This window comes from Ipomoea nil, unplaced genomic scaffold (genome assembly GCF_001879475.1).
Source record: "Ipomoea nil cultivar Tokyo-kokei standard unplaced genomic scaffold, Asagao_1.1 scaffold1043, whole genome shotgun sequence".
NCBI classification, from domain to species: domain Eukaryota; kingdom Viridiplantae; phylum Streptophyta; class Magnoliopsida; order Solanales; family Convolvulaceae; genus Ipomoea; species Ipomoea nil.
In genome coordinates this window covers 7,977,142-8,049,230 of record NW_017617471.1, presented here as the reverse complement: position 1 = coordinate 8,049,230, position 72,089 = coordinate 7,977,142, and the positions used below count along the sequence as shown (strand labels likewise).

The 72,089-nt window shown below is 33.2% G+C and overlaps 6 protein-coding genes across 6 annotated transcripts; 4 read left to right on the top strand and 2 right to left on the bottom strand.

Annotated features, from left to right (window-relative positions):
* The first annotated feature begins 8,864 nt into the window (after positions 1-8,864).
* On the top strand, positions 8,865-10,359 carry LOC109182371 (ornithine decarboxylase-like). The gene has a single exon (XM_019332534.1). The coding sequence runs from the start codon at positions 8,908-8,910 to the stop codon at positions 10,180-10,182; it is 1,275 nt and encodes a 424-aa protein (XP_019188079.1). The 5' UTR covers positions 8,865-8,907; the 3' UTR covers positions 10,183-10,359.
* A 7,074-nt stretch (positions 10,360-17,433) lies between these two features.
* LOC109182333 (thioredoxin-like protein CDSP32, chloroplastic) lies at positions 17,434-18,659 on the bottom strand. Its single transcript, XM_019332483.1, has one exon. The coding sequence runs from the start codon at positions 18,438-18,440 to the stop codon at positions 17,523-17,525; it is 918 nt and encodes a 305-aa protein (XP_019188028.1). The 5' UTR covers positions 18,441-18,659; the 3' UTR covers positions 17,434-17,522.
* Positions 18,660-24,596: 5,937 nt separating this feature from the next.
* On the top strand, positions 24,597-28,248 carry LOC109181220. The gene is made up of 4 exons (XM_019330970.1): positions 24,597-24,770; positions 25,989-26,857; positions 27,576-28,130; positions 28,174-28,248. The coding sequence occupies exons 2-4, from the start codon at positions 25,991-25,993 to the stop codon at positions 28,246-28,248; spliced, it is 1,497 nt and encodes a 498-aa protein (XP_019186515.1). The 5' UTR covers positions 24,597-24,770; positions 25,989-25,990.
* Positions 28,249-31,360: 3,112 nt separating this feature from the next.
* LOC109181219 (protein FAR1-RELATED SEQUENCE 5-like) lies at positions 31,361-33,522 on the bottom strand. Its single transcript, XM_019330969.1, has 2 exons — positions 32,972-33,522; positions 31,361-32,468 (listed from the first exon to the last, which is right to left on the bottom strand). The coding sequence occupies exons 1-2, from the start codon at positions 33,394-33,396 to the stop codon at positions 31,361-31,363; spliced, it is 1,533 nt and encodes a 510-aa protein (XP_019186514.1). The 5' UTR covers positions 33,397-33,522.
* A 9,242-nt stretch (positions 33,523-42,764) lies between these two features.
* On the top strand, positions 42,765-51,405 carry LOC109180944 (hippocampus abundant transcript 1 protein). Its single transcript, XM_019330667.1, has 14 exons — positions 42,765-43,155; positions 45,635-45,746; positions 47,093-47,205; positions 48,188-48,310; positions 48,393-48,583; positions 48,687-48,762; positions 48,964-49,050; positions 49,302-49,382; positions 49,598-49,630; positions 49,776-49,829; positions 49,941-49,982; positions 50,125-50,203; positions 50,294-50,364; positions 51,098-51,405. Exons 1-14 carry the CDS (start codon positions 42,988-42,990, stop codon positions 51,194-51,196), a joined length of 1,329 nt encoding a protein of 442 aa, XP_019186212.1. The 5' UTR covers positions 42,765-42,987; the 3' UTR covers positions 51,197-51,405.
* Positions 51,406-58,277: 6,872 nt separating this feature from the next.
* Positions 58,278-64,487, top strand: LOC109180983 (phospholipase D delta-like). The gene is made up of 8 exons (XM_019330718.1): positions 58,278-59,358; positions 61,426-61,542; positions 61,644-61,838; positions 61,920-62,273; positions 62,338-62,485; positions 62,571-62,719; positions 63,566-63,730; positions 63,816-64,487. Exons 1-8 carry the CDS (start codon positions 58,456-58,458, stop codon positions 64,308-64,310), a joined length of 2,526 nt encoding a protein of 841 aa, XP_019186263.1. The 5' UTR covers positions 58,278-58,455; the 3' UTR covers positions 64,311-64,487.
* The last annotated feature ends 7,602 nt before the right edge of the window (positions 64,488-72,089 follow it).

The following is a 72,089-nucleotide window of genomic DNA, read 5'->3' as shown; positions in this document are numbered from 1 at the left end:
TATAATGTTTGTAGGGTGGAATTGTAAATCCATTCCTACCAAAACTCCATGGAATTACAATTCTATGGTTTGATTTGAGAGAATATTGCAATTCCGTGGAATTGCACCATAGGAATTGCAATTCTATAATTTGTGGAATTGTAATTTCAAGGTGAATTACTATTTTGCCTTTGTTATTATTATAATACTACTGTATGAAGTAATAATATTATTATAAGGACATTTTAGTCTTTATTCACTTCTTCTCATTCAATTCCCAATCATTCTTTCTTGTATACCAAACAATGTCATTTGAATTCTTACATCATTCTTTTTTCATAGAATTACAATCTATTCATGTCTACCTAAAGTTCGGTTAACCGTTTTCGAACCGAACTTTTTCGGTTCGGTTAATGGTTAAAGGAATTTTAAAACTTTGGTTAACGATTAATTCGGTCTGAAAATTCGATTAACCGAATTAACTGAACGGTTAACCGAAGTTTTTAATATATATAAAAATAATAATATAAATATAAATACTAATGTGAAGTTATGGATGTTTGGAGTTTATAATTAATCTTTTTGTATATTTTGTTATGAATTTATTATGATATGTATTTTATTTTAATTGGATTTATTATTTTAGGTGTTATTTTTAGAATTTTTTTAAAAAGTTCGGTTAATCGGTTAACTGAAAAAAATTTCGATTCGGTGAATTCGGTAGAGCAAACTTCGGTTCGGTTAAAGAAAAAAAAAATTGATTAATTCGGTTCGATTAAAACGGTTCAATTAATCGAACGATTAACCGATTGAACACCCTTAGATATTCTTAGGTTGGCGTGAGGAGATGGGTACAACTACCTAAATTGGTGGTAGGATGTGATGGTGGATGTTTTCTAATTAGATAGCTAGCTGATTTGTTTAGTTAACAGAGATAGGTACCATCTTGCTCAAGATATCGATTGTGGTAGATAATGTTTGGGCTGAGTTTGTTACAATCACCAATTTTTTGGGCAAATTATTGTGTGGACCATAACAAAAAGTACATTTTTAATATATTAAATGTACATTATTTTTGTACTGAATGTACATTATACAAATATACAATATAATGTACACTCAGAACAAAAATAATGTAAATCCCCTGAATACAATGTAAATTATTTTTGTACTAAATGTAAATTATTTTACACTAAACAAAATATGATCCACACAACTTGTGTGAACCATGGTCTACACAATAATGATTGAATTTTTTGTAGACATGTCTGTAGGCTCCAAATCTCGCTTTTCTAGAGATGTTCAAACGGGCTTAGCCTGTCAAGTTAGTTCATTCCGCCCCGCCAAAGAGGCGAAGAGAAAAGGCGAGCTTTGAATTTTATGACCCGTATTTTAATGCGTTTTTTAGCTTGCCCCGTCGAAATGGGAGGCTTTAGCGGGGCAGACTTGATGGGCCGGTGGAGACCCGCCAAGTCCGCCTAGTATGTATACATGATATATATATATATATATATATATATATATATATATATATATATATATATGTTTATTTATTTATTTATATTGAAAAAGGTAAGTAATTAGTACATTGTATAAATAATTTATTATTGGCTAATAGATTAACAAATTATGTATTTAATTATTTATTAGGACTTATTACTTTACTAGTATTTTTTATGCGCGATGCGCAAAAAATATGTGCCCAATATTAATACATTATATTAAAATTTTAAATTTTTATTTAGATTTTAGATATTTAAATTATTCTAAATAATAATAATAATGTAAATCATTTTTATAAATTTGATATTTATATTTTATGTAATAATTAACATATAACTCAAATATATAATGTGTATATATTATTAATAAAGAAGATAAGAAAATATATGGTGGATGCATGTGCATGGTAACAATAGTGGAAAAGATAACGGAAGTTATAACGGTAGGTGTATGTTTGTTTAAAATATTTTAATGTACAACCTTTATAGCATAATGTACAAAAAAACTTAACGGAAAAAACGGACATAAATCAGGGGTATAACTTTTATTCACACTTATTATGTTTTTATTTAGATTTAGATTAGATTTAGATTATTAGTTATTATTGTATTTAAAAAATTACAAGTGCATTAATATATGTTTTTTGGATGCTACTGACTCTACTTTCTCAACCTACTGAGGTACAAAGAGCCAATAATGCCTCCATTGAAGCTTGATCTCACAACCTCCCATGTGAGAGTCAAATTCGGGTGCCATATGTGTACAAGGGGCTTGGCATTAATATATGTTTAAACTATCCAAATATAATTATTTTAGTATACACTCATTAACTTTTTCATATTACTTTTTATTTAAACTAGTTTTTTACGCGCATTGCGCGATTGAGAAAATGCCCAATGTTTTTTTTTTAAATAATTATTTTAAAGTATATCAATGCAAGATTATATTGGAATTGTTCATACATAGATAATTGAATGTTGAATTTGCGTATTTAAATAGGTAATTCTAAGTTTACAAATGCAAGATAATATAGTCAAGATTGATTATAATTGTCAATAAAATAATTGTATAGGTATGGTTGAAACCAAATACGAGATATAAGGGAGAGCAAATAAAAATTAGGGAATAAAATATTAAATATATATTAATATTGAAGAGCTAACTGTTGATTGCCAAACAAGGACATTGCGAGGTAATTTCTCACTTCAATTTGTTGTGTGATTTGAATACTCTTTTTGTCAATAAATCCTCCAAGTAGTTAATATGATTGACTTAATTATATTTTTTTATTTTTTTTAAAACAATTATTATTATTATTATTATTATTATTATTATTATTATTATTATTATTATTATTATTATTATTATTATTATTATTATTATTATTATTATTATTATTATTATTATATGTATACCCTTAGGTCATTTTACATGTTAATCTAAACAACTAATCTTTTCAAATATCTTTTTACCAACAGTTGATAAAATCCGATGGTCAAATCCGCTAATGCTAACCGCTAAATGCTGATTGTCAAACAAGGACATTGCGAGGTAGTTCTCACTTCAATTTGTTGTGTGATTCGAATACTTTCTTTGTGAACAAATCCCTCAAGTAGTTAATATGATTGGCTTTATTAATTATATTTTTTAAATTTTTTCATGGTGTTAATCAAATACTTGGTAAATATATATATATATATATATATATATATATATATATATATATATATATATATATATATATATATATATATATATATATATATATATATATATATATATATTATTTTGTATTATAACTTTGATATTTAATTAAAAAATAGTGCACAAAAAAAAGATAATAGACAATGTAGTGAATATAATCAATTGATGAATTTGAATGTAAAGAAATTTTTACATTGGAGAAAAGTAAAGACAATATAACTAATACAATTATTTCTCTTAATTAATTTACTGATAATGAATAATTTTTTTTTAATAAAGACATTGTAAGGACAATGTAGTGAATATAATCAATTGATAAATTTGAATGTAAAGAATTTTTATATTGGAGAAAAATAAAGACAATATATCTAATGAAATTATTTCTCTTATTTAATTTATTGATAATGAATAAATAATTTTTGAATAAAGACATTGTAGACACATAATTCTAAATTAAAGAAATACATATGTATTATTTTTTGTTGTAGCTACTAAATTATTATTTAATTTAATAAGATTAAAATAGAGTATTAATTACTTATGCCAACTTTGATTGGGATGGGGTTCGAACCTAAGACCTTTCATATTGAAATCAATGAGTAAGTTAACGGTGAACTAACTGAAATTAACGGAAAAAACAATATTTAACGGAAAAGTTAACGGATAATCATATTCATTAAGGATAAATTAGGAAATTCCACGAAAAAATTAAAATCTGATCAATCTGAGCCATTCATTTATTAAAAAATTTGACCGCCATTTTTTCTACCCATTATAGGTTTAACTCTCTTGGGCCTATAAACTCTCTTGGGCTTTTATTAGTATATATATATATATATATATATATATATATATATATATATATATATATATATATATATATATATATATATATATATATATATATATATATAGAGATATAAATTAGGAAATTCCACGAAAAAACTAAAATCTGATCAATCTGAGCCATTCATTTGATTAAAAAATTTGACCATCATTTTTTCTACCCATTATAGGTCTAACTTTCTTGGGCTCTTATTAGTATAGTAGATTTTAAACTTTTCAAATTTAGCGAGCCCCGTTAAAGTTCGCGGGCCTAAGGCGGGGTGAGGTGGGGCGGGCCAACCTGATTTAGGCCTATATTTTGGCAAGCGTTTAGCCCGCCCCCGCCATATGAAAGGCTTTGATGGGCCCTGCCCTACGGCCCTTTTCAATAGCTCTATCGCCTTGCATTGTTTAGATATTGCCATATTGACACCAAGCAACATAATCAAAATGTATGTTATGATCACAAGCAAATATAATGCAAGTGTTATAGGACGATTCATCCTATTAGAGGTTGTTTCTGAATGGCCTATGTTGAGAGACAAATAACAAATTATGTGACAAGGAATAATGATAGAAGAAAACTAAATAATGTTATTAGAGAACAATGTAAAGAAAATGTTTTAACGAATCTTTCCACCTCTATTATATAGCTTTTAGCCTACTTTATTTACTATCAAAATTTTCCCTTTATAAACTCAGGCATTACAAGCATGAAACTTTAATACAAGGGAAAATGATGAATACTTTACTGTCCCATGCTTCGCTAGACACAAGGAAGTGATGGACGAATGATGAGTATCCAACATAGGTACCTAGTCAGCACCACTGGCAAGCAGTCGAGGACGGTAGTCAGACAGGTGCTCAGACTCGGCACCCGGTCTCGAGATGCGACCAGTCAGTCATAGCGGTGGAAGAATGAATTATATGGCAATTGCAAGATTATGGAAAGTCAACATATACAAACTACCTTCCTAAATATTTATTTCCCAAATCATCTCTACTACCTAAATATCTTTGTATTTCCTAAATTCCTATATATCGCATAAAATATTCCACTCTACCATAAATACTCGATTACCATAAGCATATTACATTACCAAATGTAGTGTTATTCTTCTACTACAAAAGGCTAAATACCCGATTACCATAAGCATATTACATTACCAAATGTAGTGTTATTCTTCTACTATAAAAGGCTTAGTGACAATTCTAGTCTAGGAAAATAAAATCGATCACCAACCACATACAACTAATACGAAAAGAAATAGAATAAAATCTTCAATCAAAATGCTTTGAATCAATCCTTCTCATTTGCAACCAGTCCTCTTAATTTATATATTTATCTTGCAGTAGATAATATATTCCTATGAATGCATCATAGACCACAAGCCATGCAAGTTCTTCCAAGCTAGAGTATAAACATTATCGTGTACCAACAAAGTCTTGTTAAGCTTATTTTTGTGCTTTACCGCCCTTGTAACATTCTATTTACCATTAATATAATAGAATATACTTTTGCCTTTGGCTTTCAAGACAACTCATTCCAACATTTGATAGCTTATTATGTCCGCATATTATTAGGATACTTTAGTAGCTTTTTATTTACGGAAAAGTCGACAATCACTATCTGAACATGCGCTTTGGGTGAATTTCGCCATGAGACCCTAGCTGATCGGTTTAAACTAAGAAGACCAATAGACAATTCTATGAAGAATCGAACTTGAAATCTTGTGGTTACAAGCTACTTATTCGACCAATTTGACTGGGTTGCCCCGAATAATCTAGTAGCTAGGCATTGTGAGGAAGTACCTTGAGGCTGCACCAAAAGGAGACAGGTCCATGACCACACGGTTCTATCTTATTCCCCATTGGGAAACCGGTCCATAACGACATGGAGCTTCCTTATTCCCAATCTACTTTAGCCGATTAAAACTATGTAATTAAGAATCTCTTGCTTTTTAGACATTTTTGTGGCCAAAGTCGCTTCTGTTTTGTTCCATTAAATAAAAGAATAATTGAAGAAAGTTTTGTTTACATTTTACAGTATATTAGAAACATGAAAAAATAACTTGGAGTGTGGTTGAGTGGAAGGAATTCATCTATCCTTAATCAAAGGTCAAGGATTCAATCCTTGACCGTCCGTCACTGTATATCTGACGGTGGCAACCGACAAAATTATCACATAATATTCGCTATATGACGTGTTATTATTGTATTTGATATAATTCAATGAAGATAATAAATATTATATAGTGATTTTATTAGTAAGAAAAAGAATATTTGTTTCCATACATGCTTCTCGTCATGACCTTTAAATTAGACAACGAATCAACTACATTAAGTTTTGAGGCCTCTTTCTATTGTTATTAAGGCATTTTATTGCTTTCCTTGTATCATATCATCTTATATGTAAATTTTTTTTATAGGTGTATCAATGTTTTTCTTAAGGGGGCATTTGATACTTGTTCATCAATTAAATTATTGAGAAAATATTTATAAATAATGTATTTAATAGGAATAATTTTGCAAGAAAAATTAATTAAAATTGGTGTTATCCTGAAAACATAAAATTTAATTAAGATAATTGAGAGTTTAATAAATCAGCGTATGCCAAAACTGTAACAAGAATATTCAAAATTTAAAACAGTACGCATGTAAAAAAAAATTGAGAAAAACAAATTTCTTTGATAAATAGCGTTATTATCCTTCGTAATGGCGAGATAGATAAATTTCTTATATTAAAGAGACTTTTAACTTATCGCTTAAAAGGATAAATATGTCATTGAATAAATTAAATTTAGTAGGTTATTAGTCACAGGAAAAACGAATTATATCTTCCGTGAGTGGGATTATTTTCCTTGATATCATAAAATTAGATTCTCATTAACCGAAGTATATTTAATCAAAATTTACACTAAACATGAGATTAATTTTCTCATTTTTTTTGGAATTCTTCTGACCACCAAACGCCATCTAAAGGAGGCTTCCACCTTTTAAATACTTTTACCGTCGTACAAATTCGGTTGCAACTTTAGTCGATTAGATTGAGATTGATATCATAATAATAAATTGTATCACGGCATCTGAGAACCGAACGAGAGGTGACCACGGAACGAAGCTAAGGTAAAAGATTCGGTTTATTATACAATTTGCTCTTTTATTCCTATTTTTTATTTTACTTTCTCATTCCCATTAATTTAATTTATTACAATAGTGATTGACCCACATTTTGATATTTTTGCTCACAAAAAAAAAAACAAAATTTTACACTCCAAAGGCTGTGTCTGTGGAGAGGTTCCAACGTAAAGTATACCTCCAGTAAAAAAAAAAAGGGGGGGTTAAATCTAAACTTTAGCTCCGTGTAGATCTAATGGAGATTATCCAACACGCCAATTTAACGTGACCGGCTATGTGGAGTTTTTTTTTTGTCCTTTTGTTTTAACCATCTTGGACAATATCGTTTTGCAATTTAATTAACCTCTCTTTCCTAATTTTGCCACGGATTCCTAGTCTCCATTGTTTCCTACTCTTAATTGATTTCCAATCTCGATTATTGCCTATAAAATACACTATGTTCATCGTTCAATCGCGGATTCAAACAACGTATTAAATTGAAGAATAGCGGCAATTGTCCAGCAATGGAAGAATTCGATCAAGGTATCTTTCCTTCATTAACTTTCTATCGTTGTTTCAAACAATTTTCTGAACACATAACATTAGGATTATGTGTTAGATTTTGCATACGTAAACTATCTGCTTAATGAACATTTAATACTTTTAGATTTAACGATATTACCCATAGATTTAACACTCATTTAATAGAAATTATAACGGGGGACTATTTGTGGTAAAAAAAAAAAAGTCAATGTCTGTGTTTTGGTCGAATTGAAAGTCGAGGACTAAAAATAGTACTACCCCAATAGTCAGGATCATTTGTGGTATTAATTAACTCTAATAATAATAATAATAATAATAATAAGTGGTTGTGGTGGTGATGGTGATGATGGTGGTGGTTGTATGGTGTTAATGGAGATGGTGGTGGTATTGGTGTGGTTATGGTGATGGTGGCAGTGTGGTGGTGTGATAGTGGTGATAATAATTAATAATTTTATAATATATATTCATTCCCGTGAATAAACATGCATACCAGGGTACGTGTATACACAATGACGATTAACAAAAGTCAGGGTCAACCTCTTTCTCATGTAGCTCTACTTTTTAAAAGATTTGTATTCAAACACAGACAATTGTATGATTTTATTCCATAAGTCATCAATCTTGAATAGTTTAAAGATTTTGATTTGTGAACATCCAAAGTAATTCAACATCATACATTATATAGAAGGACGTTTTCCAAATTTGTAAAACTCTAATATATTATTTAATCATTATTTTTGGAATTGATACATTTTTACAATTATTATTTTTTCTAATTTCTCACCTAACTTTATAATGACATATAATTGTTTCCAAAAGGAATACTAATTTTTTGAAATACTTATGATTTTTTATAAGGTAGTATCTGCTCAAAGAATCATGACTATCCATTTAAAATGTAACTAGGATGCCATCACAATACATGGTAATTGGTCAAAAAGAATACTAGTTAGCAACAAAAGAAGAATTTTTACCCAACTAAAATTAGGTCAAATTATTATTAATTAATTTATAATCAACAATATATTGGAGTAGTTATTTTGACTTGTTATATAACCCAACTTTGAATATGCTCTCTTTTATTTTATTTTTTATTTTCATTTGAAGCCAAATTACCTACCTAATAGGAGTCTCGTCTTCACCGTACCAAACGCGTCATGCAACTCCCCTATAAATACGTTAGACAACTGCAAATTAAACTTCTCAAACCCTAAAACGCTCTGTTTTCTGTGTCTGATGGAGCGCCAGCCCATCATCGTCTCCGGCTTGAACCCCGCCGCCATTCTCCGGTCAACCGTCGGAGCGCCGGCGGAGGACCGGAAAAGGTTCGTGCCCCTCTCAAAAGATGCTCTCAATGATTTCATTAAGTCCATTGTTTTGAAGAAGCAAGAGGCCAAAGACCCCTTTTACGTGATGGACTTGGGCGAGGTTGTGAGTCTCATGGATAAATGGACAACCGCTTTCCCTAACGTCCGTCCTTTCTACGCCGTTAAGTGTAACCCCGAGCCGTCGTTTTTAACGGTTCTAGCCGCCATGGACTGCAACTTCGACTGCGCTAGCCGATCTGAAATCGACTACGTTTTATCCCTCGGCGTGTCGCCTGATCGGATAGTGTTCGCTAACCCGTGCAAGCCGGAAGCCGATGTTGTCTACGCGGCTAATGTCGGCGTGAATATCACGACGTTCGATTCGGAGTACGAGGTCGAGAAGATTAAGAGGCTTCACCCCACGTGCGATTTGCTCCTCCGGATCAAGCCGGTCCGCGACGGCAATGCTCGGTGTCCGATGGGTCCCAAATACGGCGCGCTGCCGGAGGAGGTGGAGCCGTTGCTGCTCGCGGCTCGGGCGGCGCGGCTTAATGTCACCGGCGTTTCGTTCCACATTGGCAGCGGAGACGCGGACGCCGGCGCGTACAGGGGAGCCATAGCCGCGGCTAGAGCCGTTTTCGATACGGCTACTCGGCTCGGCTTGCCCAAACTGCAAGTGCTCGACATCGGCGGCGGCTTCACCTCTGGACAGCAATTTAACGACGCCGTCGAGGCCGTCAACCAATCGGTCCAGGAGTTCTTCGGCGACGAACCGGGTCTGACAATCATCGCTGAACCGGGGCGGTTCTTCGCGGAAACCCCTTTCACGTTGGCCGCCACTATAATCGGGAAGCGCGTGAGGGGCGAGCTCCGAGAATACTGGATCAACGATGGGCTATACGGTTCAATGAACTGTATTCTATACGATCACGCAACTGTGACAGCCACGCCCCTAGCGTGCGCGTCGAATCTGGCCCCGGGTATTATTTGCCGAGAGTCGAAAACGTTCGCGTCAACGGTGTTTGGGCCCACATGCGACGCGCTTGACACGGTGTTGAGAGATTACCAACTACCGGAACTACAAGTCAACGACTGGCTGGTGTTTCCAAACATGGGTGCGTACACGAAAGCTGCCGGTTCAAACTTTAATGGTTTCAATACCTCAACGATTCTCACTCACATGGCCTATGCCTATCCAAATTAGACTATACTTATTATTATAAATTCCTGTTTTTCTTTTATGTGCTTTTTTATTGTAACAATACTATAAGGAAAACAGGGCGAAATAAGCTGTAATTAAGCATTTTTCTGCTTGCTCCAAGGCTTATCTATCTAGTAAAACTTTATACTATTTTCGAGTATTTCGTTCATTTTTATTTTTTTCCCTCAATCTTCAATTCTCTACACTTGTGTGAAAATTAAGAGTTGGGCGATTTATATTATGGATTTTTTTTTAATTGTTCGTCTGTTCTTGATAATCCTTGAAGTTAATCACTAGTTTAATGTAAGTCAAATAAACGTGAAACTTGAAATTTAAAATAAGTATAATAAGTATAATTAATTAAGGAACAATAATTAGTGTTAGTTTTACGATATTTTGTATGTAGCTTGTATATGTACAATTTGTGTTCTCTAAAGAGATGCAGATGATGTGTTGATTCTCATCTCACTAAGCCTTTTTGCGATATATAGGAATTTAGGAAATACAAAGATATTTAGGTAGTAGAGATGATTTGGGAAATAAATATTTAGGAAGGTAGTTTGTATATGTTAACTTTCCATAATCTTGCAATTGCCATATAATTCATTCTTCCACCGCTACGACTGACTGGTCGCATCTCGAGACCGGGTGCCGAGTCTGAGCACCTGTCTGACTACCGTCTTGCACTGCTTGCCAATGGTGCTGACTAGGTACCTATGCGGATACCCATCATTCCTCCATTTTCTTGTGTCTAGCGAAACATGAGACAGTAAAGTATCCATCATTTTCCCTTGCTCGGCGCATTGAATATCATGCTCACAATTAGGTGTGCAAAGCATTTGGGGATTATTTCCTTCAAGATGAGTATATAACATATGATTATAGGGGTACGCCCTTAGTTTTGATTAAATATGAGGTCTTTGGTTAGAAGATATGTTCAAAAATTCATATCTTTTTTCCTTGTGATCAACTGCGTACTTATTCATCTGCTACCATTATTGTTATATGTAGCTCAGCTCAGAGCTTACCATGCATGTAACTTAGGTGACAATGCGGAGCTTGTCATGTAATACAAATGACAGCTCGGAGCTTGTCATGTAATATAGGTGACAACGCAAAGCTTGTCATGGAATATAGTTGCCACGCAAAGGTTGCCATATTATGTGGATTGTGGAGTGTAGAACTTTCCACATTATTGATTTCATTTGAATGAGTTGGACGTACTAAATAGTTGATAAAATAAAAAAAAATTAATAATAATAGTAGCCACAATACTTGTCTTTAATTTTGTCGATTGTTCAAACCATTTTCTTGTCACGATATGATTGGAAACTCCTATTGAATTCTCGCCTATCTTTCAAGGCAGCCAGGATCTGTTCAGACCGACAATATTCCTATGGCCGCTCACTGCTGGAAATTATGAAATTTCCGACCACCTGAAAGTGATCTTAAATCAAGTCGAATATATTTTCTCATAATTTCCTGCAGTGACTGGCTTGGTCTGTTCAGTCAAGTCCCTCAGTCAAATATATTTTCTCATAATTGTGCACACCGAGACAAACTTTCCCAAATATGCTTTGAAATGGAAAATTCACACAATTATGCTTGCGAAAATTTTCCCTTTCATATTTTCCACGTACAAAATGCTCGAAACCTCCCACCAAGAAATCCCATCACATTATCACCTGTATATTATGCATATGATTTGTTTTTTAATAGATATCAATTTATTATTATTTGCTATTTTACAATATTAGAAAAAATAACAAACAAATACAATTACGTATACTCAATTTTGTTTTCGAATGCTACTGACTCTATGTACAAAAAGTCAACAACGCCTCCACTAAAGCTCAACCTCATGAACTCCCATATGAGAGAGGTCACTACATGTCATCTAAGCACAAAATATTTGGCAATACTCAATTATTTATTTACATATATTAATAAAAAAATTAGAAAAACAAACTTTGGAGCACTGCCCAGAGTAATATTGTTTGTTTTAGAAAGAGCTAAATTATCTTTTTTAGATTTGTTGAAAAGAGGTGAAATGGGACCAACCCAGTGCTATAATGCCAAACCGGGGAAGGTTGTTATAACACTTTGTCATTAACGACTGTGTTTATATGAAATGACTAATCATCATCTTCCGGGCAAATTATTCCATGGATCACATCCTACCTTCCATCGTAAACCGTGGTACAAAAATAATATTTAGATTCTATATTTATAGTTGACACATTCTGCATCTGTAGTTGATAATTTCTGTACCTGTAACTATCATATTATGTGTCAATAATTATAAAGTAAAATTATGTATCTATAGTTGATATATTCTGTACTGCAGTTGATTGTTTCTGTATCTGTAGTTATCATATTATGTGTCAATAATTATCAAGTTATTTGTTTACATATACAGAAACTGTTAACGGTAAGTACAAAATATACTAAAAGTACCAAATTTCTGCAATAGTTATGCTGTGCAACCGAATGTACCATGCGCATGGTGCATACGGTTCAAAACGACGTCGTTTTGATTAAAAACGCGCGTCCCACTTTAAAAAAAAAAAATCAGGTTCGACTCTCAGCAATAGCATTATTGTGGATATATAGTTATGAAATTGTGGTTATATAGTTATGAATTTATGGATATTTAGTTCATTCATTGTGGATATTTAGTTCAATCATATATTGTGGATATTTAGTTCATTCATTGTGGATTTTTACTTCATTCATTCATTGTGGATTTTTACTTCATTCATTCACTGTGGATATATAGTTATGAAATTGTGGATATATAGTTATGAAATTGTGGATATTTAGTTCATTCATTGTGGATATTTAGTTCAATCATATATTGTGGATATTTAGTTCATTCATTGTGGATTTTTACTTCATTCATTCATTCATTGTGGATTTTTACTTCATTCATTCACTGTGGATATATAGTTATGAAATTGTGGATATATAGTTATGAAATTGTTGTTATATAGTTATGAATTTCTGGATATATAAAAATGCTATTACCGGGAATCGAACCTGATTTCTTCTTTAAGTGGGACGCGCGTTTTTTTTAACCAAAACAACGCCGTTTTGCAACCGTATGCACCTTGCAAGGTGCATTCGGTTGCACAGCATAATTTGCGAAATTTCTGTACTTGGGCTTATGGTGTGGGCTGAGCATGGAGGCCTGCTTTGCCTCAAATCATGTAGGTTTTCATCAAGGGTAAATTATGTCGCAGCAATTATATTGTTGATCGGGTTCACAAAACTTTGTAGATCATGGTCTAAAAAAGACGTTGTTTCATTAAGTAAAGAAACGACAATTGTTACAGTTTAACGAAGTGCGTATTTTTTGTATATTAATTACCAAATGAAATTACAGTGTATCTAAACTGACACTGTCTCAAATATTATTTTTATATTATTAAATGAAACTGCTATTGAATTGAAATGAAACTGTAGTTGTGTCGAAATGAAACTGCTATTGAATTGAAATGAAACTGTAGTTGTGTTGAAATGAAATTGCAGTGTATACAAAATGAAACTGAATAACAATTTCACATATTTGAGTGTATATTGTCTAGCGAAACTGTAGTTATATCAAAATGATATTGTAGTTGTGTTGAAATTAAACTGCCATGTATATAAAATGAAACTAAATAACATTTCACATATTTGAGTGTATATTGTGCAATGAAATTGTAATTATATCGAAATGAGAATGTAGTTGTGTTGTAATGAAACTACAGTGTATATATATAATCAAAGTGACTAACAATTACACATATTTGAGTGTATAATATCGAATGAAACTGTAGTTATATCGAAATGAAACTGTAGTTGTGTTGAAATGAAACTGAATATATTATACAATCAAAGTTACTTTTTGCGGACAGTGCGGAACAGGTGCTTGGACCATAATGCATTGTGGACCGCGGTCCACAGTATAATTTGCCATTATATAGTGCACCAGGGCGCACAATGCTTGATCCAAAATGACGTCGTTTCTACAAGTTGGGAGAGTTGACGTGACGGACACCGTTCTGTCTGTCCAATCCCGTTACAGTTTTATTTTTTCGTGTTTATGTGTATTATGTGTAAGAGTTTATGTGTATTATGTTAAGAGAGAGTTTATGTGTATTATGTTAAGAGAGTTTATGTGTATTATGTATTATGTTAGATTATGTGTATTATGCTAAGAGTTTATGTGTATTCTATTATACAATTCTGTACATACGAAACATAAAATTTTTTAGGACGCACAATGCATTGTGCGCCCTGGTTCACAATATAACGATTACTCATCGAGTCACAAGACTATTAATTATTAAATTATTTTTGTATATTTATTAATATTCTAATAAGAGCAATTTTCAGTTTTAGCCATTGACTAGTATGACATTATCATATTTAGTCTTACTCTTTGAATTTTGTCTGATTATATCATTGATTTTAATTTGTTTGTCCTTGATAAGATATTTGGAGAGTTTTTTGCACTTTTGGTCCCCATGACTATAGTGTCACTATCAGGATTGATCCGCGACTTTCAAACCTTGCAATTTCAGTCCACGATTTTTGTTTTTGTTGCAAAAATGGTCTTTTCGGCCAATTTTTCGTCAAGATCTCATCGGAGAAAAATTCTTCATTTCAAGCAGGGATAAAATAGACATTTACATTGGCCTTGCAATCTCGGACCGTTGTTGACATCTTATTCTGACCAAAGTGCGAAAAAATCAAACAAACAAAAAAAACCCAATTGCTAGAGACGACCCCTAATCTGCTCATCTCATCAACCCATCTGCGAACAAGAGGAAAACATCGATTGTCATCTTCAACACGCCATCCTTTGCTGATATTCATCTTCTTTATTTTGAAGGAAAACACAATGGCTACATCGTTGATGAGATGAGAGCAAATTAGGGTTCGTCTCTGGCAATTGTTTTTTATTTTTTATTTTAATTTTTTATTTTTTCACACTTTGGTCAGAATAAGAGGTCAACAGTGGTCCAAGATTACAAGGTCAATGTAAATGTCTATTTTATCCTTGCTTGAAATGAAAATTTTTTTATTCGGTGAGATTTTGACGAAAAATTGACCGGAAGGACCATTTTTGCAACAAAAACAATAATCGTGAACTAAAATTGCAAAGTTTGAAAGTCACAAATCAATCCTGATAATGTTACTATAGTCGTAGACCGAAAGTTCAAAAAACTTGATATTTGGATAACTATACAGTTTAGGATTCAACTCATAACACCATTGGTCTTATCCGAAGCAACCAAAGTGTCAATACAATTAATTTAGTAGTCAACGATAACAATTAGGAGCAAGAGTTAATTTGAGCAAATAGAGCATGTGGAACATTGCACTTAATGTAGAGCCATTGCACTTATTAAGAAGAGTGCTACAATTATTAGTGAGTCATTGCACTTATAAGAGACATTGAGTCCACATTTAGTGTGGAGTCGTTATACTTAGATCGGACATTAGCCAGTATAAATACTTAGCTCCTATAACAAGCTCTAATTTTGTACTAAACTTTCCAAGCAATAAAATCACTTGTTACTCTAAGTCAATCCTTGTTCATTATTTTACATGTGTTACAAAAATACCATTATTAGTGATTTTATTGATGACCTGAGATCAACTCTCAAGCAGATTATCCACATGTACGTATTCATCTTTCTCTCAACAAACTTGAGCAATAGCAGGATATCAATGAGGCAACTCTCGTGGTTCCTGCAATGAAAACCGCAATGGCAATGTTAGCTGACAAACTTGCATGATCTTCGTGACCTCCAAACAAGTGTCTATGCCATACAACAAGTGGGTGGGTGGGTGGGTGGGTGGGGGGGGGGGGGGGGGACAGTATCTATTGCGAAGGGCAATAAGGGGTCGGGGTGCTAGCTCCACATATCGACCTCCAAGCAAGTGCCCAAACTATACAGTAGATAGCAGTGACACTAACCCACTCTTAATAGTAGAGATGCAGAATCTAGTTCTCCAACTTTTTTTTTTTTTTTCTAAATCTTATCTCTATTCGATCTGTTTTATTAATCAGACCAAACACATTATGAGTCAAATTCGTTTTTTGAGTAATTGAGTCTGGGGGGGGGGGGGGGGGGGGGGGTACAATATCTATTGCGAAGGGCAACAAGGGGTCGGGGCGCTAGCTCCACATATTGACCTCCAAGCAAGTGCCCAAACTATACAGTAGATAGCAGTGACACTAACCCACTTGATAGTAGAGATGCAGAATCTAGTTCTCCAATTTTATTTTTTCTAAATCTTATCTCTATTCGATCTGTTTTATTAATCAGACCAAACACATTATGAGTCAAATTTGTTTTTTGAGTAATGGAGTCTTAATTAACCAATAACCATCCCTTTCTAACTAGGTGGATATATGGTAATGCCAGTTCAGCTTTGAATTGAAGTCTTGTACTGTTATCCATCTAATTCAACATATTCGGATTAAGTCCATTTCATTATACATAAGATTTTGGAAGGCAACATGAGGAAAATTAATTGTATATTAAACTATACAGTAGATAGCAGTAACACTAACCCACTTAATTGTATAGCAGCCTAGCAGGCTTAATTTTAATTTTTTTTTTTAGTAGTACAATCTAGTCTATTATCTATACATAGCATTTGGTCAATATAATAATGCTAACATTCTTGATTAGGATGTGACTCAAACATGAAACATTTCGTTTGGAATGGTAACAGTGATGTCAATGAATTATTTAATTATTAAGAGAAAATTGTATATTTTTGGTCTTCAAATTATACTCGTGGTATATACTTAGTTCTTGAGTTATATGCGAAACATCTTTAACCTCTAAGTTATTTGCAAAGTAGCGAGTTTAGTCTTAAATGACTAAATCTGTCACTTTATTAAGTGACATATTGGTGACCGAAATAGCATTCGAGAGACTAAAATCGCCATTTCCTAAATAACTTAAAAGGTTAAAATGATCACGCATAACTCAAATGACTAAGTTTGCATCACTTGTTAGAAAGAAACACCCTCCCCCTCTAGAGAACAGAACAAAACGGGCACACTCATGAGAACAGAATAAGGTTGGGAGGTTCCTGTGTGGGATATATCGTCGTCTACACAAACGGCAGTCGGTTCAAAGACATCGTGTTCTACCGTACAACCAGTAAAGTAAATATATCTTCACAAGGGAAGGTTCAAAGGGTAAAACCTACCTATCCTATCCAATATGTATATAATGAAATATATATTATTGCATCAATATTCCCGGCCTGTAGAGGACGACTATATATATATCATCATATCATATCAAAGTAAACATACAATTGAAATTGATCTAATAAGTCACCCTAACGCCTTGGTATCTAAGAATTTCTCCGATGAGCTCCCCCTTACCGGAGCCGACGTACCTTCCGGCAATCAACCCGTCTCTGATGAACAAAAACGTGGGAACTTCAACCACCTCCATTTCTCTCAAGAAATTCATGCAGCTCTCGTTCTCGTCGCCGTTCATCCGCGCGAACACCACCGTGTCCTCCATCTGCTTCGACAGCTTAACCACCGTGGGGTACACCTTAACGCAGGGCCCGCAGTGCTTGAGCCCCACGTCCAGAACCACCAGCTTCCGGTCCTTGCGGTGCTTCTCGATGAGGCTCTCGGCGTCGCGGCCGCTGTGGAGCTGGACCACGGCGGAGTGGCTGTCGCCGTAGTAGAGCACGTCGCCCATCAGCTGATCGGGGCCGATCCCTTCCTCCTCGTGGATCTTCTCCATGCTCTTGTAGAAGCTGAAGTGGGGGACTTTCTCGATCTTCTCCCGCCGGCAAAGCTCCCGGGTCTTCTCCGATTCGTCGCCCATCACCAGGAGAAAATCCACGTCGTTGCACGTCTTGCTCAGGTTCACCATGAACGGGTAGATCTTGCTCGAGTGTACGCTCGTGCTGGCCGCGAATTCCACCACCACCAGCCGGCTCCCGGCCTGCCGGAGAGCCTCGTCGAACTCCTCCGCGCTGTGGACTTGCTGCACTCTCTCATCCTTGTTGGCTTTCTTCACCCCGCTGGCTGCGGCGCCGGCGCCGGCGCTGGCTTTTGCTACAAACAAGGGCCTGTTTGGTTTGAGATTATTTGCAGATAGTTTTGTTTTCCGACGACTACCCTGTAAGGTTGCAGAAGGGTCGTAAGAGAAGGGAGTGATTCTGGGGATGGATGCTAACTCCGGGGTTGGCTTTATGAGTAGGAAGTTTGTGATGGCAGCCATGGATAGATGGATATATCACCGGCCGGAGAAGGGTATATATGGAAGAAAGAATCAACGAGTATGGAGTGATGGATAAGTCTAGAAGTGATAATTGCCGGCAAGCTTAAGCTAAAAGAAGAAAGAAAGAGCATTTGAACGGTAGCGATGAGGTTGAGGAGATCTGGGACGATATCCACACGTTATCTCTGGATAATATTATCCACATATTGGCTACACTTTGCCTTAGATTTTTATGCTAGTTTCTTTCATTATATCTTAGATTCGTGATTTTTTTGGCCTTAATGACTAAATGCCTGTGATAGTCTAATGCCGGCCACCTAACACCTCACTTGCTGCGCTAGTCAATCGTTATATGATTTACGTAATTGTGTGGACTATAAATAAAAAATACATTTTTAATTTATTAAAGATAAATTATTTATATATTAAAACTATACTACCTCCGTCTTATTTTATGAAGTTATTTTTAATCTAATTTTTCATTATATTAAATTTAGTATTAATATACAAAATTTATATATTTAAAAACTACACTAAAAGTACTATTAAACACAAAAAATTAAATTTAAAAATAAGTAAAAAAAATACTAAAGAAGATAAACAAAGAAGAAAGAGTTAGTTTGACTCCATGAATAATAAATAAGACTGATAAAATGGGTCGGAGGGGGTATTATTTTATATACTATTAAATAATTTATATTTGCATTCAAAAAAATAATAATTTATATTTAATATATAAATAATATACATTTAGTATATTAAAAATGTATTTATATTCATGTATGGTCAACAGAAAAATTCACCCTAAGCTAAGCGGCTAAGTCTATACAATTATAGAACTCTATGTTCATAATTATAAAACTCTATGTTCATAATTTTTGAACTTCATATTCCTAATTATTGAACTCTATATTCACAATTACAGAACTCTATGTTCATAATCATAGAAGTCTATGTTCATAGTTTTTGAACTCTATATTCACAATTATAACAGTTTTGGAATCGTGTCCACCTTGCAAGGTGAACACAGTTCCACAACATAATTTGCCCGAGTTGCTAATGACTTCATTTTTTGTTCATAATCAAACACTAATCATTTTTTCAATTTTCAAATAGAAGCTAAGTATTTGATTTCAATTCTAATTGTAATTTTCCTCTTTGAACCAAACACTACTTTAATTTTGGGCCTTCAATACAATTTAGAATTGTGTTAGTATTTTAAAATGTTTATCCAAGATAGTGGTTTGGGCGAAGACGTCAGGCCCATTTATCATAGCTCAATCTATTTCACTTGTAATGGCAAATTATATCGTGCACCGCGGTGCACAATCGATTATGCACCACGCATCAAAACGACGACGTTGTTTTGTTTTAGAAAAAGAAACGGCATTCGTTTTCCGTCATTCCGCACCCTTCCGCAAAAAGTAACTTTGCTATTCAGTTTCATTTTGTATACGTTACAGTTTCAGTTCAACACAACTACAGTTTCATTTCGATATAACTACAGTTTCATTCGATATTTATAGACTCAAATATGTGAAAATGTTTTTTAATTTTAGTTTATATACGCTATAGTTTTATTAAAAACACAACTACATGATCATTTTGATATAATTACAGCTTCATTGTACAATATACACTCAAATATGTGAAATGTTATTCAGTTTCATTTTATATACACTACAGTTTCATTTCACAACAACTACAGTATCATTTTGATATAACTGCAGTTTCATTTGATAATATAAAAATAACACGTGAGGCAGTGTAGGTTTAGATATACTGTAGTGTCAATTGGTAATTAACATAGAAAAAGATCCGCGCTTCGTTAACACTAACGGCGCGCCGTTTCTTTACTTAAAGAAACAGCGTCATTTTGACCGCGATCCACGATATAACGACCCACTTGTAATAAAAAAGGTTTCTATTGTGATAAAAAGGTAAAATCACTCACCTCAAGTGTCCCCACACATCAAAAGACAAAACTATGAAGAGATAAATCATGATGACTCAACTAATCAATAACGATTACACTTTTGCTCACAGAAGTCCCCTCATTTTGATTTGTAAACACATTCTAATTCATCGATAACACCCTTATTGATTATTTTCTTTCAATTTTTTTATTAAATTATAATTATGTTAAGCAGGTGTTTGACAATTAGCTTATAACTGATAATTGATATTTGATTGTGTTAGACAATAGTTGATAGCATATTGTATTGGATGTTTTGACCATTCATTAGTATTAATGATATGTAGAAAAATGTTTGATAAATTAGTTGATTAATATTAGCTCATAATATTTAAAATGACTTATAAGGATATTAATATATTGTTTTTATCTATTTACCTATTGTTAATTTATTTTTAATTGTAAATATAAATTTTGAAAACAGTTAATTTAAAAATTATTATTATTATTATTATTGATTTAATTCCTTTGTTTTTTTATTATCAATAATAATAGTAGTAGTAGTAATAATAATAATAATAATAATAATAATAATAATAATAATAATAATAATAATAATAATAATAATTCAACATTTAAATTATAAATTTAAAAATAGAATAATTATAGGTTCGGCAAGCCTATTGAAAAATACCATTGATTTTCAACAATTATTTACTCTAGTGTGGCTAGTTAATAGGTCTAACAATACTATCGACTTTCAACGAAGTTTGCTTACTTCGACGGGTCTATTATATTTTTATTAAGTTACTACTACTATATGTTTATTAAGTGACTATTACTTATTTATTATTGTAAATTTATTAAGTCATTACAAGGTTTATAACATTTCCCTTACTCTAATTTACAATGTATATTTCCCTAAATTTTGCATCATTCAATCACACAATGAGGATATTCAAACTTGCCACTAAGATATTTTTCTTTAAAATAGAATAGACTATAAAAATACTACAGTTAATACTATATTTTTACTTTTAAAAAAATCCCATCACATATGATCAAGAAGAAAAATATAGATAAATATTCACATTCAAAGATGGAACACTTATTTAGGAACACGTTTTACTATGACTAGGAGAGAAAAAAAAAACCTTTACCTCCTTTTAATCAATAAATTTATCGGTAAATAAAACTAAAAATTTTGTTTCATAAATAATTTAACATCAAACAATTGACTTTTATAGTAATTATTACTAGTATTTTATATGCGCGATTTGCCGATTTGTAAAAATAGAAGTAAGAATTAGACCAACGCTTTATCCATTGAGCTATTGAGTCAGGATAAAATCTAAATGAAATCAAATTTATCATTGAAGAATTTAAGAAAAAATATTGTGTATGCATGTGCATGATAATACTAATGTGAAAAGATAACAAAAGTTATAACGGTAGAGATATTTTTGTCCAAAAATTGTGTAGTACAACTTTTATAGCATAATGTACTGTTGGTCCCAAAAGAGGTAAGGTGAAAGTCTAAAGGGGGGTGAATAGACTTTCAAACTTTTTTGCACAATATAACAATTGGTAAGCCAGAGATAAACCAAAACTCTTAACTAGATTGTTAGAGTATGGTACGCAGCGGAATTAAATAAACGAAACGGTGTGTGTGTAGATCGTGTCAAGATTATTCTCGTGAGAAGCAAGCAAGAGCAGTAAGTAAAGAAAGCAGTAAAGAACACAAGGCAATTTATAGTGGTTCGCGAGGTGATGTAATCCTCTTACTCCACTTGCTCTTCTCAAAGAGCCAATTCACTATATCCACCACTTCTTGGTTCCAATATACAATGAATTCCGTGATCTAGTGCTTTGATCACCAAGCCCACACTAATCACGCCCAGTGCCTCCGACACTGTTGCTTCGGGTTTCACGTCGCCGCGTTACTTTCCCAGGATTTCACAACTCCGTGCTACTTTCCCCCCGTCTTCTACGATCCGGTAGAAACGTATCTTCCGTGATCTGGTGCTTTGATCACCAAGCCCACACCAATCACGCCCAATGTCTTCCCGACACTGCTGCTTCGGATCTCACAACTCCGTGTGATAATCCAGGATTTCACAACTCCGTGTTACTTTCCTCCTTTCCCTTGTTTTGCTCCAAAACAAGTTTTGCCTTGCTTCCAACTTTTGAGATTCTGTAGATGATCTTCGTTGATGTGCTGAATCTCTTGAAGTTGATGAAGATTTTAACACTCTTGGATATTTCTTTTCTAAGCTCTGTATCACTCTGAGTGTTTATCTCACAAAGAATATATCAATTTAAGCTCTTGAGATGGAAAGCTTTCTTTGAATTTTGTATGCTCTGTTTAGCTCTGTATTCTTGCTCTATTGCGTTCTTGCTTCTGCTTTCCTCAGCTTCAATCTTCATCTATTTATAGCTGGTAATGAGAATATTTCCGTTGGAGAGAAACGTTCTCATTTTTGAATTTCATCCAGCTGTATAGCCTTTTGTCAGAGGATAAGATAACGTTGCAGATATGTCAGAGATTCTCTGCAAGTTGAGCTTGAGGTTTTCGCAAAAATGGTGTCCCATGAATCTCCATCTGGTGTAGATCACGCCTCTTGGGATTTTTATCTTCGAAATATAATCTCCAATATAATCCCTTACTAGTTAGACTAGTATTTTTGCTTCTGCAACTTCTTCTAATATTTTCCTCTGTTATTCGTGTATCTAGGTCTCGTGTATCTGCTTCTAGACTTCATCTCTCGTGTATCTGCTTCTAGACTTCATCTCTTCAATTGACTTGGAAATCTCTTCCCTTGTGAAACTTCATCCCTTTCTATTTTGGGAAATGAAATCTCTATCCCTTGCTAGATTTGTCATATTTTGGGAAATGAAATCTCTATCCCTTGCTAGATTTGTCAATTGAATTCTCATCCCTTACTTGATTTGGTATTGCAATCTCATCCCTATCTCTATCCCTTACTAGATTTGTCAATTGAATTCTCATCCCTTACTTGATTTGGTATTGCAATCTCATCCCTTGCAATCTATATCTCCAATTGAATTGAAGCCTTTCCTTGTACCAATTTGAATTTCAATCCTTCAAATTGATTTCCATGTACCAATTTGAACTTCAATTCTTCTGATGAAATTGCATCCCTATTTCAATTTCGGGGTTCCAATTTGTTTGGGATACCAATTTGAGAAACTGCATCCCTTCACTTTGTAAACTTCATCCCTTAGTCAATTTGGAAATCTCATTCCCTTTGACTTTGCAAATTGCATCCCTTGAAATCTCATCCCATAGTCAAATTGGAAATCTCACCTTCACTTGTAAACTTCATCCCTTAGTCAATTTGGAAATCTCATTCCCTTTGACTTTGCAAATTGCATCCCTTGAAATCTCATCCCATTGACCTGCAAATTGTATCCCTTCGGCCAAACCATCGCCTCTTACTTGATCAGATGGAATTTTAACTTGACTTCTTTAAAATATGTGGGATGCGAGATTTGAACCTATGACCTTGCACATAATATTTCAAGCTTCTACCATCTCGTCTGTACAGCCTATTGGTTATTTTCTTTTTCCACTTGGTGTACTCCTTTCTTTCCATAGATGCTTGATCTTCAAGATAGCTTTATGCAAACTTCTAGTCACGTTCTTTCTTCTTCGGGATTTCTTGAGGGATTTTCTCAAATTTCATACGCATACATCTTCCTCTTCTGTTTGCCATTTTCTCTTGACAAATTCTTGATTTTTGGCTTGATATCTTCTTCATCCATTTCCTCAACTAATGAATTTATTTTTCCCTTTCTTGGTCTAAGACTCGACTAGTCTAATAAAATAAAATTGGGGATCTACAAATTACAATATGGCTTATCAAAATCTATTACAATTTATTCCTAACAATGTACCAAAAAAATTTAACAAAAAAAATAAACATAAACCATGGATATAAATTGGATTGAGACTTATTATATTTTTGGATTAGATTAGATTAGATATCTAATTATAATACCTACCCATAAAAATAGCAATTGTTATGCCGTGCAACCGTGTGTACCGTTCTTGGTACACACGGTTGAAAACGGCACCGTATAGTGCCAGGGAAGTAACGGTGCCGTTAGTGGCACCGTTTCACTCATCCCGATATTTAAAAAAAAAATATTATTATTATTGCCATAAAACGCCACTACACTCCTTTTTCCGCCATTTCCAACGTTTCGTCTCCAACAAGCTACACACTTCCTTCGCACTGTAGCAGTCTTCATCTCTCTCTCTGTCTACTCGGAGTCGCGATTTTCGCCGTCTTCATCTCATTGTCGCCGGAGCGTGTTTTGTTCACCATTGTCGCCATTTTCGCCATTTTCATTCTAGCATTGTCGCCCGTTATCATCGCATTCTCCATCAGGTATAATGTATTTTTGTGATTTTTTACTGTTAACGTTGTGTTTTTTGACTGTTAACATTCATATTCGCTGTATATTCTTGTTATTTTTGACTAGGGTTTTGCAACACGATTTTGCATTTTTCTCAAACAGATCAATACTCTGTTTTTTTTCTGTTTGTTTGATTGTTTTTTTGGTGTTTTCTGAAATGTTTTTGGACAAATAGTTGTGATATTGTGGATATATAGCTTTATACTTGTGGTTTTATAGTTTAATACTTATTCATGTTTAAAAATATCATTCATGTCTTCAATTAGTGTGTTTCTGAAATGTTTGTGGACAAATAGTTGTGATATTGTGGATATATAGCTTTATAATTGTGGTTTTATAGTTTAATACTTATGCATGTATGAAAATATCATTCCTCTCTTCAATTATTGTGTTTCTGAAATGTTTGTGGACAAATAGTTGTGATATTGTGGATATATAGCTTTATACTTGTGGTTTTATAGTTTAATACTTATGCATGTTCGAAAATATCATTCCTGTCTTCAATTAGTGTGTTTCTGAAATGTTTGTGGACAAATAATTGTGATATTGTGGATATATAACTTTATAATTGTGGTTTTATAGTTTAATACTTATGCATGTATGAAAATATCATTCCTGTCTTCAATTAGTGTGTTTTCTGAAATGTTTGTGGACAAATAGTTGTGATATTGTGGATATATAGCTTTATAATTGTGGTTTTATAGTTTAATACTTATGCATGTATGAAAATATCATTCCTGTCTTCAATTAGTGTGTTTTCTGAAATGTTTGTGGACAAATAGTTGTGATATTGTGGATATATAGCTTTATAATTGTGGTTTTATAGTTTAATACTTATGCATGTATGAAAATATCATTCCTGTCTTCAATTAGTGTGTTTTCTGAAATGTTTGTGGACAAATAGTTGTGATATTGTGGATATATAGCTTTATAATTGTGGTTTTATAGTTTAATACTTATGCATGTATGAAAATATCATTCCTGTCTTCAATTAGTGTGTTTTCTGAAATGTTTGTGGACAAATAGTTGTGATATTGTGGATATATAGCTTTATAATTGTGGTTTTATAGTTTAATACTTATGCATGTATGAAAATATCATTCCTGTCTTCAATTAGTGTGTTTCTGAAATGTTTGTGGACAAATAGTTGTGATATTATGGATGTATAGTTTAATAATTCTTATTTACAGAAATGGCTCGTGAACCTACACTGGCTGAGGATCTTAGAGAAACAAAAAGAAGAAGAACAGAGTACCGGACAGCAGCAATTCTAGATTCACAAGCAGCTCAGAGCTCTAATCCAACTAGTGAACAACCAGCAGCAGCCCTAAATTCACAAGCAGCTCAGCGCTCACGCCCTGCTAAGGAAACAACTGTTGCAGAGACTTCAACGAGACGGCGCCGACGAACTAGAGAACACAGGAGAGATTACTTCAATACGAGGATGGGGCCAAAGCTGATGTTTGATCTTGTCCAGAGGCTCTCACCACGACAGAAACAAGCTGTCGTAGAAACTGGATTTGGTGGACTTCTTCATCTCCAACTCTGCACCAATGAATCAAAGTTGGTGCAATACCTGCTGGACAACTTTAATGTTTGCAGGTGTGATTTTGTATTAGAGGATGATAGTCTCCACATTGAAGAGGAAGATGTCGAATACACGTTGGGAATCCCGCGAGGGCCTCTGAAGGTCAATGAGGGGACAAAGATGGAAGACACCTCAACCCGTGAATACAAACTGCTGCTGACTTCATGGAGAAGGAGGTGGGGTATTACAGCAGGCTCGCCAATAACTACACAGATGCCAGATGAGATTGTTAGGAGAGCTTATCATGGTGATGAGTTCAAGAGGGATTTCGTAGTCTTTGCCGTTTCCTCAATGCTTCGAGGAAACACAACACGCTACTCCAAGTACAGGATCTTAAACTCATTGATTGATGTTGATATGATTAAAGAGTACAATTGGTGCGCCTACACATACCAATCTCTCATTGACTCGATAGATAGTTACAATGAAGATAGAAAGAGAAGCTTTTGGGGGCCAATGACATTGATATTGGTCAGTTCTTATTGTCTTTAATCTAGTTGCATGAATTTTATGTAGTTGTAGGTGTATAACTAACAATTTATTATGGATATATATGCATGAAACTTGGAATATACTCAGTTTAATAAGATCCTTTATGTAGTTTAATTTGTGGATATATAGTTTTAAAATTGTGGATATATAGTTATGTGATTATGGATATATAGTACTCTGTGAATATATGAATGTATTACTCTGTGGACATACTGTTAATAATTCTGGATATATATTAATGTGTTTTTGGATGTATAGTTATGGGTTTATGGATATATATGCATGACACTTGGAATACACTCAGTTTAATGAGGTCCTTTATACAGTTTAATTTGTGGATATATAATTTTAAAATTATGGATATATAGTTATGTGATTATGGATGTGTAGTACTCTGTGAATATATGTATGTATTACTCTGTGGACATACTGCTAATAATTCTGGATATATATTAATGTGTTTTTGGATGTATATTTATGGGTTTATGGACATATATGCATGAAACTTGGAATATACTCATTTTATTAATATCATTTTTTATTTCTGAATTTTGTGGATATATAGTTTTAAAGTTATGGATATATAGTTATGTGATTATGGACATATAGTTATGCATTACACTGTGACCATGCAATTAAGAATACATGGATAAATTGTTCTAAATTCATCTTTAACATAATCTTCTGTAATTTGTAGCTGTTCTACTTTGATCGAGTAGAATTCAAAGGAATGAAGATCAACAGGACATACCCTAGCATACTTGCTTGGACAACCACGCTTGTAAGAAAGAGAGTCAAGGCTGAAAAAAGGGCTGGTGGATTTGGAAAAGGAAGGGTTATCCCTAGAGTTAAGAAGCCAAGGACTGATGCTACCACCTCACTGCAACAACCTGCAAGCACTGCTGCTGCTACAACCTCACTACCACAACCTGCATTTACTGCTGCTGCTACTACTTCTTCTACTCCTGCTACTGCAACACCGACACCAACTACAAGTGAGCCACTCTCAAGTGTTGATCGGGTGACCCGTGTGCTCCAAAAGCTAGCATCAGATGTCCTGGAGTTTGGTGAAGCTATGTCTGAAATTGGAAAGCAGGGCGCACCTATTGAAGTCATGAAGAAAGCGTTCTCAGGGATATCAAACATGCTAGGTGCTGCAAGCGCAATTGAATCAACTTCCATTCCAACTGAATCTCAGTTGGATGACATATTCTTTGGGAGTGAAACCTTCACCGCTGCAGTGGATTCATTGGTGGAAGCATTTCAGAAGACAACAAGAACCATGGAATTTGAAGCTCCATCATTTGATTTGGGAATACACTGCAATGAATCGCAACCGCAGCCATGTGAGCAACACACAGAGCAAGTAGTTGAAGAGGACCTACCATTGGATGCTTTGGTTCAACAAATTGGAGAGGATGCAGGACTGTCAACGACCTTGGGAGCACAAGTAACTCCTCCACTTGTTAGGGTCCCATTTCAGAGATATGTTCGTCATGCCGCTGCTACTGATGCTGATGTTGATGACTTTGATTGGTAAATTTACAGTTTGTTATTTGCATTTGGCTTTAACGTTATGAATTTATAGTGCTAAAATTATGAATATAAACTTATGAACATTTTTACAACTGTGGACATATAACTTTAAAATTGTGGATATATATATATATAATTATGAACATTTTAAATCTGTGAATATATAGTTCTATGATTATGTACATATATGTTTAATATTATGGATATAAAGTTCTAATACTGTGGATATATAAACAACAGTGCCATGCAAGAAAGTGAGTCTGATGTTGAGGACGTGACTGTTAGGATGAGACCCCAGCGACGATTCAGGAACAAACCTCTTTGTTTGAGGTCACCATACTTGACACAGAATGCAGGTTTTATACGCACTGCAACTCCACGGGAAAAAATCATTTCAAACTATGCATTCTTGAGTGTGTCTACCGAACACCCAGAAGAGTATGTTTGAACACATATATTTATAATAACCTTTAAATTACTTAGATAGTTCATATTATTATAACTATTGGTGTTATTATTATTATTATTGTTATTTTGGTGCTGTAGTGAGTTGCTGTTCAGCTATGGTGACTACTACCTAACAAGGCGTCACTTCTCAACTTTGAGCAATGGCGAGTTGGATATAGACTTCTTGAATATTTGGTCTTTGCGGCTAACTTTGAAGAACACAGAACGTGCTGTTGGGATACCAAAACGCGTATTCTTCACCACACTGCCACATGTAAGAGTTATTTTTGACATGCAGATGCGCATTTTTAAAAATCTAGTACTCTAAGCCTTTTGAATACTCATTTTTTGCATTTCTGTGTATTCAAAAACAGCTGCAGCTTGATCCATCTGATGATTGGATGAAAAGTCTCCCAGCTGAGAAAAGGATGGAAAATTTCAATGATAGATTGAATTATGAAATATCAAGTTTTGGAAACCTGGAAATCAGTGATGCAGACCTTGTAAGATCTATTACACACACTTAATTTAATAATTTAAGATTTTATTATTGATATATATGCATGAAGCTTGGAATATACAAAGTTTAATAAGATCCTTTATAAAGTTCTGAATTTGTGGATATATAGTCTTAAAATTGTGGATATATAGTTATGTGATTATGGATATGTAGTACTCTGTTAATATATGAATGTATTACTCTGTGAACAGACTGTTAAGAATTCTGGATATATGGTAATGTAGTTTTTGGATGTATAGTTATTAATTTGTGGATTTATATGCTTGAAGCTTGGAATATACTCGGCTTATTAGGATCTTTATAAATTTCTGAATTTTGTGGATATATAGTTTTAAGATTGTGGATATATAGTTTTATAATTATGGATATATAGTACTCTGTCAAATATGAATGTATACCCATGCAGTTAACAGTACCTGGGTATGTAGTTGTTTCAAATAATAACCTTTTGTTTTGGAATTAGATATTCTTCCCAGTGCATCGCCATGCACACTACTTTGTTGTGTGCATAAATGTCAAGGAATCCAAGGTTCAGGTGATAGACAACAAGGAATTGCCTGCTGGTGTTTCAGAGCTTGATAAATATGGGGACTGTCCATACAAACTGGTAGCTTATATTATATTAAAAAATCTCCTTATTGTCACCTATATATTGAATTTAAAACATTATGAACATTGAGCTAATTTTTTACCAGATTGAAGCATTCAAGGCGTACCTGGCAGCAGGACAATCCACCTTGACTCACAAACTGAACAGCATGCCAGTAGAGTTCCTTGCCATGCACTGGAAAAATGCAGAGAATGTCACCGACTGTGGCATATATGTAATGCGACATATGGAGACTTACATGGGTGGAGCTCTCGAGAACTGGGATCTTGGGTTCAAGAAACATATGCGCACGAATGTAAGAGTAACATAAATATATTACATTCCAACTACATCAAAAAGTGATGAAAAAATTACAATGAACTAGTTATTTATTTTTCTTATTTTACAGGCTAGCTTCATTTTTGAGTTGAGGGCAAAGTATGCTGCTTGTATCATCACGTCAAAGCTGAACAGCGTCAAAGGCGAGGTCATGAAAGCTGCAAAGATTGAAGACAAGAAGAAGTAAAACTGGAAAGATCAATGAATGTTTTTGTGGATGAATATTTTAATATTTTCTGTTCTTATGGTCGTTTTGTAACAACTCTATCACAATTTTTGAAATTCGATCTATGAAATTCACTGAATATATAGTTCTCATATTATGGACATGTAGGTTTAAGATTGTGGATGTATGGATATAAAATTATGAACATCTTACATAAGTATAAACATACCGTTCAAATATTCATATATTCATATTTCAAGAATTATGGACATATAGGTTTAAGATTGTGGACATATTGATATAAAGTTATGAATATTCGTTCAACTGTGAACTTACATTTTACATAAGTGATCAAGTTCACCAGTTTACATATTGATATATAGCTTCAATATTGTGGATATAATGATATAACATTATGAACACTTTTACTAATTTGACACACAATTCCAATATTTTGTGGTCATATAGTTCTCAGAATTATGGACATATAGGTTTAAGATTGTGGACATATTGATATAAAGTTATGAATATTCGTTCAGCTGTGAACTTACATTTTACATAAGTGTAAACATCAAGTTCACCAGTTTACATATTGATATATAGCTTTAATATTGTGGATATAATGATATAACATTATGAACACTTTTACTAATTTGACACACAATTCCAATATTTTGTGGTCATATAGTTCTCAGAATATGTATGTATAGCTCTAATATTATGGATATATAGCTTTAGTATTATGGATATGTAGCTTTAATATTATGGATATATAGCTTCAAACCTGCAAATCAACAAGTACTAAAATTTTGAATACACAGATCAAAAAACTTGTAAATTGATATCCTTAAAACAGCTAGCTACCAACTGGTATTAACCCCACTCTCAATCTACAACTGCATTATCATCTACATCATTACTATACTGACAAAACTCCGAACTCCCAGAACTTGGATGTACAAGGTACCCATCCCCGGCAATCTTAGATAAACTTTCCAAAACCAACGACTGAACAGCACCCTTTGTACTCGAAGCAACTTTATTTGCAGCACTCCTCCTCCCCCTTGCGGCACTGTACTTCTTTTCAATAACACTACTCCTCCTTACGTTACGCTCACCTTTTGATCTCCGGTTTGAAGGATTTTGAATGACACCACTTGAAGATGAAACACCGCACTCTTCAATTTGCACATAGCCAATCTCAGCTTCAACCTTTTTCTTTGCTTCCTCAACTGCTTCATCACAGAACTGCCTAGTTACACTGTTATCTTGACTAGATGAAATCAGTCTTTGAAACTTTCTGCAAATCTCCACAACCCAAATTGAAGGAGGGACACCAGCTCTACAAAACATTGAACCAGTATTCACATCCCTACCATCAGCAACCTTTTTAGTCCACCTTTTCATGATATATTTGTTAGGAATACTTGAAACACAGTGTATATGAAGAATGCGTAAACAATGGCAGCATAAAATTCCTAACTCCGAAATCAACTTGCAACTACACGAAATGTCTAAGGTTGACAACTTAAAACTGACTTCATGCCTTATAATATCTATATCTGGACGCCATACGTGATACTTGAACTGACAACCTTCATTCAACACCATTTCTTGATGACAGGCATTGCCTTTCATGAATTGTTCCTCAAACAAAAAATATATCTCAATCGTATATACCTCTCTAGCGTGTAACAGAAGTTTCACGTGCTCCATCATCATGTTGGGTACCCCTTGAGTACAACGAAAGTCTTCACCATTCTCTTTGCTCCTCCATTCAGAAGTTACACTAACAAACGATGAATAAAAATCACATAGACCTGCAGTCTTGGACAGCCTTCTTGAAATCGAATGGTTAGTAGTTTCACTCCTTTGCGATGATAAAATGCCCCCTGAAAAATAGTCCTTATTGAATGCTGGACACCACTTCTCCCTACAGTTATACAGCTTTTGTATCCAACTATTCTTGTGGCACTTGTAGTCAGTCACCAACCTGAAATGATAAGACATATGTTCAGAACTCTAATGCTATATATCCACAGTTCCAATATAATAAAACCACAAATTGAATGCATATAATACAAACAGAAAGCTCACTGCTTCACTACTACATGTTCAGACAACTAATACTATATATCCATAATTGTAATATTATATATCCACAATTCCAATACTATAAATCCATAAATTGCATGCATATAATTTAGAGACAAACAGGAAGCTCACTGCTTCACTAATACATGTTCAGACAACTAATACTATATGTCCATAATTCTAACACTGTATATTCACAATTCCAAAACTATAAATCCATAAATTAAATGCATGTAACTCAGGAACAATCAAGAAGTTCCATTCTATACTACAACATGTTCACATAATTCTAATACTATATATTCATAATTCTAATACTAAATGACCATAATTATAATACTAAACATCCATAATTCAATTACTGGAATCGAAAAAGGAAAAAAAAAAAAGTAGTGGACATACCTTGTCCAATAAAATTCAAACTCAGCTTCAGTCTCTGTGTATTTCAACACACAGTTAAACATATCTAAGAAATCCTTGTTATTCCTTAACGCCTTGATATGCTTCTTCGAATTCTCGCCAATATGCCATATGCAAAGACGGTGACGTGATGTTGGAAACACCTGACAAATAGCAGCAGCCATGGATGCACATTGATCTGTCATGATAGTCTGTGGACATTTCCCATTCATAGACCTTAAAAATGCTCTAAACAGCCACACAAATGATTCTATCCTCTCATTCATCAGAAAACCACATCCAAACATTACATTCATGCAATGGTGGTTCATCCCTACAAAAGGGCCACAAATCATATCATATTTATTAGTGCGATAAGTTGTATCGTGCACTAATAAATCCCCAAACAACTCATAGTCTTGTCTCATCCGACCATCCCTCCAAAAAAAACTGCATAGTCTTGAATCACAATCAACTTCAAAATCAAAGAAAAAATCAGACTCAGTCGACTGCCTCTTCCTAAATATTTCAATTAATGAGTTCGAATCGGTTCCATCCAAAGGGCATAATTACTTTTCACTTTTACCTTTTAAGGAAGCTATCCTCCTCGGTGGTCCACCGTCCAAAAGCACCGACTTAAATGTCTAAATTACTTTTTCGTACTTAGTAGTGTTTAAAAAAAAATGAAGAAGCCCATAATAAAAGGAAAATCACTTAATCCCTAAGTTATTATACTTCTAATGTAGACTTAACCGTTACGGGGCAGTTGGTTGGAAGGAGGGAATTACGTGAGAAAGGAATTGTAATTCTCATTCTTGTAATTTTATGTGAGATGAATTATTGAAAATTTAAATTTCAGTGTTCGATTTACAAGAACAAAATTACTGGGAATTTCAATTCCAATGTTTGGTATACATGGAAATTGAAAGGGAATAAATAGTATAAAGTCCAAAATACCCATTATTATTGTTAGACATCAATTTTAAGTTAAAAAAGAGGAGGACAATTTTGTCTCATTATTATCCTTTTTCTTCCTAAAATCCAAGGAATTAAAATCACAAAGGAGGATATGAGATTTTAATTCTATGAAAACTAGTATTTTCGCCCGTGCGATGCACGGGGTGGATTTGTTATAATATATTAAAAATATTTAGATTGATATATAATTATTTAAATTAGAACATCAAATATTATACATTGCAATTGAAGATATGTTTTGGATTATTTATGTGTTTTGATGTTATCATTGTTTGAATTTAAGCAAATAATTACTCAAATTAATAGTTAATGTGTAGATGTACGCATGCGATGCTGTAACTTTGAAGATTTTATTTATCATTGTTTAGTATTTTTTTTTTATAAATTAAGCAAATATGTTCGTTCTCTAGCAACTCAGTTATAGGAATGAATTGCCATCTTAATTCATTTGTATGGAATATATATATATATATATATATATATATATATATATATATATATATATATATATATATATATATATATAGCAATTTTGTCATTTAAAAAAACATAATATCAACGATTGTATTTACACATTATTGAAACCTGTTTGTAGATGACATTGGTTGTAGCAACGCAATCCTGTCCATCATCGTATAGAGCTAACACCTTCAGTCCATCTGGATAGGTGACTCGGGTGAAAATATATAATGGTAGAGTATTAGTCAATTAGCGATCCTTTTATATTTTAAGTCAATTAGTAGTATCAAATTCATTTTCGGCAAATTATTCTTTTATATTTGTAGTCAATTAGTCAATTAGAATATCATATGCAATGATATTTTTACCTAATTTTCGTTAAATTTTTAATTGATGATGTATAATATTATTATTGAAATATTTACGTTCCATTTTTGATTTATCTTTAATATTGTTTAAAATATGCATTTACTATTTATGATGTAGAAATATTATTGAAATATTTCCGTCAAATTTTAGGTTCCATTCCATTTTTAATTAAAATGTAATGATCAAACCATTTTATTTTTTTTTTCATATTAATCAATTATGGATCATTTTTTATTTGTAGTCAACTATTAATATTCATTTCTTTTTATATTTTCAGTCAATTTGTAATGCCATATTCATTTTCAGCCAATTATTCTTTTTATTTTATTTTATTTTCATTCAATTAGTCAATTAGAATATCAGATGCAGTGATATTTTTACCTAATTTTCGTTCCATTTTTAATTGATGATGTAGAATATTATTATTGAAATATTCCGGTTTCATTTTTAATTTTTGTTTCATTTTTAATTTACCTTTACTATTGTTTAAAATATGCATTTACTATTGATGATGTAGAATATTATTATGTAAATATTTCCTTTTATTTTTAATTTACTTTTACTTGATGATGTAGAATATTATTATTAAAATATTTTCGTTCTTTTTTTAATTTTCATTTCATTGTTTAAAATTGTGAAAGATTTATGACATAATTGTGATTTGATGTATTATACTGTATAATATTATTGTGAAAAATTTAAATGCAATGATCTGACCATTTCTTTTTTCATTTTAGTCAATTATGGATTATTTTTATTTTCAGTCAATTATTAATATTCATTTCCTTTTCCAATTAACATAACTTCAATTCCTTTTTTTCATTTTTAATTTTCAGTAAATTATTAATATTCATTTCTTTTTCCAATTTACCTAATTTCCATTCCATTTTTAATTGATGATGTAGAATATTATTGTGAAACATTTATGTTCTTTTTTTTTTCATTTTTTTTTAAATTTACCTTTACTATTTACTATTGTTTGGACAGGAAATCAAGTAAAATAGTATTTTGTTTTTAATTATAATATAGATTTGACCGTGAGGTTGTAACATATATATGAGATAAGAAAGAAATAATCTGTTAAATGATGCCTTTATTTGGATGCACTAAGACTATTACAATGCTCCATCACTTTGCAAACATGTACAACTTTGGCTTTATTTTATACTTTAAATTATACTTTGCTTATCCTTTAGATTTTAATGTATTATTTTAAGCTAATTTATTTATTAACATTAAAAAAAAATACATTTTAAAGTGTGACAATTTATAATAATAAATCATTTTAAAAAGTGGCAAAAGATGATTTTCTAATTTGATGCCACTGCATCAATTTAAAAAAAAAAAAATTTATTGCTATTGTTTACCTCAATCATCTCATAAATATCCATAATTTTTATTAGAGGGATCTAATCAACACATAAACTGAAAAAAAAAATGACAATCATAAACATAAACAAAATATGTACAAAAATAAATGATATAAAAACATTATGATAATGATTAAGACATAATAAATTTAGCTTTTCAAAAAATCACAAAACTCGAGAAATCCTGATTGAAAAGGAGCTGTGTATCAAGAGTTACATATCTTGAAATGGCTAATCAAAAAGAACATTTATTACTTGTCCTTATTCAAACACTTTCAAATATAAAGAAAAATTAAAATACTTGTGTTTAGATTAACTCTTCGTATCATTTTAACTCTGCACAATTGCATAAGAACAACCATAGGATTTGCAAGGCCAGAATTAAAAAAAAAAAAAAAAAAAAAAAAAGGTTTCAACTCTTGGCCTTGGTATATGTTGATCCCACACTGTAGCTTTCAATTGATTGTCCCTATAAACAAATAAACTACGGAGTTCTTAATAAAAAATACATATACAAAAATACAATAAAAATAAAAAAAATAGATAATTTACTTTGTATCCATGTACAATTAGAAAATCCATAAGTTAAGTTCCCTGCAATGATCTTATCCAATGGGGAGTATATCTCAATTCCAACGACCCTACCAATAACGTCAAACATGTTAATAATAATAATAAAAAAAAAAAGAATTCAGATGTAGATTAAAATTGTAAATGAAACTTACCAACGAATTGTTTATCATCTACAGACTTAAAAGATGAAAATGATTTCAATACATAAATTTGTCTAGAAAATTTGTCTTTTTTTATATTCTTTAACCAAAGTACCATAGTGGAAATACAACATAAAATAATGAGTGCATTTTTTGAAAATATAGAAATTATTTATCACCATAAAATTTTTAATGGCATAAACTTTTCATTGTTTGAAAAGCTTACAGTACTTACCAACATGCTCCCTTGGTATATGAGCATGAAGTTTCCTACAATGAAGTAAAAAGGAAAAGTGTTATTTTCCAATTTATTTTTGCAATATAGGAAGCAGCTTTGTAATGCATCTTTTTCCCAATTTCATATACAACACGAGTTATAGAAAAAGGCAAAATCGAAAAAAATACCATTTGATCGGGAAATATGCACTCTCTAGATTTTATGGAATCACTCCCTTTATCTATGGGACTTCATATAGGTGCACATCAATCACCATCTAATAGCTTTGAAAGTCTTCATTGGAGAAATATCTCAGGCAAGAATAAACATTGGAGTCGTATAAAAAAAAAAACAAAATTGAAAAAAAAATTACCTCTTGATCGTGAAGCATGCACTCTCTAGATTTTATGGATTCACTCCCCTTTCTCTATGGGACTTCATATAGGTGCGCACCAATTGCAGTCTAATAGCTCTGCAAGTCTTCAATGGAGAAATATCCTGGACAAGAATAAACATTGAAGCCGTAATAGTTGTATGTTAGTATACATATCTATATCTCTATATATACTTACTCAATATAAAAGAATGAATAAATAAATATAAGGAAAAAATATTATCAATTAATAGATTTACCAATTAGGTTAATATGTGAATATGGAAACAATATTATCAATTAATAGATTTTAATTAATTTATATTTTACATTTAGTTACCAAATAAGTTTTACTACAAACGTTTGGGCGGGAAAATGAAATAGGAGGATTTTACTTTTATATATATATATATATATATATATATATATATATATATATATATATATATATATATATATATATATATATATATATATATATATATATATATATATATATATATATATATATATATATATATAATATAGATTTTTGCAGTATAGGAAGCAGTTTTGTAATGCATCTTTTTCCCAATTTCATATACAACACGAGTTATAGAAAAAAGCAAAATCGAAAAAAATACCATTTGATCGGGAAATATGCACTCTCTAGATTTTATGAAATCACTCCCTTTCTCTATGGGACTTCATATAGGTGCACACCAATCACCATCTAATAGCTTTGAAAGTCTTCAATGGAGAAATATCCCAGGCAAGAATAAACATTGGAGTCGTATAAAAAAAAAAGCAAAATTGAAAAAAAAATACCTCTTGATCGTAAAGCATGCACTCTCTAGATTTTATGGATTCACTCCCCTTTCTCTATGGGACTTCATATAGGTGCGCACCAATTGCAGTCTAATAGCTCTGCAAGTCTTCAATGGAGAAATATCCTGGGCAAGAATAAACATTGGAGCCGTAATAGTTGTATGTTAGTATACATATCTATATCTCTATATATACTTACTCAATATAAAAGAATGAATAGATAAATATAAGGAAAAAATATTACCAATTAATAGATTTACCAATTAGGTTAATATGTGAATATGGAAACAATATTATCAATTAATAGATTTTAATTAATTTATATTTTACATTTAGTTACCAAATAAGTTTTACTACAAAAGTTTGGGCGGGAAAATGAAATAGGAGGATTTTACTTTTATATATATAGATGAGGGAATTGCAATTCCTTCCAATCAAACTAAGGAATTTAGTGGCTTTTGAATTAGATGGAAATTAAGAGGGAATGACATTTAAATTCCCTCCAATCAAACGCCCTGTTAGTAATTTGATGTGTGAATTCATCTCTTAATTTATTTCAAAGTGGCATGTCCAATCCCTTAGACCCATTTTGTTAGTTCGTAATAAGACATTTTGAAAATCTTAATAATTCGTTTGGAAGGAATTAGACCATTCGTGCACCAAATTTTGCACTAAATTTTACATTAAAAAAATATTTTCAACATTTTCTTATACATACTAATTTTTTTTCATCTCCAACACATTATACCAAATTTTATTCCTACACTAAAATAATTTATATTCTCATAAATTAGAAGTTTATATTTATACTTTATTATTTTAATATAACATATACTTTTAATTTAATAAATTAACCTTTAAATGTTTTATATAATTTTATTTTTAATTAAATTATATTCAATATTAGTCTTATTTTAATCATCTTGGATCTTTCAAATGATAATAATTTTTTTTTAATAATATACAATTTATGTTAATTAACAATTTAAAAAATATACAAATACATTAAAACTAAACCGATGACATAAAAGCAAATCAGATTTGGTGCGGATGAACAGTGCATCGCCAAATATGGTGTTGCATTGTTCACGGTGCGCCAAAAATATAGTGATTTTCCGTATTCATTGGAGGGTTCCACACCATTTTTTTCCTCGTTTTGGTGATATAGCGTGTTGATTGGAGTTGCTCTTAGGGTGCATTTGGTTCGTACATGAAAATCGGAATCGAATCAAATTCTTGGTAATGATAATGGGTTTTGGTGTTTGCATATTTGATAGTAGAGTGGAATTGGAATGATTACCAATATTAATGTTTGGTTATGTACGTATGACCCTATAATGAGAATAAAGATTTTAAAAATACAAAAAAAAAAAAAATCAAGACAATTGATATAATGACCTCCAAAGCACCAATATGAACAAAAATCAAAACAAAAATCTGAGGGATTAGTGAGGAGGCGATAAATCAGGAGGTGACAAGTGATGAGGGATAAGATGGCATGATCGATACCCCTTTTAAATTAGAGAATGAGATTTTTATTTGAATGAGATAATCAAATCTCATAATTGTGTTTTAAAAAGTTGTCAACCAAACAATAACTATGATTTTGATTCTCATTCCTGGTGTGTAAAACCCATGAACCAAACACACCCTTAGAATTCTGGCGACGTCCACCTAATTTTCCCATAATTCCAAAGGCAATTATTCCCTTCCAATTCTCATAGCTTACCAAACACTGAAATTGAAATTCACAGTAATTTTATTCCTACAAACTAAACACTGGAATTTAAATTCCGATCCCACATTATTCCTCCGATCCTCCTAATTCCCTCCTTGAAACCAAGCACCCCGTAATTGTGCAAAGTTAATTGTGTTACTTAAGTCTCAATTTTCCTCCTATATATCCAATACTCAACAGTCAACTCATGTCATTTTGTAGCTCAAGGAGTACTGCTCAAAGCTGTCTTGTATTATCTAATAAAAATGTACCAAATTTGTTCAAGATCTGAGGTCATTTGAGTTGAAAATGGCATGAATAATTGAGTAAGGAGATATGTAGAAGGAAGATTGATGTTTGAATGACCAAATTAACCTTGCAAAATAAGAGTTTTTCGAAATTTCCCATCAAGAACAGACATAATATGTTGTGAGGGACTAAATATGTAACTTCATAAAAGCAAATAGCTACAAAATTTAACTATCAAATTACCAAGGGAGTAATAACTTAAGAACGAAAATTATCACTTTTCCAAATAAATAATAATTCAGAAGAAAATTATATAATATCAATTAAGGAGTATAAATTGTGGATTGTTAAAAATAAAAAGTGATACATATTTTGTGGACTACACAACTTATACAAATTTACATGCTCGAATTTAATTTGTTTAATTTGGTACTAAGAATTTTAGTTTGGTAATAATGTACGTGTTGCTTGAATGGCTTAATAAGATATTCTTCCTTTAATTTTTTATTTACAAGAAAACATGCAACGGTTACTCAAAAGTTGATCATAGTTAACCAGCTAAAATCAATAAAGGTCAATAGTCCATTCCTACAAAGAGTCAAATTTAAAACTTTGTTGTTAACAAACTAACTGTCCGGCCAACTTGATTCGAGTTATTCCAAAATAAAAATAAAAATTGGTCTCTTACTAGATTTGTGCGTGTCCATGTAATTCTTGATTTATGGATTAATATTCAAATTGAGATTGTAATGTCAAAAAAAATATACTCCAGTCCGTGTATACTACCTTCTATCCTGTAGAAGTTAGATCTCTAATTTAATGAAATAGCATACAAATTTCAGTCTACGAAACTCCTATATATGGTGTGCACAACATTCATAAACACTTGTAGTATGTATTACATGTGTTCACCTTTGATACCATATACAAATTTAAAAATTGTATTACACGTTCTTATTTTACTTTTTCCTCGATCTTGAGAATATAATATTTGAAGTAATTAAACTCCATAGTGCAAACATTAATAATCAATTTATTAATTACAATCTGGGCGATAGTTCAAGTGACAAATGAACTCTTTTTGTTAGAGAGAATTTAAGAATAACTTGAGTTCAAGGTTCAATTCCCACAACTATAAATTAATAAAAACATACTATTATTTTAAAAAAATATTTTAATATTAAACATATATTTTTGTATATCACCCATATAAAATACTACTCAATAAATAAAGAAAAGCCCATATTATACACTCGGTTCGACAATTGAAATATATTCCTGCGTTTATTAATATTCTTTAGTAGTACACCTAGCTTAAACAAGCAATTAAGTATCAATTATTATATGGTGGATCAGTCCACATTGCAAGATATACCACTAATAGAATGTTTATTTTTAATATACTGAAAGTTTATTTTTGTTGTAATACATGTTCATTTTTTGAACCACTATTCGAAGGTGTGCACAGGATAAACCTCACCTTGTGACCCTAGTCGACAAAGGGCTGCAATGAAGAAAATCAGCTAACCAGGCTATCACTCTTAGCCCCAAAATACAACATTTATACAACATATGAAAACTAATAACCATTGAGTCAAGATAGACCTAGATGCGTGTGAGTAGCTAGCTTTTCTTCTTGTGGTATTTTTTTCTCCCCTAATCCCATTCCACCGGTGATGAGAGGATGCTAGGAATATACACGATCCCATATGATTCTCAGCATACTATAGCATCAATATAATGTACTATATATGACATCAACATTGTACAATAATAGTATCAGTAGTGTAAAGAAAAAGAGTGGTGGGGGCCAACAAGTAGCATGCAAATGTTAATATGACGCTTGAGAGGTGTGTTTGGCTCAGGCTTGTACGCCTCAAAGCGTAATCCTACATTATACGCATTGTAAAATGAAAAATATTGATTGATACCGTGAATAAGTTACCTAGTTAAGAGTACACTTCAGTAGTTGGGACTCACAATTTGACAATATTACCCAGAAAATGGGAGGAATCTAGTAGCCTGGTCTCATGCCGAGGCCCGGTGGGAGGCCGTTAAAGGAGGTTTTCCTCCAGATTCTGAGTAGGATTTCCTTTTCAATATTATGAAAGAAGCATGGTGGTTTGAAAGCTTTTCTATGTTTGAATCTGTTAATTTCTTCTTTCTTTCCTTTCTAAAGTACATAAATCTTGTTTGAAACTGGTTTTGAATTCCATTCTCTTGCAATTACTCTCTCAACTTTCTCTCATATTTTTTCCTTTTTTGTTTTACGGTTGTGTTGGCCTGCAATCTGGCTATCCCGTGGCGATAAAATCAACACCTATGATGATTTAATAATTAATTAAACATATTTATATATACTTTTGTTTTGTTTTGTTTTGATTATCTCCTGACAATTTACACAAAGCAAGGAGGGGTATGGTCTGCATGATGAGGAACTTGCAAGCTACGCATCCTTTCAACGTCGCACTTTCGCTACTCTTTTGACTTGTGTAACCCTTAGCTTCATCAATTCCCTCCTTGTATATAATGTGCCCATCGCACCTAAACTTTTGTACACTCAGAATAAAGCAATTATCTATCTCTCACTTTTGTTCGTTGAACCCTCTTTATAATCTATTAATTCTTGCTGTCCTTTTTGGTGTTTTTAATATTCTATTCTATGCTGTACACTTCTAGCTCTTTCAGGACCGTATTTGGTTGCCTAGAGCTTTCTTGGCTTTGAAGTCACTTAGCTCAGAGGTAGAGAGAGAGAGAAGTGATAGTAATGGAAAAGGTTCCGGCAGGGCTGAGCCACCTCTTCATGACGGCGTTCCTCAGCTGCTTCTCGGCTTTCATGGTGATTCCGGCGATCACTGACATTACCCTGGCGGCGGTTTGCCCTGGACAAGATGAATGCTCGCTCGCTATCTACCTCACCGGGATTCAACAAGCGGTACGTACTACTACTTTCTTTACTCTTGTCCACCAAACTGTGACCATCAAGGCTAGATTTTGCGTCTTTACCCACTATCTATCACCCAGAAATAAACTGAACTATCTCTCAATTTTGCGTCTTTACCCACTATCTATCACCCAGAAACAAACTGAACTATCCCTCAATTTTGCGTCTTTACCCACTATCTATCACCTAGAAACAAACTGAACTATCGCTCAATTTTGCGTCTTTACCCACTATCTATCACCCAGGAAACAAACTGATCGAACTATCGCTCAATTTTGCGTTTTTACTCACTATCTATCACTCAAAAACAAACTGAACTATCTGTGCTGGCGCACTATTCTGCTAATTTTTTTCCAAAATGGTCTGCTATATGGTCTTTATACTTCATCTGAATTAAAAACCTGCACTCTAAAACTTAGCTACTATCATACCCATATATACCATGTGCACTGTTCATCATTAAACAGTTAAAGAATTGAATGAGAACGAAACCCATCCTTTTTCATATATATAAACTTCAAAACTTCATTCCTGCCTAAGAAAATGATTACTTGTCATTTTCGGCAAAATACCATTTACACTACCTACATGTAATTTAAAGATGTTTTTCTTATATCCCATAATGTTTATATATAACCTAATGTTTTATGTTTAAAAAAGTCTGCATAATTTTACGTGTGTCTAAATGCATATCGAATTTGCGTTAAACTCTTGATAAGTATATATGTATATAATTTTCAATATTTATGCATAAAGCAAACCGTTATATTAATGTGGATTTATTGTTCAAAGAAATTATTTCCCACTTAAAAACATGAGTATATTCGAGTGATACACTATATCTAATCAATCATGTCAAGTATTTCAAAGGTGGGCATTATATGTGTTAGTATAGTGGATGTCAAATGGCCATCTTTTGGTCCTAGTGAATACTTATACTTTTAAATGAATATATATATTCTCATGTATTTCCCCTATAATATTCAAAGTATAATTATTAATACACGCACTAGCACACACATACATCTAAACATTATTACCTATGCAAGGGTGAACTAACCTAGGATGCTAACCTTTTGTCTATGTATGTATGTTTATTGATGTTTACGTATATATATTATATTTATAATTAAATTTTGTTATAAATATACCTCAACAATTTGGGACAGACGGCTACTGTTATTTCAAGGTGGAATATGATATATATTATAATTATTATAAAAAATTCTGTGAAAACATTATTAGTTTAAGGATAAATATATACCTGCGGGGGGGGGGGGGGGGGGGGTGCGGTGCTCAATTCCAACCGTATGCTTTAGCATGTTCCTTCAAACACTCCTTTGTCCTTGTCGGGGAAGTTTCCGTTCCCATGCTATAATGCGCCATCACGAAATTTCCTCTATTAAAAGTACATTGTAATTAACCGACTTTTACCACCTTTTCCTTTTCATCGTCATATCACCATCAATTTCTATACTAGGTATTTGTTTTTAGTTAATTTCTATGCTTTTATAAAAAAAAAAAATTATTTATCTTATGATCGTTTGATACCCTTTATCACGTGGCAAATATTTAATTTGCAATTGCCTTTTATAACTTTGGATAGTCCAAGGGCAGTTGTGGGTATAGGTAAGGGTAGTTCGGGCCTGTCAAATTTTCAAAAAATATTTTCTATATATATTTAATTTGTGTGTATTTATATTGTGCCGTGCATGGAATCGAAATAAATTAATATTTAAAAAGGACTCCATTAATGAGTGTTTTTCAATTTTCATCACTATCTAATAGTTAGTTGTGTTTAATACTCACTTAGTACCAAAAATGAAAAAGTAATGTTCGTATGGTACTATAGTATATATATAAGAATTCGAATATTATTGATAAGCTACTTGCGACTGAATTTGGTGAGTACAAGTATTTGTGTAGTACTATTTCTGTTTAATTTATTCTTTATTAATTCCTTAAAATATTTAAATTTAATTGTTTTTAACTTACGTTTTTAGACTAAATACATGAAGTTTATTGTAAATTGGATCAATAATCGAATCTAAGGAAACGTAAAGGCCGTAGTCCACTATTGGGACCCATTAGGCAATTAAAGAACAAATTAAAAGTCTTGTTGAATTCTACACGTATCCTCAAAACACACTCAGAGAGTCTAGTGGAATCTTGAATTCAAGTTTACCTATATTATACTCAATTCTGGAATAAATATTTTTTTTTTTGTCATTTTAATTTAATTTTACTTTATTATTAACGTGATATAATATATAATATAATCTAAAAATCATATATAAGTTGACAAACAATATTGCTTTAATTGAAACAGAAAATGAGCTAATGTATTAATTAGTTGCAATAATAATAATAATAATACTCCGTAATTATATATTATAATTATTTTTGTTTGGTAATGAATTATATAATTATTTCTATTAATTATAATTATTTTTGTATGGGGGTTGTGCAGATAATAGGATTGGGATCGCTGGTGGTGATGCCGTTGGTAGGGAATCTGTCCGACACGTATGGGAGGAAAAGCATGTTGACTATACCCATGGCACTCTCTATATTCCCGCTTGGTATGTATCTTCCTTAATCTTAGCTTCAATCTCCATCATATCATTAACCTTTTCACTTTCTTTCTTTCTTTTCTTTTCTTTTTTTCACTTTACCTCCTCCTTCAAGGAATATAATTTTCACATCAAAATCAACGAAAGTGCACATTATATTAGGTTTTAATATTTCATAAAAAGAAGATAATGAGGTGTTTGGTGAATAGTTGTTAGTGGATAGCCGTTAGTTGATTGGGTTAGTGTGGGATTGACTAATTGATAGCATTAGCTGATTGTAGAAAGATGTTTGGTAAATTAGTTGTTAACTGATAGCTGATTATATGCAAAATGACTTTCTAAAAAAAGATGATCGAAAAAGCTACTTTGAGCATCTTTTTGAATTTTAGCGTTTTTGGAGCAATAAGCTGTTACAAAAAGCTAATTAATCAAACATTAAATTGACGGTTTAACTAAGTCAAACAGCTAATAATAGTCAAACAAACCAAAATTGGTTGATAAGCTAACTATGTTACCAAACAGGGCCATATCTCAACATTTTACAAAACTATTTTATTTTATTCCTAATATTTTATAGTCTTGCCCACAAAAGGCGAAATCCTCACTTTGCGGGTAAATCAGAGTGGCTTAGTGAATCATTAGGTTTTAAAAGATTAGTGTTTGATCTGCGATTGTCAGGGCTCAATCATGTTTTATTACTTACAATCCTTACTACTCAAAAACCAATTGAGTTACCTGTTTGAACTATTTTTTTTTTTTAAATATAATTTGTTCACTGATATAACTGTATAACAGATTAGGGTATTAAGAAGTTACGATATCAAATGAAAATACAAGTTATTAGAAATGATAAATATGATGTGTCAATGATGGAAGAAATACTTAGTTAAAATGTCACATAAAGCTAGGTTACTACATATTGGTATTGGTGTCCATATTTGCATCACAAAACTACAAAAGTTTGGGTTTTCTTTTGGATGAAGTAACTTAGGAGAAATAAGGAATGTCACAGGAGCAGATAGATTTATTTATATTTGGATGGAATGTTGCTTAGGAATCTTTATTCTGGGCGCTAAAGAAGATGGAATGTTGCTTTCTTTAGACATTTCCTTTCTTTGCCTCCACTCTACCTTCTCTTTGGATGTTTCTTTTCTTTTTCACAATTAAATAAAGATTACATTGTCCCTGTCATCATTTTTTTAAAAAGTTACATTACATCTCTTACAAAAGATTATTATATAATATTTATTATTCCTTGTGGAATTTACTAATATTTTAGTAGTCAATAAAAATAAAAATTCTTTATTTTTTTTTTAATTAATGTGATATTAAATAGTGAATATTGGTGTGAACAGTGATATTGGCGTACAGCAGATCGAAGTACTACTTCTATGCTTACTACATATTAAGAACCCTCATTGCCATGGTCTGTGACGGAAGCGTTCAGTGTATAGCTCTTGCTTATGTGGTATGTATGTAACAACTACTTTCATCCTCGGAAACTTATTGTCACAATATGAGGATATGAACTGAATAAAGTTCGTATTTTAATTCCAATCAACAAAAAATAATCAGAAAAAACATAAATTAACATAGGTTGTCAATAGTTGATTGGTTCAAATAAAAAAGACCAATAAGCTGCTGGCTACTACTTCAACTTCATCAAATTTGTAATCTGGCAAATTATACCGTGCACCAGGGTGCACAATGTATTGTGCGCCTTGGCCCAAAACGATGTTGTTTTGTACCTTTTTCGCGTGTCTACTGTTAACCCTTTAAAAAAATTCATGTTTCGAATGTACAGAATTGTATAATAGAAAACACATAATTTCATACCTAAAAATACAGAATTTTATGCCTGAAAAAATAGAATTTTTATAACTGAAATCCCATGTTTCGAATATACACAATTATATAATAGAAAACACAGAATTTTATACCTGAAAACACAGAATTTTATAACTGAAAATCTCCATGTTTCGAATGTACAGAATTATATAATAGAAAACACAGAATTTTATACCTAAAAACACATAATCTTTTTTAAAAGGATAAAAATCCCTTGTTTCGAATGTACAAAATTTTATACCTGAAAACACATAATTTTATAACAAAATACAAAAAGACGTCGTTTTGGGAGGCGCGGGGCGCACATATGTGTGCCCTTGTGCACGGTATAACGATTGTTTGTAATCCTATGCTTATTGATAAAGTTGTCAATATGGACTGACGGGATAGAACAAGCCAAAGCGAAGTGGGCCAAAAAGCTAGCTCCTTGGTGAGTTCCTATTTTCGAAACCCACTTTTACTTAAAAGTAGGGAGCGAATGGGTTGGTTCGGCGAACAAAGCCCATTTTAACGGCTCTAATTATCAAACCAAGAGTCTAACATGTAATGGAATGTCTAGCGGAGATGATGATCTGATCGAGTTTGGAAAACCTGTTTTTTAGGCGGACAATGTTCCGGAGTGCCGGCGGGGCTCCGCCTTCGGAGTGATGTCCGGCATTGTTTCCACTGCTTTTGTCTGCGGAAATCTCTCTGCTCGCTTTCTCTCTACAGCCTCTACCTTCCAAGTCAGTTCTCTCTCTCTCTCTCTGCGTTCAAAGTGAAATAATTCTTTTTTTAATATTAATTTATGTATTTATTTATGTAAAGATCGCTGCTTTAATGGCGGTATTAGCTCTGATATACATGAAGACATTCCTCCCAGAGTCTTTGGTGAAGGATCGCACTTCTGCAAAAGCAACTGAGACAGACGGTCTTCTGGAAAAAGCTCCCAAGAAACCATTTCAGTTTTGTAAGAACTTGCCTTCCTTCAACGATGTATTGTGCTTATTAAGGACGAGGTAATTTATTTTTTCTATATTAATCCCATATTAAATAATAACAACTTACGTTAAATTACACAATCTTAACACCAACTAACTGTTTTTCTCCCTTAATTTACAGCCCAACAATCTTACAAGCAGCTATAGTTTCAGTCCTCACAAATGTTGCAGAAATTGGTCTGCATGCCTCTCTATTTGTAAGTTTCACTTCATCCCATGAATTAAACCAATTGTTATACGCTCTAGTCCAAAACCACATTCAGATTACGTGACAGTTAACATATTATGTGTCTATAACATGTTAAGTGCCCTTCATTTTATTTATAGGTACATAATCTGTTACTGCAGTCACATAATAGGTTTGAATTACGAATTAATTTTCGTTAAACCTTGTGCAGTACTTCTTGAAGGCGCAATTTCACTTCGACAAAAATCAGTTTGCTGATTTGATGATAATTGGTGGTGTTGCCGGGGCCATATCCCAGGTACATATCTGTCTTCCCTGATCATTTTTTTCCGTGACGAGGAAAACCCGTAATCACTACTTAAGAGTGTGCACTGGATAAATCCGGCCAGTTCAAATCGAGAAGGCTAACAGGTCTCGAGTCAACAGTTCGACTAACTTGGCTGAGAGTTGTCCTGTCTGGCAGGATCATTTGTCACTATGTTGTACTGTTATTATTGTTGTTGTTGTTGGTTTGTCTCACGTTTTGGTGTTCATTTGGAAATGTTGCAGCTGGTTCTTATGCCTTTGTTGGTCCCTGCGGTCGGAGAAGAAAGGCTGCTCTCAATTGGGCTCTTCTTCAGCTCTGTTCATGTATGCACTTAATTACCTAATTAATCACACTACTTCCATCCTATTCTTACCCCCTTATGCTATTAATTAAAGTTATAGACTACTTCAATCATTTTAAACTTATTCAAACAAATTTTGATAAAGTGATTGAAACGGTCCACTATTCTAATTGTTTTCCTAGTCGTAACCCATTGTTCTGTAGAAATAATTAACTTATTTTTCCCCTTGAAATGCAGATGTTTCTTTACAGCGTTGCATGGGCCTTCTGGGTATGTTATTTCTCCCTTTTAATTAATTTTATTTTTTATTTTTAAATTATAGTGAGGGTTGACTCTTTATGCTTCAGTAGGTTGAGAAAATAATTATGAACAGATACTATATTGTAGTAGTACTAAAAAAATTTAAATCATGCAGGTTCCTTATGTTGCTGCATTAATCTCTGTTCTAGCTATTTTTGCAATGCCTTGTGTAAGTTTTCGAATTCTAAAAACACGCTTTTCATTAAATCCAAGACTTTGTGGTTAAATGATACTAGTGTTTAACTTGTTGAAATTTGAATAAGAGTTACTCCATTTGCAGTTACGGAGCATTGCATCAAAGCAAATTGGACCTAACGAGCAGGTAGTTTCCATTATGAATTTTGACTACCTATTACACATTTACATTTTTTTTGTGTGTGTAATTAAGTTATATATTGTCTAAAGTACAAATAATATTTCCTTAATAGAGCGTGACATACCTTACTTTGCTTTCCTGTTTATAGGGAAAGGTACAAGGATGCATTTCAGGCTTGTGTTCCTTTGCCAACATAGTTTCCCCATTGGCTTTTAGTCCCTTAACCGGTAAGCTAAACCTATAATTTTGAACTTCAATTCATCTTTCCCCCCAAAAAAAATCAAATTTTATCAACTAAAAACCTAATTTTCTTTCAGCCACCTTTCTCTCCGATGATGCACCTTTCCATTACCCTGGTTTCAGTATTATGGTTGCTGGATTGGCTGCGGTGAGTGAATTTGCATACTTTATTGTGTTGCTTCATGCATGCATGATAGTCATATTTGTATTATGTGTTGCTCGATTTGGCCCTTCACTTGCTTCTATCTAACAATCACCTGGCCACCAATTGTTAGTTTTGGCCCTTCATCCACCTCTATCAAGCAATTTTCCCTCCCAGGACCAACTCAAAAGTCAAACCCGTACCACTTGTTAAGATCAAGCTCTTATCATTATGTCAAAAATTATAACGAGTAGCGAATGTGTAACTTTATTTCCTTATACCGTCACCACATTTTCGAGACACAGGGTGCTAGACTTAGCTTTTCACCGGCCTCTACCCAACAATCTCCTAATGCACTAATTGCTCGACTTAACCCTTCACCGCCTCTACCCAATACTCTATAATGATTGGTATGTCTCTAGCCATAGTTGATATATATCTCATTGGTGTAGCCTTTGGAATAGTTTTGTCTACCACTCTCGAATACTAAATACTATAATGTATCCTGAATATAGGAGTTGTGGAAGGACCAATTTACTTAGAAGCATACGTGTCGTAATCAGTTAAAACCAAATTGAATATCTATGTCACCTTATCTGACTAAACCACTTATTGACTCAGTTATATACTTTCACCAAAATCACTTAAATAATATTATACCATATCAAAAATTCTTACAAATTCACCACCATATATGTGAACTCAACTTGATTTGCTGTGTTTCATCTTTCCCCTGCAGATGCTAGCCTTTGTTCAGAGCATGACGATAAGGGCTCCTCAACCCACAAACACTTGCAGTTTAAACACCCAAAACTCTGAAGCCTTACCACAAGTTTAAGAAGATGGAATAAGGCTTGTAAAGCTATTCGTAGAGAAATTTGATTTGAGGCATTGAATTGGGGATTCCTAAGTGCTATTTTATAAGCCTATATGGATCTTAAATTGCAGGAATTAGCAACAGGTACTTCTCAATGATAGTATATGTACATAAAAAGTAAAGACTCTATATTATCTATTTATATATAAGTAAATCATTTTTTTTAGTTACTAGTATTTTCCCCGTGCAATGCGCGGATGGATTTGTTATAAATTTTTAAAATATTTAGATCGATATACAATTATATAAATTATAACAACGAATATTATATAGTGCAATTGATGAAATGAGTTGGATCGATTATGTTTTTTGATGTTATCTGTGCTTGAATTTGAAAAAATAATTGTCTAATTACTCGTGCGATACACGTGCGGTGCACGTGTGATGCACGGATAAATTTTTTTTATTATATATTTAGATAATAAAATTAAAGATGAAATTATAAACAATTTTAATATTTGAAAGTATAGATTTATTTGATTATAAAATTAGTGCAAAAGTATCACTTAATTAATTGAATAATATATAACTTATTTGTCTGTAATTAACTTTTAAAAAATCGATATGCAATATTGATAGAATTAATTCATTCGATATAACGAGTCAAAAAAAAAAAAAAATTCATTCGATATAAATGTTGTGTATAGAATGCGTAGGAAAAAAATGTATGAGAAGAGGGAAAATTCGCTCTTCCTTAACCTTTTTTTATTGAGTGTCCTCTAGACGATTAGACGAAGTGAAAGGAATGAGAGTTGTAGAGAGTAGAGAAGAAGTGGACCAGTCCCCCTTGTGGTGTGTGTTGCCTCCCACTTATATGGCGGAGGCCTGACCCAATTATATTGGAAAAATGCGTTCAGAATGCGCATGGTGAAGACATGGGTAGATTTATAATTTCTATACTGTAGATTCATAATTTTGTTTTTCATTTATTGTTAATGACGTTTCTCTCTTTGAAATTGCATTATTTCGTCTTTACAGTACAAATATTATGAATCTACAATACAGAAATTATGAATCTACAGTATAGATATTATGAATCTACAGTATAGAAATTATGAATTTACAGCTTAAAAATTATGGATCTATCCCGTGTTCACCAAGCGCATGATGAACACGGTTCCACAGCATAACTATTGAGACTCAGATATATGATCCTGACCTGAATAATCAATAGATGTCTCGAACGTATAAGGAGGTATACTCGGGGAATAATCCCTATCAAGTAGTCCTCTTAATTTGTGCACTAACGTCGAGCCAATGAGGAAGGGTTCGAGCCTAAAAACCTGATCACATAATTCATGACGAGCGCTCAAGTCTTAGTTGAGCATAGATGCGTGACTTATGCTGGTTGCCTCGTTAAAAACATTAGACTAAAAGAAAAAGCTAAGGGAAAAAGAGCACAACTATAAGTACAGTATTCTGGACTATAAGAGGTTGTCTGAATTTTACTGATCTGGGGATCGAATTTTAATATGATTGAGAGATCAAATTTTACCGATCTAATGATCAGATTATTAGTTACGATCGGGAGATCGAATTAATTGCGATCTAGAGATCCAATTTTATCAATCAAGGGATTGGGTTTACTTATGATCTAAGGATCGAATTTTACCAATCAAGATATTGAATTTTTAGTGAGATCTAGTGATCAAGTTTTCCAATCAAGAGATTGGAATCTTTCACGGTCCAAGTACCTCTAATTATTAGCTTAATACGATAATAATTATTAGTCAATTATACTAATATCTATGCAATTAATTCCTTAATTACCATAATAATTATTAGGTAAATATACTAATGTGCGTGAGTTTTATACTTAATGTGCGTGAGTCTTGTGCTTAATGTGCCTGAGATTTATACTTAATGTGCATGGGTGTGTAATGTTAATGTGCTTGAGTTTTATACATAATGTGCCTGAGTATTGTGCTTAATGTGTGAGAGGTTTGTGCTTAATGTGCGTGACTTTTAACACAATCACATAGGAAGCTATAAACAAAATACATTCAAACCACAACCTCACACACATTAAACACAAAAGTCAGACGAAGACGAAGACGTATATGCTGAAGAACAGAGAGAGGAGAGGATTAAGGGAATAGGAAGAGAAGACGAAGACGTAGACGAAGACGTATATGATGAAGAACAGAGAGAGGGGAAGAGAGGATAAAGGGAATAGGAAGAGAAGACGAAGACGTATATGAAGACGAACAGAGAGAGAGGAAGAGAGGATTAAGGGAAAAGAGAGGAAGAGAAGACGTATATGTAAAGGAGCAACAGGAGCACATTAACATTACACACTCACGCACATTAAGTACAAATCTCAGGCACATTAAACACAAGACTCAGGCACATTAAGTACAAAACTCACGGACATTAACATTACACACTCACGCACATTAAGTATAAAGCTCAAGCACATTAAGCACAAGACTCACGCACATTAAGTACAAAGCTCACACACACCCTAATCAACCGCACAACCGCACGGGAAGCACCCAACCGCACTGGAACCTTTCACTATATATATATATATATATATATATATATATATATATATATATATATATATATATATATATATATATATATATATATATATATATATATATAAGTTGTCACATTTATTGAGCTATTATTTAACATAATAATTATTAGATTTTATATAGTAATAGTTTGCGTGGTAGGTTGCAAAAGTAAGATTTTGTTTTTATTAGTAGTATAGATTTTGTTACTATTCTTTATGCTTCTATGTTTGTTAAATTTTCAAACATTTATAATATAAAGGGTCAAAGTACTTGTGAGGTCCATGTACTATAGTGTTTTGTTCAATTTAGTCATTCTACCTTAATTTTATTTAATTTAATCTCTGTACTTAAAAAAGTGAAACAATTAAAGACAATAACTGATATTTATGTATTTATTTTAGACATACTAATGTAATATATTTGTCATAAAAATAATTAATTTTAAATAATTTTTAAAAAATTATATGAGTTGACATGTAAGTATGATGATGTGACATATATGATGTCAATGCCAAATCAACTATCGTTTTTAAGGGGGTGTTTGGTTGGATGGAAAGAAAAATGTTTTCAAGTAAAGGAAAATGTTGTTTTATGTTGTTTGGTTGAATGTAAAACATTTTCCATTGGAAAATGAATTTCTCAAAGTTGAGGAAAATGAATTCTTTGCGAAGGGGTGAGAATTTGTTTTCTACAAAGATTGTGAAGAAAAATAACATGAGTGTACCATTTTACCCTTATGAAGGTAGAATGATTAAATTGAACAAAACACTATACTACAGGGACCTAATATCATTGACAAATATAAAATTCATTAAGAAAATATAAAGAATATTATAGTCCAGTGATATAAAAATTGAAATTTTACATAAGAAATTTCGAAATCAATTCTTCCGGCCAGTTTGACAAATTCTTCATGGCAAGGCTTCTTGAAGCAGATCAAATCTTCAATCTTCAATATCCTTCTAGATGGATCCCTTTGTGGTAGGTAAACTTCTGTGTATTGCATAGTAGTTATACACCGTTTTTGAATGGGAAATTTGAAGGCTTGAAGCTCTCTTCTCCTTTTAGAAAAACTGAAATATTTTTCCTTTTTGTCCCCTTTGTTTAGTCTTCTCAAATATATCAAGATTTGAGATAAGATACTTTTTTGTCTTTTCACTTTCAAGATATCATTCCTAGAGGTGTGAAAATAAGTTGAAACTCGCAAGCTAGCCTTAACTCTACCTGCAACGGGTCAAGTTAAGACATAAAATTTTTTACTTGCGAAAATAAGGGCTTAGCCCGTGCGGGTTGGTGGGCTGCCTGAGTGAGCCCGATTGGGCCACGATAGGGGTGTAAATGAGCCGAGCCGCTCGTGAGCGGTTCGGTCAACGCTCGGCTCGAACTCAGTTCGAGATCGAGCAGCTCGTGGATTAAACGAGCATGAGCCGAGCTTAGGTATTGTAGACTCGCGGCTCGACGAGTCGCTCGCGAGCTTTATAATATATTATATAATATATAATATATAATATAATTATATTATATTTAGTATATAAAAATAATAATTAGGGGAGGGAAATTAAAATACTTTAATAATTATGTATGGATAAAAGTCATAAAACAAAGTAGTTTAAATTTTAAATCAAACAGGTCAAATTCGAGATCAAAATTGAGCTCAAATTTGAGCCTAAACTCGAGCTCGACTTCAGGCTCGAATTCGAGCTCGAGCTCGAGCAGCTCGACAATTGCCGAGCTCGAGTTCGAGCATCAGTTCACGAGCTCGAGCTCGAGTAGTGCTATCATTAACGAGCACGAGCATGAGCATACCCAAGTTCGGGCTCGGCTCAACTCGTTTACACCCCTAGGCCACGGGCAGAGAAGGGGAGAGAGAGAGACACTAATGCTATATACTTCTCTTAAAAACTTCACACCTAAATTCACCTCCTATGTGGCATCATTTAGGGTAAGCTTTGGAAACCAAGAAAATGATTCATTTCCTAGAAAACATTTTCATTTTCAGGCTCTGGCAAACCTAGCTGAAAAGCTATAAGCTAGGAGCTGAAAGCCGAAAAGGAGCTGAAAGCTGAAAAGCTATAAGCTCGGAGCTGAAAACTGAAGAGCTGTTAAGCTAGCTGTTATGATTGAAAGTGTTTGGTAAAATTAACTTTTTGATAAGCTGATAAATGTAAAAAGACTAAAAATGACATCTTCATAAAATTCAAATTAGTTTGTTTACCTATTAAAATTTAACATTTTGTTTTTTAAAAAATTAACATTTTGAAATAAAACTATTAGCATAATCATGATCTAGTATCTCATAATGAAGTAGCAATATTGTTGCAAATCTAATAATAATAATAATAATAATAATAATAATAATAATAATAATAATAATAATAATAATAATATTTGAGGTGAAAGTTGCAGATAAAGGAGAAGAAAAAAGATTTTTAATTGGGAAGAGTAAATTATGTCATTTCTTTAAAATAATAAGGATAAAGATGGAAAAAAAGTTAGGAAGCTAGGAGCTTAATTTGAAACGCTACTTAAAGTAGCGTTCCAAAATAAGCTCTTATGTTAAGCTAAAAGCTTATTTTGGGAACATTACCAAACAGGGCTTATAGTTTATTAGTAGCTTAAAATAAGCTATGAGCTCCTAAATAAGCTCTGCCAAACAGTGCCTTAGTGTTTGGTTGCATTACAGAAATATGTATTAGTGTGTTTGATTCATTTTTTGAAAAATGAATAGAATTGTATAATTAAACATTTTAATTGTTTTGTTTAGAATATAACAACATGCATCTATAATAATAATATAATAATAATTTGCCCGCATGGGTAGCTAAATTGGTCATCGAGTCTCACCAGCGACAGTGTGGGAGCAACCTCTCAAAGTGAGGGGGGCTCCTTGTGCGCAGTGAGCATGATTTACATCCTCCCAAATGCTCTGCCGAGGTTGGGGTTCAACCTTTTGGAAGAATATAATAAAAAATAACTAACCAAAGTCTTGTGATTCAAAATAACAAGCCAAAATAATCGAAGTTTTAAAATCCATAATTACAAACAAAGATTACCAGTCAAAGTGGAGGCCTTATTAGCTCTTTGTGTTTCAGTAGGTTGAGAAAGTATATGAATAGATACTACATTGTAATAGAGCTAGTAGCATTCAAAAAATTACCAGTCAAAGTGTTGGTGTTAGTAGTGGTGGTTGCAATAGTGGTGATAAATATTGTAATACTTATATGTAAAATTATGATACTGTTTATATTAAAATTGATTGTTATAAATATTGTAATACTTATAATTGAAATTAGAGTTAATTTCAGCAATAGTCTTCCGATTAGTGTGATTTTTCAAATTTGGTCCTCGTCTTTTAATTTGGACAAAATAAACCCTTGAGTATCAAAAGTGTTCCACCATTGATCCTTTCGTTAATTAAGAGTTATATAGACGTTAAGTTAAGAGGTAAAAAGGTATTTTCCTTGTTATCTTCTTCAATTCTCCAGTGCAGCTTCCACATATTGCAGAGAAAGATCACAATCCTCATTGCATGAACCTTAATTTGTTTACTACAGTACAATGTGCTTCAATTGACTGACTTAAATTGTATAGATTACATACATGAATCTGTAAAGAGAAATCACATACCTGCTTTTAACTATGCAGACATCACTTCTATTCTTAATTAAGCTAAATCTATGATCATTCCTTAGCTTCCAAAGTAAACTGGAAACCATGAACCCAAAACATAACTTATGCCATTAGCTAAGCCACATATATTTTATCCACATTCATTCTTTTCAAAGTGAATTGGAAGCCATAAACCCAAAACATCACTTCTCTGTTGTTAGTTTAGCTAAATCCCATGATCATTCTTCCAAAAGAACTTATTACAACAAAGAAGTATGGTAAAACAAAGATAGTGAAATTCTTGATGCTCAAACTCACATATGGAACCACATCTTTAACTCACATTTAGTCGTGATTATTAGTTGGAAAACAACCACATCTTTAACTCACATTTAGTCGTGATTATTAGTTGGAAAAAACTGGTTGAGTATACCTATGTATTAGACCATGAACCACCGTCTCTCTCTCCCTCTTCCACCGGCAACCCACCACCTTGAGCCTAACTAACTGCAAGTTAATAGAAGGATTAATGTTGGAACAAATTTGAAAGTCAAGTGTCTTTTTCGTCCAAATTAAAAGACGAAGACCAAATTTGGAAAATCACAATAGTTGGAATACCATTGCTGGAATTAACTCATTAAAATTATGATACTTACACGTTCAGTTGTCTACAATTTGACCAATCACACTGACACAAATTCGTGAGAAGCACTAACATGGATTAATGGGTTTGTGTAAGTCTGGTCAAATTTATTAATAATGAGATAAATGAATGAACCAATTTAATTATTCCTCATCTTATTTAAGCATAATCCAAAAATAATCCAACGGTCCTAATCCAGTGCCAGTGGTTGAGCAATCTGTGTCCCCATGTATTGCGTATTAGCCGTAACCACCCGGCCAAACTTCCCCAACTCATAAGCTATTTTTTGGTTGGTTAATCCATTATTCCCATCTCCGCGCCACCTTCTGCAGCCGTTGGCTACGGCGGAGGAATCATTTTCCCATCTCCTCCTCCCCAGCCAACAGCCGGGCACCACCGCCTCAAACAATAACTGCCCATTCTGCATTATTTCGGATGTGAAAATGTCCGATGGGATGTCAGAGAATGTGGTATATCTCCATGGGGATCTCGACTTGAAGATTCTTGAAGCCCGGCGGCTGCCCAATATGGACATCGTCTCGGAGCGCATCCGGCAATTCTTCACGGCGTTCGATTGCCGGAAGCCCGAGACCCGGCAGGGGAACAAGGTCCGCCGCCACACCCGGATTATCACCAGCGACCCTTACGTCAAAGTGTGCCTCGCCGGCGCCACGGTGGCTCGCACCCGCGTGATCTCCAATTCCCAGGACCCCGTCTGGGTCGAGCACTTCAAGATCCCCGTGGCCCACCCCGTCTCCGAGGTGGAGTTCCAGGTGAAGGACAACGACGTCTTCGGCGCCGACTTCATCGGCGTCGCCAAAGTCTCCGCCCAGAAGATCATCTCCGGCGAGACCATCAACGACTGGTTCCCCATCATCGGCGCCCACGGCAAGCCCCCCAAGCCCGACTGCGCCATCCGCCTGATGATGAAGTTCACCCCTTGCGCCGAAAACCCGCGGTACCGCGGCGGCGTTACGGAGGACTACGGGCTCAAGGAGAGCTATTTTCCGATGAGGCACGGCGGGGCGGTGACGCTGTACCAGGACGCGCACGTCCCGGAGGGAAGTTTACCGGAGATAAAAATTGACGACGGGAAGGCGTTTCACCACGAAAACTGCTGGGAAGACATCTGCCACGCCATTTTAGAGGCTCATCACATGGTTTATATAGTTGGGTGGTCCATTTATCACAAAGTGAAGCTGGTGAGGGAGCCGACCAGACCGTTGCCCAACGGCGGCAATCTGAACCTCGGAGAGTTGCTAAAGTATAAGTCCCAGGAAGGTGTCAGGGTGTTGCTCTTGGTTTGGGATGACAAGACTTCTCACAGTAAATTCTTCATTAACACGGTAATCACTTTCCTCTTCTCTAATTTTATTCTTAAAACCACCGTACTATTCTTGCACCAAAAGTTGAATCCCTATCCCAAAGACTCCCGCAACTCTCAAATTGTAAATTAGGATAACTTAGTAGCTTAGTGACTGAGCAAATACCAATTTTGATCCCAACGTATTAGTAAAATATGATTAATTTTTACTAATTTTTATTCACTGATTATTATTTTAGTACTAATTTTCATCCATGACTATTGTTTTAGTACTAATTTTCATCCACGACTAATTGCTTTAATGTCAAAATACGTCTCGCCGGTCACCCTTTCCTTTAAGACATGTCAAAATATGAAAGTTTCAAATTAAGATTCCAATATGAGCCTCTTTATTCATGATCAAATTGGAATCTTAAGTAAAAAAAGACAAAAATGCCCTTAAAATTTTTAGATTTTGGCATGTCTTAAAATGGGGAGGATGGGGAGGGTGACTGACAGTGATGAATTTTGGTACTAAAACAATAGTCGTAGATGAAAATGGTCTTGGTACTAAAACAATAATTGATAGGAATTAAACATGTGGACCAAAATCGTCATTTGACTAATACTCCTAGGACTAAAATTGGTATTTGCTCCTTAGTGATAGGAATTAAACATGTGGACCAAAATCGTCATTTGACTAATACTCCTAGGACTAAAATTGGTATTTGCTCCTTAGTAACAAACACAGTCAAATGTCGGTGTTGCAAATTTGCCCATTTTAAACATAAAATTCGGCTCATTTTAAACATAATCTTCTTTGGTTGAATCCCCAACCCCAAGGACTTCCACACCCGAACTCAACGGGGCCAAATCCGGTGCCAAATCCGGTGCGCATAAGGAATTTGCACACTTTGGACATAATCTTAGGAATCTGCCCACTTTAAACATAATTTAAACATAATTCCTACACTGTTGCTGCTTACGCTGTTACCGCCGAAATTTGAACCCTAATCCCTTATCTCAAATACTGTCTATCGAACTTGTACATAGGGCCGGATTTTAGGTTGTGCAAGCTGGGCTACCGCACAGGGCCCCCAATTTTAGAGGGGCGCCAAATTTTAGAGGTCCAATATTTAATTTTTATCTAGCTAGTTTAAAAATAAAAATTAAAATTTTTCAATTAAACTTAAAAATTACGATTTTAGTAGAGCCACATTTATTTATCAAAATATAGCCACATAAACTTAAAATAGACCCTACTTGTACAAGCATTTTTAACATAATCTTCACATTACCATTACTAAATATCAAACATTAACAACCTTTTAATTTGCGGCCCAAATACTTACTAATGAAGTCGTGTGTTGCCATGTGCGTTTTTTTTTTTTTTTTTTGTTCCTCTATACCTGGCTCTAGCGTCTACACCGCGACATAAGGCGGCGGGAACATGCATGAGCTGGCCAAATACCTAATAACTCAAATTAGTTTAAAAAAATAAAAATATTTTGTGTTGGTGTAAATTGAAGTAGCTATAATCCTAACATAGATTATAGACGAGGTAATAACAAACAAAGTAATGGAATGAATGAAGTTTTTGGTAACTCATGACTATAGAAACATTATTGTATTAATTTTGATAGAGTTCGAATCATTGTTACAATACATTGTGGCAGTATTTGTAAATTTGATAGTAAATATATGTGTTTGGTTAATTAGTTTTTTGTAATTCCAAAATGTTTAAATTCAAAAAGTTACTCTAAGCAACTTTTTCAATTAGTTTTTTTCAGAAAAAAAATTATACTAAACAGCTATCAGCTAACAGCTAATTTATCAAACACTTTTCTACAACAGCTAATATTATCAATTAGTTATACCCTCTAATTAACACAATTAGCTAACAGTCACCCGCTAGCAGCTATCAGCTAACAGTCATTTACCAAACAGGGTCATAATCTTATTCTTTACCCTGACTCGATAGGGCCAAATCCTGTGAAATCTGCCCACTTTAAGCATAATCCTTACACTGTCACCCTGAAGTTTGAACTTCAATCTCTTCTCTCAAATACTGTATATTGAATCATTGAGTTAAACCGTTGTTTGCATGCAGAGTGGAGTGATGGGAACACACGACGAAGAAACTCGGAAATTTTTCAAGCACTCATCAGTCACTTGCGTGCTCGCCCCTCGATATGCAAGCAGTAAGCTCAGCTTTGTCAAGCAACAGGTAGCCATTGTTGCATGTTTAAGTCCTAAACCTATTGGAATAAGTAGCCTGCATCTTTAATTTTTAGGTCATTATATTGTTTGTTGTGATCTATCTATCAGGTGGTAGGAACACTTTATACACACCATCAGAAGTGTGTAATTGTTGATACACAAGCCCAGGGAAACAACCGGAAGATAACAGCTTTCATTGGCGGTCTAGACCTATGCGATGGGCGATACGATACCCCCCAGCATAGGTTATTCTCTGATCGTGACACTGTTTTTCGGGGTGATTACAACAATCCTACTTTTCCAGTAAGTCTGATAATCTAACCTAATCAGCTATCAGCTATTTGCCAAACACCTGCCCTGTGTAATGTTTCAATTGTGTAATAGGAAGGGGGACTAAAGGGACCAAGGCAGCCGTGGCATGATTTGCACTGCAAGATTGAAGGTCCTGCTGCATATGATATCCTCACAAACTTTGAACAGCGGTGGAGAAAAGCATCCAAGTGGGCGGAGTTAGGGCGGCGTTTCAAGAAGATCTCTCATTGGCATGACGACGCATTGTTGAAAATAGAGCGGATTTCATGGATAACTAGCCCTACTCCTTCTGTTCCAAATGATGATCCTTCATTGTGGGTTTCCAATGAAGGTGATCCACAAAACTGGCATGTCCAGGTTTTCAGGTCCATAGATTCAGGGTCATTGAAAGGATTCCCCAAAGATGTTCACACAGCTGAAACACAGGTACTGGATTAAACACATCATTCAGTTTGGTATCAGAGTCACTTATAATTATTAATCGTTGCAGAATCTAGTTTGCGCGAAAGATTTAGTGATTGATAGGAGCATCCAAATGGCATACATTGAGGCAATAAGACGAGCCCAGCATTTTATTTACATTGAAAACCAGTATTTCCTGGGGTCATCTTATGCTTGGCCTTCTTACAAAGAAGCAGGTTTCAGCATCTATCTACTCTGTTATAATGTCCATTATTTAGTGCATTAATCTAAGCTTATTATACAATGGCTGCTATGTCTTAGGTGCGGATAACTTGATCCCGATGGAGCTTGCGCTTAAGATTGTAAGTAAAATCCGGAATAGGGAGAGATTTGCAGTGTACATTGTGATCCCAATGTGGCCTGAAGGTGTCCCCAGTTCTGCACCAGTTCAAGACATTCTGTATTGGCAGGTAATTCCTGAACTGTAGTTGTTTTTCTCGATTTAGTTTTTGATTCGATCAACTGAGGACTCAATTTGGTAGCACCTGAACCAATTAAGTAGAGACGTCTAGGACTAAATCCGAAAAAATCACTATATTGGATAACTAAATTGTCAATTTTGACTTGTTCGACCACTATTAGTTGTTTGACTTGGTTAAACAACCAATATATGAGTGTTTGATTAATTTGCTTTTTTATAACAGTTCATTGCTCCAAATTCCAAAACACTAGAATTCAAAAAGCTGCTCAAAATAACTTTTTTTTATTAATTTTTAGAGAGAGTTATTTTGTATGTAATCAGCTAACAACTAATTTACCAAACATCTTTCTACAATCAGCTAATCAAACCCACTAACCTAATTAGTTAACAACTATTTCATAATGTAGTGTGTACATTGTTGTAAAAATCGGGGCCGGCGGCGCCTAGATGCCCCTAGGCTGTTCCGCTTTCACTATTAGGGGCCCAAAAATTGGCCGGGCGCCTAGGCGGCTAGCTAAGCAACAAAATCGGCCTAGGCGGCCAACTCGGCCGAGTCGGTCGATTTTGTCCGATTTTGACCGATGTCGTCTGGTCGAGCCATCAATATACTAGTTTGATACTTTGAATATGTTATGACTTATTAATTATCATTATTTCATTTATTTGGATGTGTTATTTGATTGAATGTTGAAAACAGCCTCATTAAAATTGTCAAACTCCAAGTCAAGCACTGCTTAGATTCCGCCTAAGCCCGCCTAGGCGCTAGGTGCTCAACTAGCGTCTAGCGCCTACTGCAACCATGAGTGTGTATAACTAACTAACTCTGTTGGTGCAGGGACAAACAATACAAATGATGTATGAAATCATTGCCAAAGAGTTGAAATCAGAGAAGATAGAGGATGCACATCCCTGTGACTATCTCAACTTCTATTGTCTTGGCAATCGAGAAGAATGGCACGAAGAGAGTGCGTCCTCTCCCACTCCTGGCTGCAGCGAATTTGTAATGCTCGTGTGCCCTTCATAAACAAATTATTTCGATTCTTCACTATAATATATATGCTCTAATGGCATGTGATTGGATGCAGTTGACGGGTTCCCAGAAGTCGGGGAGGTTCATGATCTACGTGCACGCCAAGGGAATGGTGGTGGACGACGAGTATGTCATCGTGGGATCTGCTAACATCAACCAACGATCCATGGCCGGTTCCCGGGACACAGAGATCGCAATGGGCGCATATCAGCCCCACCACACCTGGGCCAAGAATCAAAACCATCCCCACGCCCAGGTGTACGGGTACAGAATGTCGCTGTGGGCAGAACACTTGGGGATGATGGACGAGAAACTGGACGAAGCAGAAGGACTCGAGTGCGTAAAAATGGTAAATGAAATCGCGGAAGAGAATTGGAAGAGATACACGGCGGAGAAGTTCAGTCCATTGCAGGGTCACCTTCTTAAGTACCCATTGCAAGTGGATTCAAATGGGAAGGTTAGTCCGTTGGGGGGATGTGAATATTTCCCAGACGTTGGTGGGAAAGTGCTAGGAAGTAGAACAACTTTGCCAGATGCCTTGACCACTTAAACTAGTTTTAATTCAGATCACATCATATCATGGTGCGATATAATATGTTTTTTCATCATTTCTTATTTATTCATTTGTTTCTTTGTGGGTTTAATTATCTAACTTCTCCTCATTAGCTAGCTTGTAAGTGTTAGAGGTGTTTTACCATACTTGACACCCTTGAGCTCAAATTAAAGGTTAATCTTGTTAATAAAACAAGCTTTTCTATAATCCTATTATTCCATCAAAACTTACATCTTTTTGAAACACTTTTGATCTTATGGTTATATAAAATAGCAACATACCTAGTTCGATATATAATTATGGAAGTAATTAAAGACACTTTTATATAACGGAACACATGGATGCTTGGCCTTAATGTTAAATAGATTATAATGGGCATAGAAGTATATATAGCTTCATTTAGCTAGTAAATAATGCACCTATTTGATTCCTAAAAGCAACTTATTAAAGATCGATACAGAGTCCACTAATTGACATATTTATTTGCCCAACTGATATGCAAAATTAAATTATAAATAATATGAACTTGTTGAAAATATAGGTTCTGTTTGGCACGCCTAACTGAAAAACAAGCTAAAAGCTGAAAAATTAGTAGATAATTAACTAATTGAAATTAAAATATTTGGTAAAATTAATTGTTGAATTAGTTGATAAGTGTATAAAAATATAAAATGATAAACTAAGATATTATGATTTTGATTAATGAAGAATAGATAATGGCCCTGTTTGGTAAAATGGATGTTAGCTATTAGCTGATTGTGTTAATTAGAGAGTATAAATAGTTGATAACATTAGCTAATTGTAGAAAAATGTTTAGTAAATTAGCTGTTAGTTGATAGTTGTTTGGTATAATTTCTTTTCTCAAAAAGCTAATTGAAAAATTTGCTTAGAGTAGCTTTTTGAATTTTAGCCTTTTGAAGTTGCAAAAAACTAATTAACCAAACATTTATATTGATATTTTAACTAAATCAAACAATTAATAGTGGTTAAATAAGTCAAAATTGGCCTATAGGCCAATTTTTTACCAAACAGAGCCAATGTCATTTTTTTAAATTAATAAAGATAAACAAAAAAAAAGGGAAAAAAATTTGAAAAAATCAAGAGCTTATTTTAAAATAAGTAAACTATTATTCTTTCAAAAGGTTGAATTCCAATCACAAGGGTCTTCTAAACCCCCGATCCGAACATTTGGGAGGATGTAAATCATGATAACTTAAACATGAATTATAAAAGTTAGATCTTTGCTTATTGCGCACAAGGAGCCTCTGAGTATTATTCTATCAAACGGATCCGTCGTCTATTGATATTTGTTCAATTAATTATTCTTGATTGTTTCTTTTACGCTTTTTGTTTGTTGCTTTATTTTTTTTTTCCTTAAAGAGTGCACACTCTCTTATTGCAATTAGTTAAATAAAGTATTAAATATTGTAGTTTGGTTGTTAACTTATTTCAATACTCCTTGCATAATAAGACAATTTTACTTATCACTTTATTATATTATATATATTGATCACGTACATTTGCGTGTGAGAGTGATCCAAATCACAACAATAAGGAATTTTTATAGTATTTTCTCCAACATCTTGTACTCAACTCATAAAGTGCAATTTAGTTTACTTCTCACATAATATATAATTTTTGATAAATTTCACAATGATTAAAAGACACCCATTTTATTAGATTATTATAAATATAAATAAAAAGGGTTAGTACCACATTTGGGTAACTATCATTTTATTTTGGAAAAGGTGTTAAATTACCCCGATCTCGAGTTTAACGAATAGTGTAATTAAGTCTCATAATTGAAAAAGTTCCACCAAGAATGCTTAAACTGACAAAACAATGCAGTTAAGTCTTACTATTACATATTCAACATGTTATTGCTAATAACGTGATGTTAAGTAGGCTAACATGTGTTATGGGCACACGTGTTACACCGCATGTCGTGTCCAACGACCAAGTGTTAATATACAATTATGTTTGATAGCCCCTCACTCTATATAAATGTCAGACCTTCACTTGATCTGGCGATATTATTCGAATGAACTATGAATGTTAATTTAAGAGTAAAAAAAAGTATTGTTTCAGTGTGTTCAATAATACAATATAGAGCGTGTCCCCGCTTCCTACAATACGGCTCTTTGTACTAAGTGTTTGGGTTAACTCCCGACTCATAAGCATTACTATTGATTGCTTTAATTGCTTTGACTCTTTGACCATATATTACCTTAGCAGTAATGCTTTTGGGTTAGACCCGAGAGGCCGAGATCCTTATTTTTATCCAATTATTTGGTTAAACTTGTTACGAATTCATCAATTTCGGATGATCTATGTATATGAATGATATGATTATGACAATTATTACATTCATGTCACATCATTTAATACAAATAGTTTAATAAAATGTTTAGTATAACTAATATTTTTTAAAAGAAACATAAAGTTCAGAAAATATATCAGAACACAATTTATTTGTCCTGTAAAGAAAAAACCTTTATAAGAAAACTAAGTTGAAACATCATTTTCATTGACAACAAAAGATAGTACTTTGGTTAAGCAAATCAAAGAACAAAAAAATGAAGTTCCAAAGTATGTACTCACCTAAATAAGGAGAAACAATTATTCTTGAAATATATGGTTGCATGGCGTTAAAACATCTATTCTATCATGAAGTCTAGTTGGTGGTTAAACTTGAATGCTCATACCAAAATGGTTAACTAATTTAAAATGTTGCTTGGAACTAAGTAAACTAGCAAACGAGTCTATTATATTTTGCAAACTAACAATTGTGTCTTATGGTGCTTAATTGGTTTACTAAGATCACGACAGATCGACCATCAATCAACTAAGTCATAAAGAATTAAAGATCATGATGATATTATTCAAATGTAATACTGGAAAATTAACTATGAAAGTTAGAGTAAATTAAATATAGTGATAGTATTGTTTGAATGTGTTCTGTACAAGTTTAGCGTTTTATATATATATATATATATATATATATATATATATATATATATATATATATATATATATAGTGAAAGGTTCCAGTGCGGTTGAGTGCTTCCCATGCGGTTGATTAATGTGCGTGAGTCTTGTGCTTAATGATAAGTGCATAATTGTTCATATTTATACCCCATATTTAGTCTTGTTTTGCTTATGAAGTGTCACTATGTTGTTCAAAATGATATTTATTTTGCTCATTTGATCCATTATGCACAATTCTTTATCTTTGAGTAGAATGAAGGGTATTAGATCATGTTGGACGCATTTGGAGTCAAGGGGAGCCAAGGTGAAGCTAAGGAGATGGATGCAACACTCCCAAAGGAGTCAAAGAGTGATATTTTCAATGGTGTTGCTCATATGGACAAATTAAACCAAGGCAAAAGTGGAACAAGTGTCAACAAGCTGAAATTTTCGCATGGATTGGGCACTATTCTGTTTTCGGGCCACATCTCGGTCTAGAAGTATCCAAATTAAGTGATTCTTGTTCCATTGAAAAGAATACTCAAAGGGCTACAATTTCTATAAGTACATCGAAGCCTAAAAAGGAAGCCACAGGGGTCAAAATTGTCCTTGAAGTTGAAGTTCTAAACTTACAATCCAAAACTGACCACTGTTTGGTTTTTGGACCATATCTCAGTCTAGAATTGTCCAAATTAAGTGATTCTTGCGCCATTGGAAAGAAGGCTTGAAGGGCTACAATGTTTATGAAGACCATAGTTCCAAATTATGATGTTTTAAATGCCAAAAGACACGGACAAGTACACGGCCGTGTATTTTTGTGCAGTTTCCAGAAACTGCCCAGTTTCCAGATTTTTGGACACGGCCAGGGACATGGCTCAGCTCTGCTGCAACTTTATAAAATCCGATTTTTTGTCATTTCTACTTGGTTTTGACTCTTGTTAGAACTCTAGACACTCTCTGCTCATTTCCTTCATATTTTAAGTTAGAATAGGCTTAGATTTATGTTTCTTAACACTTTTGAAGCTTATAATCTTGTATTTGATGCTTGGATTCCAACATTTCAAGATTCCACCATCCATTTTCAATAGAGAAGCTTCTTCTCCCTTTTATCTCTTTATCTTGCAATGTTTATGCTTTACACTTGTGTTTTTGTGTTCTTTATGCTATTTAATCATGAGTAGTTAGTTTATGGACTTGAGTTAGGGTTGTATTTTCTATCTTGATGCTTGATTTGTGATTATTCCAAAAAAAAAGGGGAAGAACTCCAACCTATGGTTCATGTGTTTGTGAAGGTTTTGTATTTATATCTTGTTAATGTTTGATGTACATATTCATCAGTTTGTTTTTGGAGGATTCCTTGCCTCAACGAGAGTTGGGTGATGAATCCAAACCACCCCTTGCATAGACCCGATTTCTTCCTACGAAAATAGGGGAAATTGGGGACTTTAGATGTTTTGTGTGCTTGATGGACTTGGAATTGATTCACCACGAGAGTGGGGCAATTCCTTGTTCTAATCCTTGTTTATTAATCACGAGAATGGTTCGTAGACTAGGATACCTACGTGCATTCTCGCTTGATTCCTTGGTTAGTTGTTCTCCCTAATTCCTTAGGTTGTTAAAGCATCTAGATGATAATGCTCCCTAGCTTGAGTCCTATTTCTTTATTTTGTGTTTATCTTTGTGTATATGTGTTAGTCTTATCATTTCCTTAAACTTGTAGTTTGCTTAGCTTCTTGTTGATTTCCTTATGCTAGTGCCTAGTTTATTGTGATTGCATATTGCGTGTCATAATCTCCAATCCCCTGAGGACGACATTTCACACCCGAGCTCACATCTTATTTTTGCTACAATCACTTAATGTGCCTGAACTTTGTACTTAATGTGTGTGAGTGTGTAATGTTAATGTGCGTGAGTTTTGTACTTAATGTGCTGGAGTCTTGTGTTTAATGTGCCTGAGATTTGTACTTAATGTGCGTGAGTGTGCAATGTTAATGTGCTCCTGTTGCTCCTGTACATATACGTCTTCGTCTTCGTCTTCTCTTCCTCTCTTTTCCCTTAATCCTCTCTTCCTCCCTCTGTGTTCTTCTTCATATACGTCTTCGTCTACCTCTTCGTCTTCTCTTCCCATTCCCTTAATCCTCTCTTCCCCTCTCTCTGTTCTTCATCATATACGTCTTCGTCTTCTCTTCCTATTATCTTAATCCTCTCTTCCCCTCTCTCTGTTTTTCATCATATACGTCTTCGCCTTCGTCTGACTTTTGTGTTTAATGTGTGTGAGTTTGTGGTCTGAATGTATTTTGTTTATAGCTTCCTAAGCGATTGTGTTAAAAGTCATGCATATTAAGCACAAACCTCTCGCACATTAAACACAATACTCAGACACATTAAGTACAAAACTCACGAAAATTAACATTAAAACCTTAGTTAGTAAAGATCCACCACCAGAATTTTGCACTGATCATTGATTCAAAAGGTAATTAATATGCAATTGAATATTTTTCGTGAAATTATTTTATTTCTGTTTTTCCTTAGTCGTAGATAACTAAAGCACACACGGTTTAATTACTCCTAACTACTAAATAATCTAAGACATGCGCTATAGATTTAATTTAATAGCAGCAATAGGAACTAGGAAAATCGACAAACTAAATAACACAAGCACAAGCGGTTGCATTTAATTTTGAAAAATATTCTACCAGAGACCAATTATCACTAAAGCTGTCAATAATTAACCTCAGTTCCTACTGAATATTAGAATAATTTGTAGCACAACATTATCTAATATAGCAAATAATTATATTAAATAAATAACTAGTAGGTCAGGCCTCCCTAGCAATTAAATGATACAACTATTCAAATAACTTAGAAGAATATCTAGTACTCAAATGCATACAAATTATATAATAAAAATAAATAAATAATCTCATAGCATAATGAATTCCGGGACTTCAATTTATTAAACCAAGCTAGAAGAAATTAACCACGAATAGACATTAATAACAACTTTAAGTAATAATCTAAAGGGGGAAAGAATGAACGATTTACAATAGCTACTGCCTATCATCTATTTATACTTATTTCAATACAGACTTCATTTATTTTCTACCGTTCAATTCCTATTTTTGCAAGGTATGTTGAAGTCTTCCGCAATTCCAGTGATTAATGCCGTCGGAATAGCTCTTAGAATTGATGAATTCCTATTTGTTGTTGCGCCACATGATCTGTACGAACACACAAACATTTGTTGTTAATCTTTTACTACGTATTTGTTTTGTCTTCAACTTTTCATGCTAAGACTTAATTGGGCCAAAATATAATATTATGGACTTAAGCTTAAAATAAAAGTAAGGAATTGGACTAAAAATATGTTGGGTTCAAAACTTAAATTATTAACTAAATATTATTATAAAACACTTATTTAACTAGTTTATTATTAAACTCTAAAAAGATAGAATTATTATTATATAATAGTAAATAACTAATGCAAAAATATTATAAAGATGTACATAAAATAAGAGTGTAAAATATGTCTATCACACACACACATATACACATATATTAATGATCAAAATAGAATCACCTCTTAGGTGAGAACGTGAGAACCAACATGAATGTACATAATCTACTACAAATTAGATTGTGTGTATTATTTATGTTGTAGTTCGCAGTTCTCACCTAAGAAGTGGTTATCATTTGATCGCAAGCATATATATATATATATATATATATATATATATATATATATATATATATATATTAATGTAAATTTTATTTATTACATAAATTAAGTAAAGTTATAAACCTATACATTTTATAAACATCATAACTTAATAATATTATAATTATAAAATAAAAATAAAAGTAACACATATTAATTATATCAATATTAAATAAGTTATAGTTATATTTCAAACTAACACATTTACACTAATAAATATAAACTTATACATCATTATAACTAAAAATAATTAAAATACTTACACTATAATATAATATTTAGAGTAAGTTTTTAATTTTTCATTATTTATTATTATAAAAATATTTTATTTTGTAATATATTTATTAAAATTTTATTTAAAAATATTAAAGATGAACTCACCTATAAATTCAATGTATGTTATGTTTTACATCACTTCTATAATAAAGAATAACTTTTAATAGTACGGGTTATCGAGTTAGCCAATTAAATTTCGAGCTAATCCTGTCAGACCATCGGACTTATCGATTTTGGGCTCATCGGACTAGCCCGTTCGAGCCATAAACTTGTCGATTTTGATTTTATTGGACCAATCCATCGGGTCCGGGCTAAGATTGACATCCCTACTCCCTAGTTCAAATAGCACTTTTTGGATGGGTACTCAATTAGCAGTCTCCGAAATCTACCAAAAGGGAATAGTTATGCTGTGCATCTGTATGCACCATGCATGGTGCATACAGATGCAAAAACGACGTCGTTTTATTAAAAACGCGCGTCTCCCCTTTAAAAAAAAATTCAGGTTCGATTCCTAGTAACAACATTATTTTGTTCATTCATTATGGAATTTTAGTTCATGGATTATGGAATTATAGTTCATCGATTATGGAACTATAGTTCATCGATTCTGGAATTATAGTTCATCGATTCTGAAATTTTAGTTCATAGATTCTGGAATTTTAGTTCATTCATTCTGAAAATTTTAGTTCATAGATTAGATTATGGAATTATAGTTCATCGATTATGGAATTATAGTTCATCGATTATGGAATTATAGTTCATCGATTATGGAATTATAGTTTCGAACCTAATTTTTTTTTTTTTAAGGGGAGACG

Bases quoted from the DNA above. Each gene is read 5' to 3' on its own strand.
- LOC109181220 (XM_019330970.1), top strand. From the start codon at position 25,991: ATGGCTCGTGAACCTACACTGGCTGAGGATCTTAGAGAAACAAAAAGA. The intron at 26,858-27,575 runs GTCAGTTCTTAT...TGTAATTTGTAG, and splicing joins GGCCAATGACATTGATATTG to CTGTTCTACTTTGATCGAGT. The intron at 28,131-28,173 runs GTGGAAGCATTT...TGGAATTTGAAG, and splicing joins CCGCTGCAGTGGATTCATTG to CTCCATCATTTGATTTGGGA.
- LOC109182371 (XM_019332534.1), top strand. From the start codon at position 8,908: ATGGAGCGCCAGCCCATCATCGTCTCCGGCTTGAACCCCGCCGCCATT.
- LOC109180944 (XM_019330667.1), top strand. From the start codon at position 42,988: ATGGAAAAGGTTCCGGCAGGGCTGAGCCACCTCTTCATGACGGCGTTC. The intron at 48,763-48,963 runs GTAAGTTTCACT...AACCTTGTGCAG, and splicing joins GTCTGCATGCCTCTCTATTT to TACTTCTTGAAGGCGCAATT. The intron at 49,631-49,775 runs GTATGTTATTTC...TAAATCATGCAG, and splicing joins GCGTTGCATGGGCCTTCTGG to GTTCCTTATGTTGCTGCATT.
- LOC109181219 (XM_019330969.1), bottom strand. From the start codon at position 33,396: ATGAGACAAGACTATGAGTTGTTTGGGGATTTATTAGTGCACGATACA. The intron at 32,469-32,971 runs GTATGTCCACTA...TTATCATTTCAG, and splicing joins TTTGAATTTTATTGGACAAG to GTTGGTGACTGACTACAAGT.
- LOC109182333 (XM_019332483.1), bottom strand. From the start codon at position 18,440: ATGGCTGCCATCACAAACTTCCTACTCATAAAGCCAACCCCGGAGTTA.
- LOC109180983 (XM_019330718.1), top strand. From the start codon at position 58,456: ATGTCCGATGGGATGTCAGAGAATGTGGTATATCTCCATGGGGATCTC. The intron at 59,359-61,425 runs GTAATCACTTTC...GTTTGCATGCAG, and splicing joins GTAAATTCTTCATTAACACG to AGTGGAGTGATGGGAACACA. The intron at 62,274-62,337 runs GTACTGGATTAA...TAATCGTTGCAG, and splicing joins TTCACACAGCTGAAACACAG to AATCTAGTTTGCGCGAAAGA.